Raw genomic sequence first — 72089 nt, forward strand, 5'->3', positions numbered from 1 at the left:
ATAATCATTTTAATTGATAAATAAGTCATTCTAGCTTAAAGAAATTCATAGAAAAATAGATATTGTTTTCTGCCCAAAAAATCACAGTTTTTCCAGCCCCTGGCGAAAACAAACTTCCTAGCTTAAATAACCTCGAGGCTCATAGTTTTTACATAACAATTAAAACTTTTACTTTAACCATAGGCTAAAGAAACTGTTTGCTAAAATAGGAAAAACTAAAATAACAGCCATAGAGAGGCTGACAGCTCATTCCTTAATCAATCATGACTCCACCGTGGCACACCACCCCGAGCTGCTTTGCTGCTAAGATGTGCACACCACACCATTCTAAATGTGCCACCAAGAAGTTCAGGATGACCTAAAAATAAGGGACTCCAATGTGATGGATTCATTGCTTCCACACTTCCTTGTCCATATTTACTTGTGTTTCCCTTGCCTTGTGTGCTTCCAGATGATCGGAACAGACCGCAAGCATTGACTCGATCCTCATTACTTTTAAGAAATCATCCGTAGTCAAGGAATTTGTCTTCTAAATTAATTGTATCCTTTCTTGGAAGATTTTTGTCATATCTGTAGCATCTTATATCATCTTTGCATCGTCTTTCATGAGCTAGATGTCAATGCAGTTGAGATCCTTCTGCATTGTACCAATTAAATCTGTCAATCCCTTGAGTAGTTTAGTGGATTCTTCATGGCCCTGCTTTATAATTGAATTACACCACTCCAGATTTTTCCTTGATACATATAGTACATTATCATCCAAGTTTTCCACTAGTTTTTTGACTAGGAACTTCATCACTCCATATTTTTGTATGTCATTCATCTATACCGGAACTGCCACCCATTTGATTCTTTCCTTCTCCTAGGCAACGATCTCTAACTCCAGCTCCTTGCTCATAGTCTCAACATCCTTATAAACATTTACCAAACTGAAAATATAGTTTGATCCTTGTTGTATTATAAGATCCAACCATTTATTGAACATCTCCATGACTATCCTATTTCTTTGAACCTGGTCCAACATCCTTTGATTGGCCGGAGATTTGGGATCAAAAGACACTGGCACTTGTGATAAAGGTTGGGTATTTGGATGGTGAATGGCATTGATGTACTCAGCCATCTGAGTGACAGTTTGCTTCAAATCCCTTTTATCCTTCTCGTCCTTCCATATTCTAGAAATTATTCTCTTTGTGGAAGACTCTAAATGTTTAACATTGACAACACGCTAAGCAACCCCAAGATCTATTTTTTCAACTGTAAAGTCCTCCTCAGTAGCTTGGTCTGCATCTCTATCTGGAATAGGCTTGGCTATCTCAACTGTCCAATGACCTGTTGTTTCATCCACCTCAAGTATTGTCTGTGTCTTGAGTCTTTTTGGCTTGGAGACCATTCCAAGATATTTTCTAACCATGTCTTCTATAGGGATTGTAATTGGAACTGCACTTCATTTCTTCCCAATGGAAGCTTCCAACCATCATGGTGTGTTTGTAGGTTCCTTGGGTGGATGTGTTGCCTGAGTATCTGGTGCATTGACAATAGCCAGGGTGTTCATGGGATCCAGTTCGCTCTCCGTTTCTTTTCTTATGTCCATTCCTTGCATCACAGGATCACCTAAATCCTGTTGATCCATTACTGCTTTTACCTCTTCAATAGGATCCAGGTCCACTACAATCTGACTCAATATGGGTTATTTACTCTTTTTCTTGCTCCTAGACTGAGTTACTTGGGCGGATGTAGAACCTGATGGTGACCTCTTTGATCTCCTAGGTTGGATTTTTTTAACAATAGGCCTTGAACCACCTACAACATTAACAATTTCATTAGTGGTGGAAATGGGAGATTGAGTCACAATGTGTGAATCAACTCTTAGTTCATGTGAGGATACGAGCGATCCCTTCTTAAACTTTTGAGCCCTCAACCATCTCTCCATTTTTCTTATAACATTAAAAGTTCTGGCTTGAATATTGTCATATTCCTTGTTATTCCAATCAATCTCTAGGATTGGCTTTCCTTGCACCTCTGTGTCAAACTTAGGATCCATAATATCTTCCCCTGTATCCTCCTGCACTCCAGATATATTGATAAAAAGCTTCATGGTGACTATTTGCTGCAAAGTAAACCTTGACCATAGTCTTCTTCTTACTTCATATTCGTCACTGCAATTCTCCCAATAATCCTCCAACTGAGGTTCATGATGTTGGTATTTTGGATATGTTGATATGATTTTATCATTTATGTCAACACTTATCAATTTTGGTCAACCTATCAACACTTGGAGAATTGGTTATGTTCACCGGCAAGCAAGTGACTTATGCACAATCACCGATATTTGGTTCATCGGCTGGATATATTGTTCAACAACACTTGAAATTACTTGGAGATTACTTGGTTATGTCGAAGACATCGTTTGGACGTCTTGGTGATTTGTTCATTGGTTTATTCAAGTTTGCATATTTGCTGTTACCGGTAAATAGGTCCAGGATATACACCGACAAGCTTATCTATTCCAGATCAGCACGACACATCATGGAGATGATTTTGTTGTTATTGTAAATGCATTGAGCCAACATCATGCATCAGATATTGTTTCATTTGTAATTGATTATATTGTAATACCTTTTAGAGCTGACCTACTTAATTGGTCTTAGGTTATGGTATAAATGTAAGATCTCATTTGTGAGATCAATAGGCGATTGAGAAAAGGATTGTAATTCAAAATATGCGAATATCAGCAGAGCCATACATGTAGACATCATTCAAGATTGAAGGAAGGTTTGAAGAAGGCATATTAGAGATAAACCGGTACTGAATCCAGCATATGGAGATGCTATTTTGAGAAGTACATTATCATTGGATTTAATCATCCAATTGTAGTCAGTGTGACTCTCTTTTGTGATTGAGCAGTGAGCTCTAGGCGCTTGGCCTTTCTGCATATGCAGACCCCATATTGTACACACATACTATCTGTAGTAGTATCATTTGATTATGGGGAAGGTTTCCCACCATGGTTTTTCCCCTTATAGGGTTTCCACGTACAAATATTGGTGTTATGTGTTGTGGATGTTATTGTCTTTTTGTTTCATGCATTAATCTTTACCGGTACTACAATTAACTGATAAACTGCCTACCAACATAAAGTTTGGTTAAGTTTATTTTGGTTTGAATTTATTAAACAACTGATTCACCCCCCCCCCCCTCTCAGTTGTCTCTGGGACCTAACAATTGGTATCAGAACCTAGTCCTCTTTTTGCAGAAGTTTAACAACTTGAGGAGATCCAATGTCTTCAAACTATTTCACGAAGGACAGTCCTAAACTTGATGGAACTAACTATGGCATATGGAAGATTAGGATGGAGACTCACTTAAATTGCATTGGAAAAGGAATCTAGGAAGTTACAAAGAATCGTTATACTGCTCCTACTCAAAGTCAGCCTAATCCACCAAATCTGACTAAAGATGAGGAAAATGATTGCAAAGCAAGAGAAGCACTTTTGAGCGCATTCTCATATCAACAAATCATGGGATTATCAGATAGGTCTACTGCTAAATCTATTTGGGACCATTTGGAAACATTGAATGAAGGAGATTCCATAGTCAAAATTGCAAAACTTGAATGCTTCCAAGTCAGGTATGAAAATCTGAAAATGGAAGAGGATGAAAGAATTTCTACTTTTATGGAAAGAGTAAATGAAATTGTTTTGGGAATAAAATGTTGTGGAGGAACCTTAAGTGAAGATGAAATTGTTTCAAAAGTTTTAAGAGGATTTCCACCGGCATACAAAATGAAAGTGATTGCTATAAATGAGTTAAGAACAATGCCTAATACATCAGTAACTAGAGACACTCTGATTGGAAAACTTTGAGCTTTTGAACTTGAGGAATTTGGTCCTGTTACTATTATAAAGAAAAATTTAGCTTTCAAGGCATCAACATCATTTGCATCATCATCATTTGACAAATCTGATTGGAAAGCCTTTTATGCAAGAGAACTTGAAGAAATTAGGAAAGAAAATGAAGAACTTGAAGCACTATTTGCAAGGAAAATGCGTAAAGGTCCTATTGGAAGTAAGTATGAAGGTAAAGCACCATTTAAATATTTTAACTGCAATAAGATTGGTCATATGGTATCTAGGTGTCCTAATAGACATGCAAGATTGAAAGAAGAAGCTAAAAGAACATACAAGCCTAACCCTAAATATCAGAGATACAGATTTAAGAAGAATAGAGACAAATCTTGTTATCTTGCTGATGAAGGAGTCACTCATGATTCTGATGAGGATCCGATAGACAATGGATGGGTTTTTGTTGCTACAATAGAAGATCAACCAATACCTACTGTTCAACCGGTAGAGCAGGCCCTGACAGCTAGAATTGAATATAAGGATGAATGGATTATTGATTCAGGATGTTCACATCACATGACTAGTGACAAAAGCAAATTCTTAACCTTTCAGGAATACAATGGAGGTCTAGTGAGATTTGGAGATGACAAAGCTTGTTTGATCAAAGAAAAAGGGACTATATCCCTTGATGGTAAGCACAATACTGATAATGTTTACTATGTTGAAGGTTTAAAGCATAATATTTTGAGTGTTGGTTAGTTAGTTGAAAAAGGATTTCAGTTACAATTCAAGAATGGTAAATTCAAAATTATGAACATAACTGGTTTAGAAATTGCAACCGGTAATCAGACTAAAGGTAACATCTTTCATTTGAATAATAGTGAAAAGACATGCTTAATTGCACATATTTATGAAAGTTGGTTATGGCATAAAAGACTCTGTCATGTAAATTTTGATTGCATTGTGAAAATCAGTACAACTAAGGCAGTAAGAGATTTACCTAAGATTGTCAAACCTCACAATCTGGTATGTAAGGAATGTCAATTTGGAAAGAAAGTTAGAGTATCATTTAAGAGTATTCCAGAGAAATCCAATAATGCTCTTGACCTAATTCATACTGATTTATGTGGTCCAACAAGAACTAGAAGCTTACAAGGAGATAGATATTTTATGCTAATCATTGATGACTATTCTAGAATGTGTTGGGTTACTTTTCTTAGGGAGAAATCAGAAGCACTTGGGATATTCAAGTTATTCAAGGTGATGGTAGAGAATGAAACCAATAAGAAAATCAAATGTCTGAGATCAGATCAAGGAGGTGAATTCACATCTAAGGAATTTAATACATTTTGTGAAGTGAATGGGATCAGAAGACAGTTGTTAGCACCCCAGACACCCCAACAGAATGGAGTTGTAGAAAGGAAAAACAAAACTATCTTGGATGCTGCTAGAAGAATGTTATCAGAAGCAAATCTACCTCATGTATATTGGAGAAAAGGAGCAAGTACAGCGGTTTATACATTCAAAAAAGTTCACATCAAAGGTGAAACCGGTAAGACCCCTCATGAACTATAGTTTGGTATTACTCCTACTCTTAAATATTTCAGAGTATTTGGAAGTAAATGCTATATTAGAAGAGATGAGTATATTGGTAAATTTGATCCTAGAAGTGATGAAGGAATATTTCTTCGTTATTCATCTAAGAGCAAGGCATATAGATGTTTTAACAAGAGATTGCAGAAAATTGTTGAGAGTACAAATGTGAAGATTGATGAACAATTCAGAGGAACTTCAAGGTACATAGACTCTGAACCGGCAACAAAGATACTGACAAATGAATCTACAATGAATACAACAGTACAAAATGAAGATCCAGTTACACCGACATCATCTGAAAATTCCACAGTAACTGAGGGAGGAACAACAACAAACAAAGACACCTAGATATGTAAGATTGAACTACTCGAAAGATCAGATAATTGGGAACAAGTATCAAGGAGTTATTACAAGAGGAAGACTGGCAAATGAAGAGGTATGTCTTATTTCTCAAATTGAACCAACATCAGTTAACGAGGCATGTGAAGACAAACATTGGATTAAAGTAATGGAAGAAGAACTAGAACAAATTGAAAAGAATAACACATGGACATTAGTTCCCCGACCTAAAGACAAAAATGTAATTGGAACAAAATGGGTATTCAAAAAAAAACTTAATGAAGATGGTAAAGTAATCAGAAATAAAGCAAGACTAGTGTGTAAGGGATATTCATAAAAAGAAGGAATTGATTATAATGAAACCTTTGCACCGATAGCTAGAATTGAGGCAGTCAGATTATTGTTGGCTTTTGCAGCACACAAGAACTATAAAGTATATCAAATGGATATTAAATGTGAATTTCTGAGTGGAGATCTTGAAGAAGAAGTTTATATTGAACAACTTGATGGATTTTATTTGACAAATAATATGGTCTGCAGGTTAAGGAAAGCTTTGTATGGGTTGAAGCAAGCTCCAAGAGCTTGGTATGCGAGATTGGATAAGTATCTTTTGAAGATTATCTTTTCTTAAGGTAATGTTGACAACAACTTATACTACAAAGTGTCTAATGATGACATCTTGGTTATAGAAGTTTTTGTTGATGATATAATCTTTGGAGGAGAAGATAGATTATGTAAAGACTTTTCTAATGAAATGCAACAAGAATTTGAAATGTCGATGATTGGAGAGATAAAATTCTTTTTAGGATTGTAGATTTCATAGACTGATAAAGGTATATTCTTGAGTCAATCTAAGTACTTGAAGGAGTTACTAAATAAATTTGGTATGGAGAACTCTAAACCGGTAAGCACACCTATGACTATAACTAATAAATTATCACTAAGGGATGAATCAAACCCTGTTAATCCGACTAGATACAAGTCTATGATAGGAGGTTTACTGTATTTGACATAAACAAGACCTGATATTATGAATGCAGTATGTATTGTTTCAATTTTTCAGAGTAATCCTAAAGAAAATCATGAATCAATAGTAAAAAGGATTTTCTGGTACTTACAAGGCACTACAAATCTTGGCTTATGGTATCCTAGAGATGAAAACTTTGAATTATGTGCATACACAGATGCAAAATGTGAAGGAGATGTAGATGAAAAAAAAAGTACCACTGGTGGAGCATTTTTTCTTGGTAGCAGATTAATTTCTTGGTTGAGTAAGAAACAAAGTTGCACATCTTTATCAACAGTAGAATCAGAATATGTTGCAGCAGCAACTAATTCACATAGGTATTATGGCTTAAGCAAATGCTGAAATACATAAAGGTAAAATGCAAGGAACCTATAACTATTTATTGTGATAATACAACAACAATTGATATATCCAATAATCCGATATTACACTCTAAAACTAAACATGCTTCTATCAAATTGAACTTTTTGAAAGAGAATGTTGAAGCAAAAGAAGTGAAATTGGTTTATGTGAATACTAAAGAGCAGATTGCTGATATCTTTACTATGCCTTTGCCTAAGGAGACTTTTGAATATCTCAGAGATCAGCTTGGGGTTATACCCCCATCGGTAGAGACTTAGATAGTTGATGTTTGTCATCAACCGGTAGAATTAACAGAGAAATCTTTTAATCCGGTTTTGATGAGGAAAACTACTTCTCAGGGGGAGTAGTTGATATTTTGTAATTAGTTGATATTTTGAGTTGGTATTTTGTATTTGAATCTAGTTTTTGTATTGATTTGGCATTTGATGTCAAAGGGGGAGATATTGATATGGAAAAAGACTTGGAAAACACATATTATTCCTAGGGGGAGGGATTGTTACTTTGGGGAGAGATATTATGATTTCTGGTTACGATCTCTTTGGGAGATTATTGGTTTTTGGTTTTTGGCTTTTCTGTTTTGGCACTTTGATGGTTTTTCCATCTTGTGTTGCCATCAATGCCAAAGGGGGAGATTTTTGGTATTTTGGATATGTTGATATGGTTTTGTCATTGATGTCAACACTTATCAATATTGGTCAACCTATCAGCACTTGGAGAATTGGTTATGTTCACCAGCAAGCAAGTGACTTATGCACACTCACTGGTATTTGGTTCACCGACAGGATATATTGTTCATCGACACTTGAAATTACTTGGTTATGTCGAAGACATCGTTTGGACACTTTGTCTTGGTGATTTGTTCATTGGTTTATTCGAGTTTTCATATTTGTTGTTACCGACAAATAGGTCCAGGATATACACCGATAGGCTTATCTATTCCAGATTAGCATGAAACGTCATGGAGATGATTTTGTTGTTATTGTAAATGCATTGAGTCGACATCATGCATCGGATATTGTTTCATTTGTAATTGATTTTATTGTAATATCTTTTAGAGCCAACCTACTTAATTGGTCTTAGGTTATGGTATAAATGTAAGATCTCATTTGTGAGATCAATAGGCAATTGAGAAAAGGATTGTAATTTGATATATGCAAATATTATCAGAGCCATACAAGCAGACATCATTCAAGATTGAAGGAAGGTTTGAAGAAGGCATATCAGAGCTAAATTGGTACTGAATCCAACTTATGGAGATGCTATTTTGAGCAGTACATTATCATTGGATTTAATCATCCAATTGTAGTCAGTGTGACTCTCTTTTGTGATTGAGCAGTGAGTTCTAGGTGCTTGGCTTTTCTGCATGTGCAGACCCCATATTGTACACACATACTATCTGCAGTAGTATCATCTAATTGTGGGCATGGTTTACCAGCATGGTTTTTCTCCTTACAAGGTTTCCATGTACAAATATTGGTGTTATGTGTTGTGGATGTTATTGTCTTTCTGTTTCATGCATTAATCTTTACCGGTTCTGCAATTAACTGATAAACTGTCTACCAGCATAAAGTTTGGTTAAGTTAATTTTGGTTTGAATTTACTAAACAACTGATTCACCCCTCCCCTCTCAATTGTCTCTAGGACCTAACACATGACAAAAGTGTTTTTTCAAATTTAGATTTTCAATGACATAACCTCTGCTATCAAAACTACGTCTTGAGACATAAGGCTGCAGGCTCATCTTTTTAAATTCCAATTCCAAATTTAGAGCATCAGATACAGATTTGCAGTTGTAGTATCCAAGTTCAACAGGGAAGACAACTCCGGATTCACCTTTTGCTTCCAACCTTTTATCAATGTAAGCTAGTTGCCTGCTCACCTCTATAAGCACATAGTTGTCAAAGGCATACCTAGGTAGCTTAAATGGTTGACCTTTAAAACTGCCTACCCGAAGGTAGGTGAACTTAGGAAATTAATAAAGAGGATGCCATATATACTTATAAATTCCATTGCGTCATCTGACATCCTCTTGTTCACATGACCCTGGAGCTCAAAAGCAAGTTTTCCTGCAAAGGCACCATTCCATCTATCAATTCATTCTACATGTTTTTGTTGTTGTAACAAAGGATAATAATCATATATCTTCATGCCATCCACCTATGATTCATTTAAAAAACTAGGCCAATCTCTTGTACAAGCTAATATGTAGAAAAGGTAAGAGGACATATAAAAACCAGACATTCCCACAAAGTTATGCAAGCCTTCATGAAGTCTCTCGGGAATCACCTGGGCCCAATCAAGGTATCTGTCACCTGATAACAACACCTGAAAGTAAAAATACATTTAATATTCCCAGTAAAAGGAGTGTGAATTACCCTTCAAACTATTTAGAAGTATCACAATGTCTCGCACTTCTATGACAAAGTTCTCTCTAGTTAGGGGCTTTGGCAGCCGTGACCCTCCCTTTTGAACTTTGAGGAGCTAATTCCTAGAAATTACACTCCTGTACATACTCTTTTTCTCTAAGAAGTAAGCGTATGAGGTTCCAATAGTCCACTCCTCATATAATTCCTTGTGTGGGATTCCCATAGCCTCCATTACTATTTCTTTGTTGATACTAACTAGCGGCTCACCATCACTGGTTCTTATACATCTATTCTCTGCATCATACCTATTCATGCAAGCAATCACCAAATCTGGACATGGTACAACAAGCAGAAATTCAACAGCTTCAACAAGACCAATTTTCATTATTTTCTCGATCATCGAACCAGTTTGAGGGTTCTTGGTTCTTTCTAGGAAATCCCTAAATCAGCGTGAGCCAAGGAAGTATCTTCTAGCTTTGGTAACATGCTCACTAGACACGAGTTTCGACCAAGCTTCGACAATACTAGCCTCATACTGCCTATCTATATTTATAACCAAGCAATTTTAAAACAAGGTACAGTTTTATTCCAACAAGCTAAATATTTTCTTCCTACACTAATAAATCTTAAGAACTAAAGAAATACAACACAGAGGAATCATCTGAACTTACCCGTTACCACCATGAAACTGGAAACCTTCACAGGAAATTAGAGCAGAATTTACCTTCGGCGCCTCCAATTTTCTCAATTATAGCAGCTAAAACCCTTACAAATTATGGAGATGAATTCATATATTCCTTTTGAACAGATGAGAAAATATCAAGAAAACCACACACGCTTCATAATGATTCACTTATGCGTGTGAAGTAATAGTGAAATGACTAAAAATCTATCACCTTCTTAATTATCCATCACTTCTGCACAAATGGTTGATGCTCTCATGATTGCTTTGCATGTTTAAAATTTTAAATTGTTAGGTACTGGGAATATTCCTCTGTGCCGCACCACTTTCAGTATTAACAAAAAGCCTTAGAATCAGTTTTCAAGCGAAACTATATGAACCTTGAACCATCTCATGAAGAGTTCAATGGTTCAAGTTCAACTAGAATGTACAACAATGAACTCGAAGCACAAAACAATACCAGGAACAAGCAATAATTATGATTATCAAACAAGAACTTTGAACCTTTGAACCGTTGAACCGAAAAGCCAAATGGTTCATGGGTTCAAAGTTCAAAATTGACTTAATACATATTGACATCCGCTCGTTAAGCAACATCACATAGCCATGACTCACAAAGACATTTTGAACCTTTTTAACCTTTGAACCGAAAAGACAAATGGTTCACAGGTTCAAAGTTTAAAACATACAACAATAACATGCTTGCTTTATTGGAGACAAAGACCGATGAAGACCTTTTTTCTAAAATGCGCCTTGAACCTTGAACCTTTTGAACTTTTTTTAAGAGTTCAACGACTTAAGTTCAATATGAAGGAGTACAAAAATACCCGACAAAAATAAAGACACCATAAGGCAACCCGCAAGCTTGATCATTATAAATGGAAAATTATAGTGGGGCTAACAAGAATATAAGGAGCTGTATAGAGAATCTTGCAAGCCTCACCACTTGACTGAAGATATTGATGAGGAAATAAAGAAGACACAGAAGGAGATAGATGACATTGCGGATAATATGATAGGTTCTTGGGACTTATCTCAGTTTTTGAATAGGAAATGGCAGTTTCTGAGGAGAAGTTAGAAAAACTTGAGAAAGAGAAAGAAAGGATAAGATCAAAGGCCCGAGAACTGAAAATAAAACTTGGTCCAAGATTGGATAGTCTTATTACTAGGTGGGTTGAGCTATCAAAGGCAACAATTCAAGGAGAACGGTCGCTGGAGTAGCAGATGCACTATCTGACTGACATGATCCAGCAAACAAAAACCATTCTTTTTGACAAGAATAAATTCATGTAGAGCCTAAATCTAATTCTGGCGGATATTTTTCAACTTGTAAACAACCGGTTATAGGCTATGAGGTAGCATTTTTGTATTATTTGATTCTTTTTGACATCCTTTGCCATTAATGTCAAAGGGGGAGTAGTATGGAGAAAAATAAATGTAGAGAGGAGATCACTTGCTTAGGGGGAGCACACTTCTTTTGGATAATAGTTTTGGATTTTTCTCATGAGTGTTTCCATCAATGCAAAAGGGGGAGATTGTTGGCATTCTACACTCAATGAGAATATGGTTGATGTTGTCATGATGACAACCAACCGGTAATAGGTTGAACAGGTTCACCAACATCGTAGACATCATACACCAACAGGAACATTCACCGACATCCAGATTACACCGGCAATGAAGTATACCGGCTCTCAGGCCGACATGAGACAAAGTTTTGTTTATATGATTTATATTGTAAATATAATTAATTATTTGTAACTTGACATGATGTATTGTAAAGACTCATATATGTATGAGATCCTATAGATCATTTTGTATTGAGAAGGATAGGTGATTATTATTATAGGTATATGTAAGACAACGAAAGGTTTTGGTTAAGGTATCTGACTGAGCTTAAACCGGTACTCAACCAAGCATTAGAGATGCTATTTTGAGCAATACATTGTATTGGATTTAATTATCCATTTTGTAGTCAGTGAGACTCTTTTATTGAGCAGTGAGCTCTAGGCTATTGGCCTTCCTGCATGTACAGGCCCATGTTGTAAGTAATATTTATTCATATTGGACAGTGAGTAAATATTGTGGGTCACAAATGCCACCGAGGATTTTCCCACACCGGGTTTCCTTGCCAAAATATCTTGTGTTATGGTGTGCATTTATGCTATCTCTATTATTTCTCTTTGCTGCATTATTTCTTGTTTACCGATACATTAATTTAAGTTGCAAAGTTGTAAATAAGTTCAAATATTCCATTAACCGGTTAGACATTGATTCACCCCCCCTCTCAGTGTCTTTGGGACTGCCATTGCATCTAACACCTTTTACTTTAGTGGGGATTCTACATGGTTCCCATACCATCTCTACTCTCCTTACCATTTACTTAGTCCTCTCAAGATTCTTTACCCATAAAGGGACTAGTTAGGACTTTACTTTGTTCGATCTCCAATCATTGGACATAACTACGAAAGGACTTAAGATTCATTTGCAATTACATGATTTAATCCAAAGAGGCTCATGTCTTCTTGCTTCTTAGATCATATTACCTATAAGATCTCTAGGGCTCAATTATCAAGGAGATTGTTATTCATCATTTCATCCATCATCGTCAAGGTCATTCACCACAAGCTCCTTTGCATTGATACGAGAATCCTTGACAAGTGGTCTCAAGAGGTATAACATAATACAATCACATGATTAAGGCATCTATCCACTAAGATAGGGTAATGTTTCTACCCAACATTTATAAGGGTACCTCTTAACTCGCTCTTCAATGGTACCTCACATGGCAATAATGGTTTACAAACCACCACAGCTTCTCATAGTGTTATATGTTAACTAGAACTGGCTTTATAGGTGTGAGCGTGTCTCTTCCCGATGGCAAATATGTGGTTTGGAGATGTCGTTGGTTCCATACCCACACCCTAGGTCTAGGTTGTCATTTAGTACTTGTCGTTAGTCTTGGCAAATTTTGCCATGTCGTGTCGGTCATCATGATTTGTGAGTATGTGCCATGGTGAGTTTGATTATTCAGTTATTTAATTTATATAAAATTACGGTTTATTGACTATAGTGATACATTAATTATTTAATCTATTTAATCGTGGTTTATTAATTAGTGATGGTTTATTTTGATTGAGTAATTATTTGATAATAATTTATGATTTTATTAGTAGCAGTGTTATTTTAATTCATTATGATTTAACGATTTTTGATTATATGATTATTCTTGTGATTGAATTTAAATTAATGTTTAATTGAGATTTTATTTAATAATTAACGTCGTTAGTGATTTGATTTATTGAATTATTTAATTATTTCTCCTTATTGATTTTATTTATTTATTTGTTATTGATTTTATTTATTTATTTGTGATTGATTTTATTTATTTATTTGCGATTTTAACCTTTATTTATTTAATTATTTATTTGTTTATTTTAATTACTTTATTTATTTAATGTTAAAATTTAATCTTTATTTAATTATTATGGGTTGATTATTTAGATGATTTTAATAATAGTGATATTTTGAGAAATTAGACATAATAAGGGTAAGTAATAAATAATTACCCTACTTGTTAGATTATAATGTTTAATAATGTTTTGATTATTTTTATAATGATATATATATATATATATGCCATAGTTGTAGAGGGAAAATATTTCAAAATATTTTCCCTCTACAACTATGACATTAATAAATATTTTCATTGGTGGATTGGAAGGCTAGGGTTTTTCATTTTTCTCTTTGGCTTTTATATGCTTGTCGTGAATTACATTTGGCTTCTTCTGCACTTTATTTCTACTGGCATTTTTGGCAATTTTCGGGGGTTTTTGTTTGCAAGCTCGATTGTGGATTTGGTGGAAGCTATTGCTAGAAGGAGTGATTAGGATTCTTCTACTAGAGGTTCTCTTCCATCACTCAGGGAAGAGGTTGGTTTTATTTTTCCCTTCTTTCCTTTTTGTTTTAGATTTAAAACTTGGGTGCATTCTCCTTGTTTGGCTCTGTTTCGAAGGAAATGTAGAAATTGATTCCTATAATATGATTTGGAATTTAATAAGGGTTTTGGGAAAATTTTGTTTTAGTTGTTTATTTTCAGTTATTTCAGTGTAATTAGAATGAGAAATTTGTTTGTGAAATTGTGAATTGTTCGCTGTCAATATGGTATTTCTCTATGTAACGGGGCATTTTCTATGCAACAATCATATTTGGTTGGGGTTGTTGGCTGGTGTTGTCGCCCCCATAACTTATCTTTTTTCTAGCAGTCATGATTTTTACTGTTGCCCCCTTATTCTTTTGTTTGCTGTTTTTACCCACACTGTGGGTTTGGTGCACAACACCACCTGCGACATGGTGGATGTTGTTGCACCACCCATGTTGTGGTGGGTTCATAGAACTTCCCCATGACATGGAGGGTGCAACAACACCACCCATCTCATGGTGGTGCCTAGCACCACCCACGACATGGTGGGTGTTGCAACACCTCCCATGTCGTGGAGGGTGTAAGCACCACCCATGGCATGGTGAGTGCAGCCGCACCACCATGACGTGGTGGGTGCAACATCACCACCACAACGTGGTGGGTGCTTAGCACCAGGATCTTAATGCCATGACCTATAGCATATAACCTCTTTTCACTGGGTGATATGCTTACCCAATATGTAGTGTACATATTATTTGGTATTCGCCAGTTGATGGGTAACCATGAAAAATGGGTTTGCCCATTCGATGGGTTTGTTATTATACTATTGTTTATCATATCCCAATTTAATAAGGGTATTTCTGAACCAAAATACCCATTTTGATGGGTCTGGAAATAAATTTGTACAATTGGGACTATGATGTTAGTGTAGTGTTTTATCTGGTTTAGTATGTGTTTTAGATTTTCCTTAATGTGAATCCCTATCGCTGGGTGATAGAAAGTTAAGTGTTTAAAGTGTTGTAGCTATTTGGTAATTATATTTTGTTGTGTGAGTCTACGCATTGTGATTTCCATGAGTCTTATATGTCAAATGCAAAGTCTAGTTGTGGTTTCAGATGAAGCCCGCGAGTTATATCACGGGCCAAGCATATTGCAAATGCTGCCCTAACTTAATTTATTGTCTTCTTTTATGGATGTCATATTTTGTAATGTGTTATGTTGCATTTGAGTACCAAAGGCTATTTTGTGTGTGTTGTGTTTCAGGTTGATTTTAATTTTAGTTTTGACATCATTGCTTGGATGCAATATTTGTATTGTTATTTGGATATGTCTCATGATGTTTTGCCATGGGAGTTAGTTTATTTATGCTGCTGATTTTAAGGACAACAAGTGTGAAGACCTTGTTGGGTTTATATTAAATAGGTTGCAGCTGTATTATGATTTGATTTATGCACCTCATTGGTCAAGAGGCTCATTTCTCTTGTTTATTGATGTTAACTTTCATGAGTATGTGTTATGCATGGTTTGGTATTGCATGATGTTTCATTCAGATTTACTTGTTTAACTTAGAGCCTCTTGTAATGCTGATTTTGGGTCCATGTAAGGGATTAGGCTCCTTTGCGACACACGGGGTCACGAGAGATGGACTATCATGAGGTTCGTTGTAAGGATGCATGAAGTATAGACCTCTTGGGCATAAGGGATTTTACCTTGTTTTAATTAAGTGATAACTAATAAATGAATGAGAATGGGTAGTTAGATAATTAAAAAAGATAATAATTGATAGTGCCTCGTGACTTAGTCCTAGGGAGGATGTTTTAGGCTGAGAATGAGAAGACCGTGGAGATGGTAAGACAACCTCCCTTGGTCTCTCATAGGTTGAGATGGCTCCGCATGCCCATAGGCTAGTGCCTTGTTTTTGGTTTGGCATGTGATAAAACTTCCTTGTACATGTGTTCCCTTGTGTTTTGAATTTACATTTATGCCTTGATGTTTTGTCAGGATTTGGGAATTATCTTGGATTTTGATTGCTTTGGTGTTTGGTCCATGTGTATGGAAGTCTTTCTTGGTGTTAGTCCCTTTGGTCTTAAGCATCAACCTAGGTGTAGTGTGTGTGTTGGGAACTAGAAAAATCTCCTAGCTCGGGGGGTGGTTCCTTGTAGGTTGCACATTGGTCGGGTGGTTGGAGATATTTGCCATTGGGGTTTTTCCCTTCTTGTTGCTGTGCTTCTTGTGTGTGGACTTGGATATTTCTACATGATGGCTATGGATTATATAGATCAGATTTATGTACTAAAAGTTCATGTTATTTGAGATGTACTTGTTATGTAATAGTGTAGGAACCATTTGAAAGGATGAGTAAACCTCATGTACATATGATTATGTAATAGTAGCATGTAGTGTATTCATGATTATACATTAGACTTAGGCATTTAATGGAGTTCATCTTTTGGTTTGTTATGTAATGGTTCATATTTATCATTAGTTTGGAAATGGTTATGCCGCCTTTTGGGCATCATTTTAATCATGTGAAAGAGTATAGAATTTTGGATATTTCATCATTAGGATATCATTGTAAAGCATGTGTAAAGACCCAAACACTTGTGTGTAAATTGCCATATATTGTAATGTATTGAACAAGTTGTATCTTATGTGTTTATAATGGAAATAGATTTGGGAAACATGTTAAACATTTATGTGATATTATTATGACATGTAATGGATATTTATCCATATAGATAGATCCATTTTATAATGTATAAAGATGTAATTGTTTACTCTCATCATGTTATATTCAAAACTATGTAAGGAACCTTGTATGGAAATGATGTACTTTCATATATATGTGAATGCAATATAGTTAGATGTTAGATCATGTTTATGAGATGCTAAAACTTATATAGTGACTATTATCAAAGCCCTTCTCATACCATCAATGTTAGAGCAATGAAACATGACATACACAATAGTAGCATTAGCTACCATCAGAGAAATTAAATCAGCCATGACGCTGTAATCTATTATAAAACTTAGAAGTATGAAAATGTATAAAAACACAATTGATTATGAACTCATTAGTAACATGGATGCAAACAAACATTTGATGCATGGATGGTGCAATAATCATTAAAGATCATAACTGGTTATGTATGCATTAGTAAGGTGGCAACATTAAAACAATCATTGTGTAGACAATGTCAATGCTCATAATGAAGTATAAATAAGTTAGTATGCATGTATTTTATGACAACAGTAGCTAGAATGACTTATAGGTAATGCATTATGCGTATGGGCAGCGGTAGCATAGTTGTCATCATAGTAGCACTAGGTTGTATGCCATTTAAGTGTTGCATTTTGCTTGAGGGTAGCGATAAGAACATTATGATAATAGTGATAATAGTGGTAGGTGCAAGTATCTTGTAGCATGTATGTTGTAGATTGAGAGTTGATGGTTATGAATTGCATTGTGTGATAGATCATCTAGTTGAATACATTATAATCATGTAATCATAAGTATGGTGCATATGATAGAAGCTCTCATTTAAAGTCATGCACTTGTAAGAGTATGAAGTGCCAAGGCATCAGATAGGCTAAGGAATGTAGACTTGTAGGATTGATGGTTTGGGCTCTTAGAAGGAGCTAGTGCATAGAGAGGTTGACTTCCACATTTAGCTAGGTAGTTGCTAAGCATTATGGATAGTAAAACACATTAAAGATTATAGGGCAGCCTATATAGTATATCTTTATGCAAAGGCATTATGTTAGCTAGATCTTTAAGTGCATATATGCATTGTCATGTGTTGATTGTGAATCTAATGTATGGATTAAGAATCATAAAGTTAGTATGTAAGTATGTGGTGGCATCAATATACCCTAGGGAGCAATAAGAGACTATGTGTAATCATGTTTCTGCTTATATTAAGAACATAATTAGATAATCAATGTTTAAGATTCAATAATAAAGATAAGATTAAGTGTATTAATTTGTAATCACATTGCCTAGATAATGTTCAATGAAAACTTAATTAGTAAACAATTTTTTTTACTCCATTTCTAGGTTGTTAGTGTGAGTTCCCTAGGGTTTGTTGTCGGGCGCTACATGAGAACTGGTTTGCACCATTACAAAAAATGATTCATTGTGTTGGAAGGTAGTCTTATGATGTTCTTATAAGATTTGCATGATAGTAGATATAAACCTTTAATGGATCATCAAAAATTTAGAGGACAACTTGCTGCTAAAAATGCATATGATGGTTTTGACAAAGATATTACTTATGAGACATGAAGACAACAATGTTGAAGATGAACATGAAAATGTTTTAATATGGAAATCAATAATGGAATAAAAATGAAAAAACACTATCATATGAAGATACCAAAAAGATAAGAAAGCATCATACAAAGAGGAAGGAAGATAATAATAAGATAATGATGAGAATGAAGCATAGTAATGGCTGCAATGAAAGTTTCTACAAATTGATTATGGACAACAAAAGATGAAATAAGATTAAGGAATGGTGATAACTATCAAAGAATGGAATGAAGATTTTGAGACCCTTATAGCAGCAAATACAAAGAGAAGAAAATACAATGACAATCTTAAAAGTAACAAAGGATATGATAGTGATAGAGCTTTCATGTCTAACCAATGTTTATCCCTTGCTTGAGGGCAAACAATATTTTAGTTGGGGGGAGTGATGAGCCTAAGAATTGTCCATATTATTCCATTATTTATTATATTTTATCCCAAGTTTATAATTTTAATATAATACATTTCCAAATATTACTTGGTTTCATGAAGCATTAACTAGGATTAATGGTGTTTGATATGCATTTGTATGTCTAGCTAGTTAATGCTAAATAATACTAAAATATTATAATAAATGGTTATATTCAATGCAAAGTATTTTGGAAGGATTAGCATGTTGTTTGTGAGTGTTTTGAGTCATTCATACAACTAGAAGGAAAGAGGAACAAGTTGGCAATTGACAAATGTAGATATTGACTGGAAGTGTTGAAAAAGTAAAAAAAACTAGTTTCAGTAAAATGAGCATATCTCACTTGTTTCTTAATGAAATTAAGATCTTCAAAATTATTTGGAAAGATTAAAATGAGATCTAAAATCATGTTAAAGAGTCTGAGCTGATTCACAATAGTTAAGGAGTAACATTCACCAGATGTTGACTGAGACAAATTGGCAGATTTTTCAAGTAGCAATTAAGGAATGAGTTATAATTCAACTTGGACTCTTCTACCTCTTGACGAGTTCATGAATTTGGTGTTATTGATGTCATCGGAGAAGCTTGTGGAAATTATTTTTAGTTATTGATAAATAATTATAGCATATTTTTTACACATGTTCAGTCATGATTGTATTTTATAGTTGTAAGAGTTTGAAGAGGATTATAACTCTCTCAACTCATTTTAGTTAGATATTTATTATCAGTAATCAATAGAATAATTCTATTGAACACAAATGGACACTAAGAGGGGGGGTGAATCAGTGTATTTTAAATTTTTTAGTTCGATGTGTAGATTTTAGAAATGTAATACAAACATAGACATACACACACATAAGAGAACATCACATAGCACTAGATATACGAGGAAGACCCAATGTGGGAAATTTTTTGGTGATAATAGCTACTAGAGTCTAATACTCCAATATAGCCTCACAATAAATCACTAATTACAATATTTTTTAGGGAACCAACCCAAGGAGTACCAACCCTTGATATTCTAAGCACCAACCCTTAGTTTTATGAGCTACAACTCAAAGGAACACCTACCCCTGCTCTGAGAACCCACTCAGAGAATACAATGAAGATGGATTCAATTACAAATTAGGTTCCTTGCTACAAATGTATTTTTGTAGCACCTTACTGATTACACTTTTTCTTTCTTCTCTCTGCTCACTGCACCTTGTTTAACTCTGCTCTCCTTCTGTTGCTCTCTCTGTTCCTGCTCAACTTCTCTCTGTCTGTGATTCTGAAACTACACACCTCACCCTCTCTGTTCTCTCACTTTTTTTTCCTCACCAGTTGTAGTGCCCTCTAACAAACCCCAGGGAACTTACACTAACAACCTAGAATTTGAGTAATTTTTTTTTGTTTACTAATTAAGTTTCCATTTAACCTTATCTAGGCAACATGATTAAGAAATTAGTTCACTTATTCTTATCTTAGTGATGAATCTTAAACATTGATTGTCCAACTAGGTACTTGACATAAGTGGAAACATGATTACATAGTCTCATATAGCTCCCTAGGGCATATTGACACCACTACTTAAACTCAATACTAACTTTATGATTCTTAATCCATGCATTAGATTTAAAAACTACATGACAATGCATGTATGCACTTAATGATCAAGCTATAATAATGTCTCCACATGAGGGTTTTCTACATAGGGTGCCTTGTAATCTATCAATGCATTCTACTATCCATAATGCTTAGTAACTACTTAACTACATATGAAGTAAACCCCTCTAACACTAGCTCCTCCTAGGAACGTAAACCATTCAATCCTAAAAGTCTACATGCCTTAGCCTACCTAATGCATTGGCACCTTGCACTCTTTCTAGTGAATGACACTAAATGAGAAGCTTCTATCATATACAACTTACTTAGGTTTACACTAAAGGAGAAGCTACTATCACACAACGGAATGCATAACCATCAACTCTCATCCTACAACATGCATGCTACTAAATGCTTATGCCTTAACATGCTAAGGAAAATCTCCTACTACCATTAGCTTAATGTTCTTATCGCTGCCCACAAATAAAATGCATCACTTAAATGCCATGCAGCCTAATAATACCACAATGTTAATTGAACTATTTCGGCCCACACACATAATGCATTGATTATAACCATTCTATCTAGAGTTGTCATAAAATGCATGCATAGTAACTTATCTATACGACATTATGAACATTGGTATTGTCTACATATTGTTTGTTCTATTCACTGCTACCATACTCATGAGTTATAATAATTTATATCTCCTAATGTAATTAAACTTCTAAGTCTTATTGTAGTTTCCAGCCACTTAGCTAATTTAGTTTCTATAATGCTTAACTAATTTCTTATGGTGTATGCCATGTTCTCTACCTTTATCAATAATAGTTTAACAAGGTCTTGTTTAATAGTCATTACACAAGTTTTAGAGTCTCATTATCATGATCTACATCTAACCATATTGCATCCACATATACATGAACATACATCATTCCATACAAAGGTTCCTTTCATAGTTTTGAGTATAACATGATTAAAGTAAATAAATACATCTTTTCTTCATTACAATATGGATCTAAATACATATATACATCCATTACATGTCATGATAATGTCACATAAATGTTTAACTTGTTTCCCAAGGCTATTTCCATTATAAATACATAAGATATAACTTACTAAGTACATTATAGCACAAGTATAGCAATTACAACACAGGTGTTTGAGTCTTAACATATGTTTAACAATGCTGTTCTAAAAGATGAAACAATAAGAGTCTATACTCTTTTCACATAATTACAATGCTGTCCCAAAAAGATGAAACAACAAGAGTCTATACTCTTTTCAATGCTGCCCAATAAGAGGCATAACCATTCCTAAATCAATAATACATATGAGCCATTACATCGAAAGGTAAACTCTATTGAATACCTAAATCTAGTGTATAATCATGGATACACTACATGCTACTAATACATAATCCAAATGATTCTAAGATTTCTCATCCTTAAAATGATTCCTACACTATTACACAATAAGTACATCTCATATGACGTAAAGTTTTTGTACATAAATCTGCTCCATAGAATCCATAGCCATCACGAAGGAGGATCCAAGTCCATGCAAAATAAGCACAACATCAAGAAGGGAAAAACCCCAATGACAAAAAGTTCCAACCACCTGACCAACGTGGAACCTACAAGGAACCACCCCGTGAGGTAGGAGATGTCACTAGGTCCCAACACACACACTACACCTAGGTTGACACTTAAGACCAAAGGGACTAACACCAAGAAAGACTTCCATACACGTGGTTTGAACACCAATGTAATCAACAACCAAGATAACTCCTAGAGGCCGAATAAACATCAAAACACAAGTGCGAAAGTAAAACACAAGGGAATCACATGTACAAGGGAGTGTCATCACATGCCTTACCAAAAGAAGGCTCTAGCTTAAGGGCATGCAAAGCCATCTCAACCTTTGAGAGATGAAGGTAGATTGACTTACCATCTCCATGGTATTCTCATACTCAGCCTAAAACATACTCCCTAGGACTAAGTAATGAGGCACTATCATTTGTTATCTTTTTAATTAATTATCTACCCATTCCCATTCATTAATTAATTATCACTTGATTAGAACAAGGTAAAATCCCTTATGCCCAAGAGTTATGGACTTCATGCATCCTTACAAGGAACCTCATGATAGTCCATCTCTCATGACCCCAGGTGTCGTAAAGGAGCCCACTCCCTTACATGGACCCAAAATGAACATTACAAGAGGCTCTATGCTAAATAAGTAAATCTGAAATAAAACATTACACAATGCCAAATCATGGATAGACACATATTCATGAAAGTTGAAAATCAATATACAAAATAAATGAGCCTCTTGACCAATGAAATACTTAAATCAAATCATAATGCAGCTGCAACCAAATGAATATAAACCCAACAAGGTCTTCGCACTTGCTGTCCTTAAAATCAACAGGATAAGTAAACTAACTTCCATGGTAAAACATCATGGGACATATCCAAATAAAAATACAAGTCTTGTATCCAAGCAAAGACATCAAAACTAAAATTAAAATCAATCTGAAACACAAAACACGCAAGACAGCCTCTGGTACCAAAACGTAGCATAACATAACACATAAAATGACATCCACAAAAGAAGACAATAAATCAAGTTGGGGCAGCATTTACATTATGCTTGGCCTACACTGTAACTTGCAGGCTTCACCCCAATTCATAGAGAAAAATATAATCCAAACCTTAAATTTGTATACAACCATTACATGGACTCATATGCTTATAAATAAAATGGTCAAATAAACTTCATATTACAATATTCAAAATTACTAAGTACACATATATATACATGTTACCAAAATTTTGTACATGCCAAATTTGGTGCCCTAATGAAGCCTTGCATTCATGCATATTGAAAAGGCCAAATTATGAGAAAAAAATCAGAAATACATATTTTTTTGTCTAACTTGTTTGCTTCATGTGCAGATACAGGAAAAGCAATGTAGCATGTGGGTTAAAATGGGCCCCCAAAGAGGTTGAGCTTAGCATGCTGATTTAAGAATGCCAAATTCACTCTGCCGCCTGATGAAGTAGTGCCAAAGAAAGGCTCAGAGGTTTTCATGACTAACGCTTAGGTGCAGGCCACATACAATAGTAGCGGCCGTGAAAAGCACTTATCCCACATTGGTAGTGGGGAGGAACTCTTCACTATTTAAATGTAAAGCCACACACATATCAAGCGTCAAAATATTTCGCACACATCTAAAGGCATCCTAATTTTGTGACTGACTGGCGGGAAGAGACTAAAGAGTGAGCAAGTTGAAGAAAAATCAATGGTGAACGGGTGATCCAACGACTGTCGCTATATCGCGATGGCTAGATGCTCGCTAGATATCATCGTGCCTTGGCAACTGATGACATGGAGGAACAAAGAGTATAAGACCAAAGACAGGTGGTGGTCCAATGGCTGGTGACATGGCACATATGGGTGACTTATCAAGCAGATCTTGGTCACGATGAGTCCCAAAAAGGTTTCATTGAAATCTCAGTTCCATCGACATCGAGCAGACCTTGGCCATGATTAGGCCCGAAAAAGTTTCACTGAAGGCTCAGTTCCATCAACATAGGCTATATTGAAGAAATCACAAGCAATTTCATCGAAAGAATAATATCAATGAAACTGTAGGTTTGATGAGACTGGTGAACGGCTCACCGAGGGAGTAATTTGGTCGAAAGAAAGATATCAATGAAACCGTAGGTTTGATGAGATAGGTAAACGACTCGTCGAGGGATTAATTTGTCCGAAAGAAAGATATCGATGAAACTGCAGGTTCGATGAGACTGGTAAACGGCTCGCCAAGGGAGTAGTTTGGCTGAAAGAAGGATATCTGACAGAGCAAGATGCGTGGCAGGCCTGATAGATAGGTGGTGCCCAGGCGGATCTCTAGAGCCAATCAGGGGGTGACACATATTGACACGCGACACAAGAGAGAAGATTAGTTGGGGTTAAAGGTGGAGAAAATTAAGAGAAGATCAATGGTAGTCCAAAAGATATAAGGGATATCACTATACCGCTATAGAAAGAAGCTCACCAGTTACCTCCATGACTTGGCAACAAAGCACATGCATAAAAGGTGAGCGGCTAAGGTACTAAAGATTGATTAGTTTGAGGGAAGATCAACGACCGTCGCTATACCACATGATGAAGATGCTCGATGATTATCCCCTGTGACATAGTTATTGATGATGTGGCGGTTAAGGTGGTGCCCAATTGGATCCAAAAGTGGTGACACGTGGTGACACTGTGGCATAAGAGAAAGTGCTTAGAGAGGCTAGAGATCGTGCAAATCTGAAAGATCTGACGACTGTCACTAAGTCACAAGGAAAAGTTTCTCGCCCAGTTATCGATGCGACTTAGCGACAAGGTGGGTCTAGGTCCAGTGGCAGTCAAGATGGCAGGTTTAGATGGTAGACAAAATGGACCCGTGAGCAAATCAAAGGCTGACATGTGGCAAAATTCTACAGACAAGCGGATGTCTATATTTTTTAAGTCAACTTTGAACTTGAACTTTGAACCGGTTCAAAGTGGTTCAACGGTTCAAAGTGGTTCAATGGTTTATAGTTCATTATCGTCGCTCGTGCCCATGGGCCTAGGATGAAGAGAGAAACAAGAGAGATAAAAGCAATCAAGAAGAGGTAAAAAGCAAGTAGATTCCTGACAGATCAGATGGTGGTCGCCATACCGCAGTGAAAAAATGCTCGATGAATAATCATGCAGATTTGGCAACAAACAATGGGGCCCACTAGGAAGTAAAAGAAACAGTTAATGCAAGTGGCCATGGTCAATGTAGACGATCCAGTGGTTGGCAATAATAAAAAATTGCATGGTGGACTCAGAACTAGTTGTTTGAACGATGAAAATACCACCAAGCAAGGAGATGAATTTCTGCATGAAAGACTAATGCAGATGCTTATTGATTGTCTGAATATGCAAGTGTTACATACCGTTGGAAATCTCGCGAAACAGGGAGATAATTTCCACAACCATTTTTAACAGAAGTTTCAACATGAAGAGAAGTTGCTAGGGAATGCATAAGATTTTTTTTCAGTGTGATTTATTTTCCATATAGTTACAGTTCAGTTCATCATGCAACTTTCACATGGGGATAGCTATTTTTTGCATTTAAACATGCAAATTTTTAAACATGAGGTTCATTTTTTTTTTTAATGGAGCTATTCAGGGTGAGACTGACAATTCCATATTCAGTAATGAGGGTTTCTCTTCATGCAAGATCAGTGGCAGTCCTTTTGAGCAGTAAAGATTATTATTTTACAGTATTATGCATGAGTTTTATGCCATTTTTAGGGCAGATTCACCCAAGGCTTTTCTCATGCAGTCATTTTAGGGTTTTGAAGGGGATTCATCATGATTTCTATATAGTCCTCCTCTCCTTCTTTTTTCCCTCTGGTTCTTTCTTTTTTGCATACACATTTTTGCAAAAAAGTATTGTAGCTCAGCAATATTTGAGTTTTGTAACAACAACACTCTATTTTTTTTCAGTAATATAGCAACAAATTTCCTTCTTGGTACTTCTTGTATTATCTAGTGAATGAATGAATTGATCATTTCCTGTGATTTTTTATCCTCTAATTTATCTCATTCAGTCAATTTGTGGTGTAAGGAGATACGTGTTAGTTGTAAGTTCTAGTTTGTGTTAGTTGATTTTAATTGCTTGAAGCTGTGAAAACTTGTCATTTTCCTTCGTGAATGCATTAAATTCATCCCTTTCTAGGAAATGCTTATGCATCTACACGTTTAGTTGAGTTGTGAAGCAATCAAGGTTATTTGTTGAAGGTTTTGTGAGTTAAGCAAGTTGCAAATCTCAGATAAGATATTTGGTGCATCACCTTCATTAGAATAGATTTTCATTACATGCAAGCTTTCTATCCCTTTCTATCCCTTTTCTTATCAAAAGTATTTACAAGAGATTCACCAAACAGGGAGCTGACCTGATCTCTAGAAATTCACCTTCACTTTGAGCATCCCATAGGCTCAAAGGTATTTCCATGTTTCACAGGATTGCTTGTTTTTGAACTTAGCATCACAGGTGCAATCCTCAGTGACAACAATACACAAATCTTCCCAACACACTAATGATGACTGACGAGTATATTGAACCCATTGAAAGAGGTGTTTAACCCCATTAAATATGATAATTACCGAACAACAACAATACTAGATAACTCCCAACACCAAATTGTGGTGCGGCTGCTGTGTTATGCATGTGGCGCGGGTGTTGTGTTATGCACCCACTAGAACATGGGTGGTGCAGTTCACACACGATATTATTGGTGGTGTTGTTGCACCTCCCCCCCACTCTGTGGGTGGTGTTGAGCACTCACCACGACATGGTGGTGCTGCTACAACCCCCATGTCATGGATGGTGCTTGCACCACCACAACATGGGTGGTGCCGCAGGTGCCTTGCACTAAACCCATGACTTGGGTTTTCCCAAGAGCAACAAACAAAAAATAAAAGAATAGTGGTGGGGGCTGACATTAATAAAAGGTAACAACCCATGTAGCAAAATAAACATGGGTGCATAATGATTCAATCCACCCTATCAAATTTTAAAACAACAATGATTTTTCTATGGTAAACAGATAAATTTGAAACTCAAACCCATTAAATATGGGTAAAATAGTATGCAATTGAAACACATTTACCAAGTATTTCTCAATCAACCAATAAAATTTTTACACCTAGTAGGGTAAAAGAAAGCCCTTAATTCCCAATTTCATCAATTCAAAACTTGAATAGAGAAACCATAACCAATTTGTAGATTTCATATACAGTGTACTCACCCAATTACCATTAAAATTACTGGAAACACACACATGACAAAACACCCCCCAATAATTTCAATTCACATTACAAGGCATAAACCCCACAGTCACAGAGCATGTATATCAATTTAAAAAAAATAAATTAAAAAACATAGAGAGAGGAAAAGAAAATAGAGACCAACCTCTTCCCTGTGTGATGGAAGAGAAATCTCTGATGTAGAGCTTTCTCACTACTTCCAGCAACAACAACAATTCAAGATCCAAAATAAAATTCCAAGCCAAAGATCTACAAACCAAAATCCCCAATTGCCCAAATTGCTAGCAGACCGAAAATGAATGCCGAAGAGAAATTTGCAAGAGAAGGAGCTCCAAAAAAATGCTTTTTCACGACAAGCATATAAAAGACAAAGAGAAATAATGAAACCTTAGTCTTCCCATTAACCAATAGGAATATTTCATTTTAAACATATTTACCTCTTCACTAAGCAATATAATAAACTTATATATACATATATATTTTCATTATCAAGATAATCAAAGCATTATTAAAACATTGCGAGATAGTAAGTAGGGTAATTATTTATTATTTACCATTATCATTATTACTATTATTTCTAATTACTCAATATATCGCTAATAATAAAATCATCTAAATAATAAACCTATGATAATTAAATAAAAATTTAGATAAATAAAATTATTAAAATAAACAAATAAATAATTAAATAAAAGTTAAAATCGCCAATAAATAAATAAAATCAATAAAGCTAAATAATTAAATAATTCAATAAATAGAATCATGAAAGGCATTAATTATTAAATAAAATCTTAATTAAATACTAATTTAAATTCAATCGCGAGAATAATTAAAAATCGTTAAATCATAATAATTAAAATAACACTACTACTAATAAAATCATAAATTATTATCAAATAATTACTCAATCAAAATAAACCATCACTAATCAATAAATCATGATTAAATAGATTAATTATTTAATCTATCACTATAGTCAATAAACCACAATTTAAATGAATTAAATAACTAAATAATCAAACTCACCATGGCACATACTCACAAATCATGATGACCGACACGACATGGTGAAATTTGCCAAGAAAAATGATAAGTACTCAACGATAACCTAGACCTAGAGCGTGGGTAGGGAACCAGTGACACCTTAGAACCACATATTGCCATTGGGAAGAGACACGCTCGCACTTGCAAAGCCAAGGGAGCTCACAGCTGGTTTCTTGGGAGGAATGAATGTCCTAGTACCTGCAACCCTCCAACCACAACGAAGATACATGTGCATATATATATATATAAATATATACAAAACAGGCAGGTGGAGGGATATCACAACGATACATCCTACTCACATTGAGTGATGTGACGTTGATCCCCCATGAAGACAATCAAATAGTATCCATACAGTGAACATATAAATCATGAAACATCACATCATAAGTAAATCAAACTAGGGTTAGTATGTCCATTCCAATTGAGGCACGATCCATAAAATCTATCAAAGAACATGATAACTAGAATTCCATTACTAACCATCTAGGAATCATAACTAGTCATGAGTATAGTCAATAACATCAATAGTATCAGGTCATGTAATGTCTATCATCAAAATCATCAACTAAGAACGTAAATAGTCATAATCAATATCCATGCATCATATAAATCAAATCATATCCATCATGCAAAATAAAGGTCCGATGAAGTCAATCCAAAATGAGACAAGAGTCTGCTCAAGAGTGGGAACTACATCCTCCCCCCTTGTCTAAGCTCACTCTTGGAAGCCTGAGAACAAGTAGGGGTACAACTCTCTCATCCGTGCCGCATCCTCTCAGGTAGTTGATGTGTCATCATTGGGGTCCCACTGGACCCTTACCTACTCTATTTCTCGACCTCTAAGGGACATCTCTCTATGCTAAAGAATGCACACGAGCTCCAAAGAAATCTTCTCATCCTCGACCTACAATGCATTCCAATCAAGAACATGCAATATGTCAGGATGGTATAGTCTCAAAACAGATACATGAAATACATCATGGATGCGGGATAAGCTAGGTAACGATGCAAGACGATAAGCTATAGGACCAATCCTCTCCAAGATCTCAGAAGGTCCTACAAACTGAGACACCAACTTAGATCCTTTTCCGTAATAGATCGGACTCTTTTGTGGGTGAACTCGTAAGAATACACTGTCACCAACTTAAAATTGTCTATCTACCTTGTGAGCATCTGCATATTTCTTCTGTCTGTCCTGTGCAACTGTCAAATGCTCTCTAATATTGGTAACTTGCTCCTCCATATCTTGTAGCATCTTTGAACCAATGTATACCCTATCCTCCAACCTGTCTCAACTCAAAGGAGTACTACACGATCTCCCATATAAAGCTTGGTAGGGGGACATACCAATGAAACTATGGTATTCATTATTATAAGAAAACTCCACTAAGTATAGGCAATCCTCCCATCTGGACTATTGATCCATAACATACATCCTCAACATATCCTCCAAAAATTGATTTACTCGCTCTATCTGACCATCTATATCTGGGTGATATGTTGTACTAGAGTTCAGTTGGGTCCCTAAATCATGTTGAAGTGCTGTCCAAAATGTAGAAGTGTGTTAGGGTAATCAGTGGACAACTGAGAGGGGAGGGTGAATTAGTTGTCAATAGATTATGAAAGTTTAAGCACACAAAAACCTTTGCATATGATTATAACCTTATTCACACACAGATAATCCCATAACCTTAATCACATGATCTATAAAGAGATCTTACATCATATTTATACCAACCCATGACCTAAAGAATTAGGTTAGCCACCTAAAAGATAATACAATAAATCAATTATATAATCCTGCAAACCAATGATAAACCAAATCAGCCTAAGACTGAAACAACATAATCCAATCAATAAATCCAATCAGTAATGCATTGGGAGAAAAAACCAACACGTTACATAAACTGATCCATAACCTAACATAATAGAATAGCATTAGGTCTAGTTCTAAATGCAACACCATCGATCAACTGGAACACAAACATGATAACCATTAACATCTTAATAACCTTCTAGAAGCCGCACCAACAACACTTATCGGATTCATCAAAAGATCTTCAACAAAGCTCTGTTTGTAAAACCCTTACAGGTAACCAAAAGGCTTACTAGAACAAATGATAGCTTCCAAATCATCAAATCCTGAACTAACTGAATGTGATACGCACCAGGAACATATGAATAACCAATCCAAACCCATTCCACAAGCCGAAACATACCAGAGAAGATCTCTAGATCAACATCAAAAACCAACCACTCTACTGGAACCCGGTAGACAACAAAAAAACTAGTGTTGACATTGATGACAAACATCAATGCAACACATAATCAATTCCTCCAAATTGCCAACAATCTCCCCCTTTGGAATTGATGACAACACTAAATGTGAAAAATATCCAAGTACCAAGAAATGCCAAATAAGTCTCCCCCAAAGGAAGACAACCAACAATCTCCCCAAAATGATATTGTTGTCATGGAGGATTGCACCCGTGATGCTAAGTGTGAAACAAAGCAATCTTGTGAAACATGGAAACACCTTCGAGCCTATGGGTTGCTCAATTTGAAGGTGAATCTCTAGAGATTAGGTCAGCTTCCTGTTTGATGAATCTCCTACAAATACTTTTCATATGAAAAGGGATAGAAAGCTTGCATGTAACTGAAAATCTATCTTAATGGGGTGATGCACCAAATAATTTCTTATCTGAAATCTGTAAACACGAAACTCACAAAAAAACCTTCCAAAAAATAGCCCTGAATCTCACAACTCAATTGAACATGTAGATGCATAAACATTTCCTAGAAAGGGATGAATTTAATGCATGCATGAAGGAAAACAAGTTTTCACAACTTCAAGCAATTAAAATCAACTAACACAAACTAGAACCTGCAACTAATATGTATCTCCTTGTACCACAAATTGACTGAATGAGATAAATTAGAGGATAAAATCATAAGAAATCATCAAATCATTCATTCGCTAGATAATACAAGAAGTACCAAGAAGGAAATTTGCTGCTATATTACTGAAAAATAAGGAATTTGTTGTTACAAAAAACTCAAATACTCCTGAGCTACAATGCCATCCTTTAGCGTGAAAGGGCCTAAAATTCGTCCACAACCATGCTGAGGAAAGGAAAAGAACTCCTGAAGAAAGTTATACAAAAATCCTCCAAAAAGCAGAGGAAAGATGACTCCAGAATGACTGAAGATGAACTCCCACTGAAAAAATCTTTTCTGAAAAACTGAACGAGTAGAAATAAAAAAGCCACCAAAAAAAAAAGGCTTCAGAATATGCAAAAAGGTGGGTAATTTAGTTAAAACTCTTAATCAACCTAAGGTTGACTCATGCGACACTCAAAATCAAGCCTTATCACCTCAAAATCATGAGAAAAACTCATGCAAACTTGCTCTCAAGCTTAAATTGGACCTTCAAACCACTCGATGACTTCTTTTTATTTCGAATGGATTGCAAAATACCTGATGACTTCTTCTTATTTCACACGGATTGCAAACTACCTGATGAATTCTTCTTATTTTGCATGGATTGCAAACTACCTGGTGACTTCTTCTTATTTCGCATGGACCCCTGGACGCTACCTTGCTAGCCACCACTTTCGGCTTCTGACTGTAACTAGAATTGCTTTCTTCATCGGGTCAGCGGGTTAGCATTGAAACACTTATTCTAATGACCGATGATACGATTGCATTTCACCTACTTTTCTACCTGGTCATCATAGTAGCATCAAAATACTTACTCCGATGTCAGATGACATTTTTCAAACTACGCACTCCCTCAACGGTTTTCATCGGGTTAGCACTGAAAAACTTATTCCGATGATTGATGATGTGTTCCCAACTGAATGCTTCCTTAGCGGGTCCCACTACTTGGTCGCCCAATCACGGTGAATAAACACTGTGCATCTTCCAATCACGGTATAGCGACCACTGCTAGATCTTTAGGAACCTATTCAGTATTTATCTCTTCTGAGTTACTCTCTTTTTTTGTGCCATGTGTCAACCTCTAGTTCTCTCATGGGTCCACCTTATCTTCCATCTAGACTGCCATCTTAACCGCCACTGGTCCTGGACCCACCTTGTTGCTAAGTCACAGTGATAACTGGGCATGCAACTTTTCCTTGCGCCTTAGACAGCTGTTGGATCTTTCGAACTTGCATGATCCTTATCTCACCTAGGTAGTCACCCTATTGGAGGGCCTGCCACATGTCACTTCCTGTTCGACTTTGGATCCAACTGGATGCAACCTTAATCGCCATGTCATCAGTTGCTATGTCACGGTGAGTATTCGATGATCTTTTCATTGTGACATAGCGACAACTGTTGGATCCTTCTTGATCACTGTTGATCTTCCTTGATATGCTCGACCTTTAGCCTCTCTAAGTGGCTTTCTCTTATGCCATGATGTCACCATGTGTCAACCACTAGTTCGCTCATTAGATCTAGATCTCGCCACTAGGACCTGCCATTGGACTTGGTCTGCCTTGGTTCTTCATCTACTCTCTATCCCATGGCACATCCTCATTCGTTCTTAGCCCACATGGATGGCCACCTCAAATGCCATGTCATCAATCGCCATGTCACTTGAGATAACCACCAAGCATCTTCATCATGCAGTATAGTGACAGTCATTGATCTTCCCTCAAACTGCTCGATCTTTAACACCTGAGCCGCTCACCTTTTCCACACATGCTTTGTTGCTAAGTTGCGGAGATAACTGTGTGTGAGAAAAAGTGAAATAACTCTAATAGATGCAAGACACAACACGTCAATTAAGTCATTAAATGTATGGTTAGACAGATATAAGAATGAATAATAAAACCATTACAAATCGACCAATTGCTTTCTAAAAGATGCGAGTATAAGATTGCTCTCATATTTGTATAAGCAATACCAGTGACTAGACTACACCAAGATGAAGGATTTAATCTATATGAGCATGATATTAAGATAAATGGATGCAAGATGGATGAAAGATTCAAGCAATGACAAATTCAAGCAATATGGATTCAATCAATCATGGATAAAACTAAACTAAGATGCAATAATCTCAAAAATAAAGCACAATATATGCATTGACTCCAGAGCAAAAATAATAATCTCCAAGGTGTTTCTCAAAAATCTCTGGGGTGTTTTGAATGAGAGCCGAAGGCTGGAATTATAGAGAATTCACAAGAGAGGTCAAGAAAAAGCTCAATTTTGGATTAATTGAAATAATTGAGAAATCAAATTCAGTTAACCTTGAGATAGATTCCAATTATAGTTTTAATTGAAATGCATTTAAATAAGAAGTTCAAGTTGCATTGGACATAAGATTTAATTAATTCCATGCATTTGTGATAAAAATAGATAATTCTTTGATTTATTCAAGAAAAGAGTCTTTTCAATGCAACTGAACTTCTTTTTCTCAAAAGCTTTGAGTTCCAATTTTAGAGAATGATGGATAATTCAATTAATTGCTTTTCTAATTTCAAATTCTAAATTTAGAAAAAGAAATAATATCTCAAGTTTTATTTCTCTCTCAATTCAATTCTTTTATTTTATTTTCAATTTAACTCTTGCTTTGTAATTAATTCCTCTTTTGTAATAAATTAATTCCTTTTTTGCATGATTAAATGGCAAAATTATTAATTAATTAAATATGCTAGGATATTTAATAAATTAAATAGGATAATTGATCAAAATGATTTTCTTGGAATGATTTAATTAATTAAATAAATATTTAATTAATATAGAATAATTCACTTGCCATGTGACTTTTTTAATGATTAAAGAATTAATTATGTGCTCAAGATTGATTTTATTGCCTTTGGTTAGGACCTTGGTGATGTTGTCGAGATTAGGGGCCCATGGTTTAGATGACCATTTTTAGGGTATTACATTTTCCTCTCTTTGAATTAATGTGCGAGCAGCGCGTTGGTTCAAATACTATGTGATGTCTAGGAGATACTAGTTCTGAACTTGATTGATCATGAACCAGATGAAGAGCGAGGTGTCTAGCTTGATTTGAAGCGATGAAGCTGAACAGAGTTTTATTAAAGCGATACCGATCCCAAACTTTATTGAACTAGGAACGATAGAGAGCAAAGATACCGAACTTGAACTTGATTGATCAAGAAGTGGATCTTACTGATCTAGAACTTAATTGAACTAGACACAGTGAGCGAAGATTAGATCGATCTTGAACTTGATTGATCAAGATACGATGAGTGAAGATAAACTGTCCAACTTGATTTGATGCAATGAAAGTGAACAGCTGCTTAGATTGAGCATGTGATCAAAGATACTCTTTAAAATTTTGATTGAGTTTAAACGAATAATCAGCTTGATATGAAGTGTTGAAACTGATTAACACTAAGAGACTGATTCTGAAGAAGACAAAAATCAGCTTGATATGAAGTTATGAAACTGATATGCCCCTAGCGATTGATTCAATTCAAATGCAACTAGATATGAAGAGATAAAGCTGAGATGCCCCTTAGTGATAAAGTATTGTTTTCTTTTCTTTAGTTGAAAAGATTTTTGCTCGACTTTTGATGAAGATTTGAAAATTTTCTCGACATTGAAGATTTGAGGTCATAAGGTCACGAGTATGCCCCCTCAGGAGCGAAATCAAAAGATAGCAAGGGTACATGATGATTATAGGAAAATTTTAACGATGATAATGATTTAAGCACAAATGATTGAGTCAGAGGAATATTTGAAGATTTGGCGTTGATTGATGAAAAATTGAGAGAAAAATTGTTTTGTAGAATAAATTGAGATTCAGCATTGATTAATGAGAAATTGAGTTTAATTTGAAGAAAGAGTGAGCTTTTGATGAAAAGCACTAAGTGGTCCAAATCGTGTGAAATTGACTAGAAAAATGAACTCAAATTTTGATTTCGATCCCGAAAATGGAATCAAAACAGGCGAATTAGCTAAAGCTACAATTTTCATGTCCATCGGAGCAAGTTGAAAAATTAGGGTTTTGGCTATATAAGGGGTAAAAGTGTCATTTTCAATTCATTTTAACCCTCCAAGTTTGAAAATTCAAAAAGACTTCTACGAAGAAAAATGGTGGTTCCCACTCATGAGCATCGATTCGAGCACCAAAAATAACATAATCAACCTCGGAACTATGAGCCAGCGGTAAGTGATCGATCTTAAGCCTTTTTATGTTCTCAATTTTGAATTTTTTTGTATTTTTCAACTTTTGGCATGTTTAAAGTCAGTCATTTTCATTTTGCCATGTGAGACAGGATCCTGTCTCATACAACAAACTGATTAAGTTTGGTTTGTCATTTAAAGTCATTAGTTTTGTCATACTAGGCCTACCCTTGACTCGTACGAATACCTTCAAAGTAGCCCATTTTGTCATCCAAGATGTATTCTTGTGTCATATGAGAGTTTTTTGTCGTATTAGGTCTATTCCCGACTCATACGAGTTTTTACCCCTATGTGTTTTATCATTTGAAAAACAACGAGCATTTTTAAAGGTGCAAACTTGAAATTTTAATTTTGCAATTGACGTAGTTGAATTTGTGTGATGTTTTACTTCTTTTATAGGCTTATTTGAAATGTTTTCTGATGCTCCGTTGTTTGATTTTTGCAGGTCTGATTGCCTCATGTTTTGTTCAGATGCATCTATCCACCGACGATGACATTAGTTTGTCAGCTATCAGATGTGGACCAGGCACATATTGATTTGTGCGAATTCACCCACCTTCTTGATTTACCTGATATCCGTGTGAATCACAGGATGCTCACTGTGCTTGTAGAGAGATTCCATTCTAAGCATAACACATTTCATTTTCCAGTTAGGGAGATGACCATCACTCAGGAGGATGTTTACAGGATTCTCCATATCCCTTTTGCTGGGGGTAAGGTTGATTATGATGCAGCGTAGCTTCCTAGGTTACTAGCTGTTAGACATGTTTTCAGGGATCCTGATATTCTGACATGTTCTATCAGTTGGGACGTTATGATGAGAAGGTACAGTGAGGACTTTCCACTGGCTTGCATCTTAGCAGGTTTTATCAGCTATTTTCTGATGCCAGATAGGGGACAACAGGGATTTTTGTGTGGATGGGGTAGGATGTTAGAGAGGCTTATTGAGACCCCTCAAAGATTAGGCTAGGGTTCTTGTATATTGGCACACATGTATCTTGAGATGCATGAGATTGTATATAGGAAGGGGAAGAGTATGGCTGCAGGAGTTTAGATTTTACAAGTATGGGCTTGGGAGCACCTCCTAGTTTGCAGGCCAATTGTAAATGACGACAGGGATCCTGGTCAGCCCTTTGTATACAAATATTTAGGATATGTGACTCAGCCGCATCTGAGCAAGACAAATTTTTGGAGATGGTAGCTAGACAACTTGATAGTTGTTATATGGAGACCGTACAGGGGTCTAGAGCCATGGGACAATTGGAGGATTGTTCGCAGGGATTTTTTCATGACTCGACCACTCATCGATAGATCAGACACTATAGTTGAGCGATTCATTATTTCCCGAGTGATGAGGTAGTATGGTGGACCACAGGGGATCTCATAGGAGTTCACTGCATACATGCGTTATGCAGATGAGGAGAGGCGGGAATGGGCATAGATATTATCTTATGCCTTAGGTATGCAAGAGCTGACTGGGTTACAATGATTCGGATGGGACTATATGGATGATGTTGTAGATACGAGGGTATTGCCCTAGTATAGGGATTGGTTTCAACAACATCCATTCCCAAGATTTATAGATCTGGTTGAGCAGGCACCTTGTATAGAGGAGGTAGAGGATGATGCCCCCACATAGGGACAGGGGCATGGATAGAGGTAGGGACAGAGAGATGAGGCTCCTAGGTAGAATAGTGGCGATCTTGGTGCTAGTAGCAATAGGGTTCTAGCCGGAGGTAGGCAACAAAGAGGAGAGGGTGGATCCCTTGGGGCTGTGGGTGTTAGGTTGGGTGGAGCAAGGGTTCCTGAGGGTGGAGGTGAGGAGGAGCGAGTAGCTCTGAGATAGGTCAGGTAGAGACGGGAGGAGCAGGGTGGAGCCAGTGGTGTAGATGGAGGAGGAGATGGGGGTGGAGAGCCTGCGAGAGAGCAGGGGGCGGACGTAGTGCGGTCGATGAGAGAATGTCTAGCGAGTTTGCAGTCACAGCTGACAGTGGCACAAAATCAGCTGGCAGAGCAAGACTGACAACTAGAAAAGATGAGAGCAGATCAAGATTCTTTGCAATAGGAGGTTATCCATTAGATGAGTAGGGTGACCTATTATGTTGCAGCTTATAGCGTATCAGTTCTAGTAGTGCAATAGGTTGTCCCATACTCGCAATACATGGCATGGTCAAAGGGAGCACGGGCACCTCGTCAGGATCTCGGTCAGTAGGATCCACCTCCTCCAGCACCTGGTGATGAGGGAGAGGTAGAGAGCTAGACTTTTCTATGTAGCTCTTAGATTTTTTTGTAGACACACCCATTTTTTGTAGCCCACACTATTCTTGCTCCGATGGGAGTTTGTATATGTCAGTTGACATTGTTTTGTACTCTGAGACTTTATACGATATATATATATATATATATATATATACAAGATCTGATTTGACTTCATTGTACTTGTGTTGATTCAATTATGAGATGCTTTGTATATGCTTTATTCTATATGTATGCATATCTTTTCAGTATGGATGTATGTAATGCAAATTAATATGGATGTATATTTTTGTTTCTTTTTTGATGCAAATAAGTGAATGTAAATGAGTAATGAGTAATGCAAAAATTTATTTTTCTATGCAATAAGGTGAATGCAAATGAGTAATAATGAAATGTATGAATCTATGTAAGATATTTATGTATGCAACTAACATCTCAAAACACAAGTACTCAATCGGAGAAATGATGAAAATTAGACCACTTAGCTAAGAAATGATGATGCTTTCAGCTCTCATAAAATAAAGAGATCATTATTATCATACCGAAATCACTCTAAATTCACAAAATACAGAATGAAATGCAAAATGAGATGCAACCTAAACCTAGTCACTGGATTTGAGATGCTTAAGTTTCATCACTGAGCGTTAACAAACATAGCAGGTAGATTAGAGTTCCTTTCCTTTCATGTGAAATATTAATTATCTTGTCCGCAATGACTCTTTTTTTGTTCATATCCTTGGATAGATTTTGCAAGGATCCGAATTGCATCATAAATAAATTCCCTCAAAATAGACAAAGAAATGACGTGGAACCTCCCTTTAGCATACAAACAAGTGGAGTCAAGGTATGTGTGGCGATTTCACCTTGATGTGAAGGCTCTTATCACAGACACCCAGCTGATTAGATGTTTCTAGATCATTGGGATCATTCCTACAAGAAGAAAACAAAGAAAATATTATGCCCCCAATCCTTGCTCCTCTTAGTCAAGATAGACTTCCTCGAGTTACTCAGAGGGATAATAATCGAAAACCAATATAAAAGACAACACACAAAGAAAATTTTCATGCATAGCTCAAAATTTTTAGGGATTTTTTTTCCATTATGTTGTTTTTCTTGTTTACTCAGTGATAAAACTCTTCAGTAGTCAAGAGACAGGTGACTGAGTCGGAGTGGACGACTAGGTTTCCTTGACGGAAATATGACTTTGTTGATACTTGCTTAGGACATGTAATGTGCTCTGTCGATTATCCTAAGACTAGGAAATTGATCAGTTTCAATCCATGAGAGTTCCAACAAACTAGGATGTCACAAAAGCGACTATAATATATGTACAAGCGAAAGAAAACATGCAGGAAAGCGGGAATGCCAACGCTACGTTGATAGATGGACTGCTTGAGTACAAGAGGCACCTATTTACCAGGTTTTCACCTGCTTGGTAGAGATTCATTTTTTATTTATTTTTACCAAGGTGCCTATTTACTAGGTTTTCACCAGGGCATTTTGTCTCTTTTTCCTTTTTTTTTCTCTTTTTTTTAAGGACTTTTTCTGATTTTTATGTTTTTTTTGGGGACCTTTTCAACTGTACAGGTTGCTGGAGCAGAGAATGCTAAGTGAAGAATTTATTCAAGTGGATGGTGTTAATCAGTTCAGGGAGCTATTCTCCTTTTGATGTTGAGAGTTGATATGCACCAGAGCTGAAGACTGTAGTAACGATGTAGGGACCCAACCAGTTGGGTTCAAACTTCCCTTTGTTATCTCGAAACTGTTAATTTTTATGATTTTATCTCAGAATTAGGTCACCAACCTCAAATTCTCTTTGTCAAACGTTCTTGTTATATCCTCTGGACATTCTCTTTTGATATACTCTAAGATGATCAAATGATACTTGCTGATACTCATCCAACAATTCTAGTTCTTGCAATCTAGATATTCTATAGTCTTCATTAGTAACAAGACCTTGCAAAGAAACTCTTAGAGATGGTATTTCCACTTCAATAGAAAATACTGCTTCGGACCCATACACCAAAGAAAAAGGTGTAGTCCCAGTAGTTGTTTTAATACTTCTTCTATAAGCCCATAATGCAGGATTGAGCTGCAGATGCCAATCTTTCCCAGATTTGTTTATTGTTCTGTGTAAGATAGTCAGTAGGTTTTTGTTAGATTCCTTAGCTTTTCCATTACCTTGAGGGTAATATACTGATGACCACTATTGTTTAATTTTGAATTTCTCACAGAGCTCGTCTAGATCTTTATTCTTGAACTATCCTCCATTATCAGTCATGATGGACGAAGGTATGCCATACCTGTAGATGATATAGTTTAGGATAAATAGAGATACTAGTTTATCGGTTGCTTTGATGAGTGGAACCACTTCTACCCACTTAGTGAAATACTCAGTGGTAGTTATGCTAAATTTGTGTCCATTGGATGATGTAGGATATATCTGACCAATGAGATCAAAGGCCCATTGTTGAAAAGGCTAATGTGTAATGAAGGGTATGAGATCCCTTGCTGGAGCATGTATGAGGTTCCCATGTAATTGACACTTCTCACAAATCTTAACAAATTTAATAGCATCTTTCTCCATGTCTGGCTAGTAGTAGCCAGCCCATAGTAATTTTTCATGGACTTCTGATAATGCACGTTTAGATTCTTCAGTTTCTAGACACCTAAGCAATGTACCATCCAAACGTCATCTAAATAGATTGTTAGCAATGATAACATACTGTGATGCATTTCAGGTTAGGTTCCTTTTCTCATTACGGGTAAGATTTTCAGGGATAATTTGGTCTCGTAGATAAGAGTAAATGTGACTGTATCGGGATGAGTCATGTCCAATAATAGAATAGACTATTTGAGTCTCAAGAGAATCATAGGAAGGGTAATGTAACTCTTCCACCAGGAATTCAAAGAAAAAATTAGATTCTTGTAACTCAGGTATAGATGCCAAGGTGGCCATAACATCTGCTGCTCTATTTGTGGATCTGGGAATATGTTGGAATGATACAAAAGAAAAATATTTCTTAAGATCATCCACCATCCTCTTATAAGGCATTAGTTTCTCATCTCGAGTCTGATATGTATCATTGATTTAATTGATGATCAGCTGAGAATCTCCATAGATGTGTAATTATGCAACCTTCCATTTGATAGCTAGCTTTATCCCATTTACCAAAGTTTCATATTTTGCAATGTTGTTTGTGCAATGGAAAATAATCTTATAAGCCTTTGGGATTGAATACTTTTGAGGAGTAATAAATAGTATCCCAGCACCAGATCCATGTTGAGTGAAAGACCCATCAAAGAACATCTTCCAGGATTGTTGAGTTAGGTGCATTATTGATTCATCTGGGAACTCTATATGTAGCGGTGGAGTGTCTTCAAGTGGAACTTCAACAAGTTGATCTACAATTACCTGTCCTTTTATAGCTTTGTGTTCCACATATTCAATATCAAACTTTTTAAGGACCATGACCCATTTTGCCAATCTTCCTATAAGTGTTGCTTTGCTGAGAAGATATTTGAGCGGATCAATTTTAGCCAGTAGCTTGACTGAATGTTCTAGCATGTAGTGTCTCAATTTTTATGATGCAAAGACTAATGCCAAGCATTATTTTTCTATTATTGTGTAGTTCATTTCATAAGACACCAATGTTCTATTGATGTAATATATAGCTCGTTCCTTTTTATTGTCATCCCATTGTGCCAGAAGTGCCCCCAGTGATGAATCAATTACTGATATGTATAAGATCAATGGTTTACCCTAAATTGGTGGCATCAGTATTGGTGGATTGGACAGGTACTCTTTGATTTGCTGAAGGTGTGGTTCACATTCCTGATCCCAGTTGTATATTACTCCTTTCCTTAATACTTTTGTGAAGGGTTGAGCTTTGTCTGCTAGCTGAGAAATGAAGCGTCTGATTGATTGGAGACGTCCCTGTAAACTTCTCATTTGATTGATGTTCTTTGGAGGTGGCATTTCTATTATAGCTTGGACCTTCTCAGGATCAACCTCAATCCCTTCTTTGAAATGACGTAGCCAAGTAATTTCCCAGATGTCATTCTGAATGCACACTTTTTTTGGATTTAACCGGAGTTTGAATTTTTCCATTCTATCTAGTATAGGGCCTAGCTCTTGAAAATGTGTGGATCTCTTCATAGTATTCACTAAAGTGTCATCAACATAATCTTCCATATTCTTATGCATCATATCATGAAAGATAGTAGTTACTACTCTTTGGTATGTTGCTCTTGCGTTCTTTAGCCCAAATGGCATGACATTCCAGCAAAAGGTTCCCCATGCACAAGTGAAATGTGTCTTTTCTTGATCTCCAAGGGCTATTTTGATCTGATTATAGCTGGAGAATCCATCCATTAGTGAGTACATCTGATACCCAACAGTCATGTCGACTATCATATCAATGTTTGGTAATAGAAAGTCATCCTTCAGACAAGATTTGTTGAGATATCTGAAGTCTGTACAAAACCTAATAGATTTGTCTGCCTTTGACACATGTACTATGTTTGAAATCCATTCGACATAGTCTATAGCTCTGATAAACCCAACTTTTAGCAAAATATCTAGGTCAGCCTTGACTAGCAGTGCCACACGAGGGTGCATCTTACATAGTTTTTTCTTGACTAGTTTAACTCCTGGTGTGATAGAAAGATGTGCATGATAAGATCAGGATCCAGGCCTGACATATCAGAGTACGTCCATGCAAAATTGATTTTTTTTCTAAAAAGAGATGAGTGAAATCTTTCAATTCTTCTGCTGATAATGATTGAGCTACATGAATGGTGTGTGGTGTCTCTTGACTCCCAATGTTCACTGGCTGAGTTGGCTCGATCAATATAGAAGACCTTTCCTAAAAATGACTTGGCAATATATCACCTTCAGGCACCTCAGAGAGGTTTTCACCCTTAGGTACATCCTTTATTTTCTCTTTTTTAGATTCTGACACCACCACAATGTAGTTTTCACCATCAGATCTTTTATTTTTATTTTTCTTATTTTTTTGACTAAGATACATGATATCCGTTTCAGTCATGTTTTCACTCTGTTCACTAGTGGAAGAGTCCATAGGTTCAACTACATTGAGGTAATAGGCTAATGTATAGTCATTGGCAAAAGTAGGTATATTCATGGGCTCATCTTGTAAAGTACAGTCAATTAGTTCTGGATGTACTAAGGATAAATGTTGGACAAGTTCAAGGGAGTTCACGATATTGTCATCACAACTGCGGATCAAAAAGTCGAGTTCTAGAAGGATACCTTGGGTAAATATCTCGAGACTAGAAAGAGTTAGAACATGATTATTAAAGTGCACGTTAATATTTAGTTGACCTAATCCAATAGACCTACTTGTAGTGTCGTTCTCTATGGCAGAGGACTTCATATTATGGTTCGATAGAAATAAGATTAGTAGACAGATTTTCATCATTTACATCAGATGATTCAAAGTTTGATGCTGAGTAGATATTGTCATAAATAGGATTGTTACTAGAGTCATCAGAGTCATTAGATGAATTTTTTGAGTCTTCTTCAAGTGATTTAGTGAATATATGTATGGTATCAACACCAACATCTTTAATGCTGCAAGTTCCTTCAAGATCTGGCTCATTTATCATTTGTATCTGACACACTTGTTGACATGATCTTGATGTTTCTGTGACTCCCTGTCATCTACTCCATTCAGCTTCCCCTGGACTGATGACTGGTTATGCTTCTGTAGCTTCCAATTCTTCTTGTGTAGTGCTATACTTGATTTGTTCTATCTTAGTAGAGGGGTACATAATAGATGAAAAACTTTCTGGTATTCTTCCTTCCTTCAGCCCCTGTTCATAGTTTGCTTGTCTTTTTAGTCTGATTTCCTATATCTCCTTTTCTAGTTTTATGCACATCAACTCTTGAGTATCATCTGTGATACTAGTAGACTCTTCTAGAGTTTCTATAATGGATGTATCTAAGAGGTGATTTGAACCCCATTCATACTCATTTGAGTCAGTCTCTGAATCTTCTACTTGGTGTAAACAATTCCCCGATTCTTTCTACTTCCTCTTTCATATCTTCTAGGACCTCTACTTCTTGTAGTATTGTAGCTAATACCATCAGAACTTGAGTATTGGTTGTTTCTTCTCTCTTGATTGCTAGTTCCTCTTGTTCTATTTCAGAGCTGTCTCAAACTCGTTGAGAGTTTACTTCCTGTAATGATGTAGGGAGTGTCTTTTTCTTCCACTTAGTCTTAGAAGCATGTTTTTGGTCTGATGTTTTTCATGGATTGTATCCCAGTCCAGCTTTATCATTTGTGGACTTTGTTTGCAGCTAAATCAGTTCAATAATACCCTCTTGATTTTTACATAGAGGACCAGTACCTGAATATCCCATGCATTGAATCATTTTGTAGCCAGGACCATATTGGGTTGGGGAAATCTCACAATGTCGTACTTCCTTGTTTTGACTATCTTCCTTGAAAAGCCATTTAAGAACAACATCCTCTTCTATTTCATCTGCCAGGGAAGTAGAAGACTGTACAAAGACCATCATATATGATATTTGGAGTTGAAGTATGTGTTCTCATAGCCTCTGATGGTTTGCCCAATTGTTTTGGTGATGGAGGGAGGGAGATGAATGAAAGTACCGGTTCTATCTTGTAGCCATCCATGCCGGTATTTGTAATCTTCAATTTCTTTTCTAAGTCTTTCATCAGTGCTTTTGGATTTTAATTTGTAGAGGCTGCCCTATTATGAGGCACAAAAGTATCAGCACCTTTTGTTAATACATTACAGTGGAGATTTGTATCAGCAGGAATACTGACTTCAACTCCGTTATAAGGAAATTTTAAGCAATGATGGTATGTTGATGGAACTACCTTCATTTCATGAATCCACGACCTATCTAGTAAGATATTGTATGATAGAGGAAGATCAAGTACTTGAAAAATGACATCTCTTTCTATAGGTCCCACCCTGATTGGTAATGATACAAGACCTTTAGAGGTCCTTTCTTTTTCATCATAGGCTTTAATTTTATTTTCTTGGCAGGATCAATGACATTTTCATAAAATCCTAGTTGTGTAAGAAGACTATAAGTACAGCTATTCAACCTCGTGCCTCCATTTATCAAAACACATTTAACTCTATGTTTATGGATTGTGGCTTCAATATGCAATGGCTGGTTATGTGGATGATTTAGTGAGTTGTCATCTTCTTCAGAGAAGGTTAGATAGTGAAGTGAAGTTAGATGACCCACCATAGACTGAAACTGATCAATATCTAAATCTTTTAGAACATTAGTGGTGAGTAACGCTTTGTCCAGGATCTCTTTGTGAGCAGAAGAGATTCTTAGCAATTCAAAGATTGAGATTTGAGCATTTTTCCTTTTTAACTGTTCAACAACACTATATCTAGAGGATGATGTTGAAGTTAGCCTTTTAAATTTATCAAATGTTGATTCTTTTTGTTTGTTTGACGAGGTTGGTAGGTTTGATGTTGCTTGAGCCAGAGTTGAAGAGATAGCTCCTTGGAGAGTGTCTTTCTTTTGAGATCAGGTGATAGCCTTTGCATATCGTGATTTTGTTTAGCTTGGATTATAATCACATTGCAATATTCAGATTGGGAAGGCTCAATCTTGTTGATGATGTTGTCATTGCTGGTATAAGTATAATTTACTTTGGCACCTCCTTTGGTCTTTGAGGAATCACCTTGTTCGTAAATAGGTAAAGGGTCCTTAAATGGTTTATGTCTATGAGATCTTGAATCTCATGTTTGAGCTTCATGCAGTTGTTTGTGTTATGACCTTTATTCTGATGGTAGTCACAATATTTATTTTCTCTCCACCATTTTGGTTTGACTTCCAGATCAGATGGCCTAAAATTATCTGGTAGCATTATTAGGTTGTTTGCCAATAGAGTTTTGTAAGCGGATTAGTATGATTCTTCAAGAGGAGTAAATTCACGTTTAGGTTTGGAAAGCCCAGGTTTCTCTTTGAAACACTCTTTTGTTTTCTTCAGAGGATTTTCTGCTACAGCTTCAGTTGCTTTGAGTGCTTGTGTGACTAGCCAAGTTGAATATCCTGCGCTTTGAGTTGGTTTTAACAGTGTCTACTACTCCATCGTTAACAATGTTCTTGTTGTTGTCTTTGCCATATTTCCAATACTTGTTCTTTTCTTTAGAGGTAGATCCTGGTTGTGTTTCTTTCCAAGGTAAGATATCTCCCTTCTTTATGAGCACATCTTCCATTCGAATAGAATTATCTACCATTTTTTTAAATGATGGGTGTACTTGCATTTGTATATTATATTTCAATTCCAGGATCAAGTTGTTGACAAAAATATCCGTTTTCTCAGAATCTTGGATAGGTCGTGAATACCTAGAGAACATCTTTCTCCAATGTTGGAGGAAAGTAAGAAAAGGCTCCCCTGTTTTCTGTTTAGTGTTGCAAAGCTCAATCAGAGTCACGGGATGTCTAATGTTATAGGAGTATTGTTGTAAAAATAGTTGGATTAGTTCTTCAAACGTTTTTATTCCTTTAGGTAGACTTGAGAACCATTCCATAGCTTGTCCTCCCAAAATTCTCAGAAAAAAGTGCATGAGATACGTTTGATCATGCATGAACTCCATATAGGAAGCACAAAATTCTCTGACATGATCTTGAGGATCTGAGGTACCATCATATTTGTCAAATTATGGAATCTGAACTCATGAAGGAAATGGAGGCATGTATAAATTTTTATCAAATGGAAATGGGTATATTGTCTCCAAATAATATTGTTCCTGGGGACTTATCCATATTTTCAGTTCTGTGATCTCAGTTTGTAAGTCTAGTAATTGTCTGTGTACCATTATTATAGGTGATTCTTTCTTTTTAGTAACAAGAATCTGAATGTCATATCCAGTAGGAAGTTTGGCACCTTGTTTTGCTAGTTCTAAGAAATAGTCTTCTTTTTCTCTAGCCATGATAGCTTTCATGATTTTTTAGAAATCTCTATCCTTTTGATATTTAATAATATCTTTTTCTAGAGGTTCAGAGTCTTCAGCTTCACTTGATGAGGAATTTTTATCAGTTTCATGAATACTAAAGTTGTCTTTGTCATTTTGTTTAGTCTCATGTATAGTGGGAGATTCAGGTTCATCAAAAACTGGTATCTCTGATGATGAAGGTTTATCAGTGAGTGGGTCCTTCATGTAATATGGGTTATCTTGATATATGAAGGGTTGCCCTTTGCCTTTGGCCTCTTTCTTATGAGAACTCCTAGTTTGAATAGGCATTTTTATGGATTGGTTTGACCTAAAGTTGTTTGTGATGCAGAGGTCAAGATCAAATTCGGAGCTAGTTGTTCGGTTAACGTATTGTTTGAGAGAAGCAACTAAGATTTAGTCTGATTTCAGGAAAGATCTATCCTATATAAGATGTTTATCTAATTTGATTCGAGAGAAGTGACTAAGATTAAGTCTGGTTTCAGGAATGATCTATCCTGTATAAGACATTATCTTAGTGACTTAAGTTTGATAAGTAGTTGATTGAACTAGCTGAAAGATGATCGACCAAATCGTGCAACACAAATGGCAGAGGTACACTGTCTTGATCTGTTTATGCTCAGGATGATGATAACCAGTATTATGCTCACTGTAGACTATTTTAGGAAAGTTTGATTACTCTGTATTGACAAAATCAGAGATTCGTACGATAGGTTTTAATGAGCTGGACGATAATTTAATAGCTTCAGGACGACAACAATAGTGTTTCGTATGAGTTGCTGCCTAGTACCGTTCAATAGGTGGGTATGCCTAGAATGACAAACTGATCAGTGTAATGTTTTATCAGATGATATAGGATTTAGCTTTAAACGACAATTCTTAGATTCAGATGATAGACAATCAGGATTGGTACAACATAGGATTGAAGTAGGATGATAAATAATCAGAGTCGTACAACTATTCACTGGACAAAGACTAAATTCTGAGTTTTTCTATGGCTAAGTATGACAACTGAGTATGACCAATTTTGAGATGGACTGAGTTTTGACATGGACAGATTAGTTTTGACAGAGTTTCAACTTAGGATAGACTAGTTCTGACATAGACAAAGTTTTTGATCAGTGAGTTGTTTCTTGTTTTCTCCAGTTTTGGTATTCCAGTTTTAGTTTGAGGGATGAAAACACAGAAAACACGTAATATGAATAATAACTCCAATCACAACATGAAAACCCTACATAATTTGGTGAGAGAAGAAAACCTTTGCGTGTAGACTTAGGTACACACCCAATAGCTAATCAAAATATGACTGTTGAGTCTCACGCAATGGATTCTCAACGCCATATTATCCAACTCCAAACACTAATGGGGGCATGAAATGACAAGTATCTTGGGAGAGTTACTATCTCTCTTGCACAAAGATTATCCCCCTTTCGGAGGTGAACTGGGTAGCTTCTAATTTTAATTGGATCTAGTAAGGGGTCTATTAGGCGCGTCGAGGTATAAACTCAATTAAGAGGTCTCCCAGCCTTGAAAACCAAGGTTTAATATACTCGAAGGTACCAAGGAGAGCTATTCCCGAGCACTGCCGTTGACTTGATTTTCATCAAATCACATTTATTTTATAGTGGGTTGGAGTACTTATCATTTAGCCATTCCCACTTGGGTCATTCCCCTCACACCGACCATAATAGCTTTAAGAGTTTTTAGCTCCTCGGGAGGGTAGGCCTACTAAAGATGTACAAATCTCAAAACTTAAAGAAAATGCCTCAAGGGTCTGGATTTATAATTGTCTGAAAAGACAAGAGCATACTCTCCTACCTCTTAGAATTTACTTAAAACAAAGAATACAGATTTTTTCTTTAACCAGATAGCAATTTAGGTGCCTAAAAATGAATTTAAAGAATACATGATGTTTGGTCGATTCTTCTCAGGCAATCTGCAAAGACAAAGAATCAGTAGTCATATTGTCTTTGTACAATAAGCATATTCTTCGACAAGCATTCAGAAAAAAATGATTAGGCTGTGAAAAAAAAAACCTCAGATAGACAGATAAACAACCAGGGTCAGTCGTCAGTATAATCAATTTGGACAAAAAAATAGAATAATGAAATTTGCTTTTTTTCTCTTTTAACCAAGAAAATATAGAATCATACGACAATATTTACCAGATCGTACGACACCTATAGTTTGTTGTTTTGGCATGTGAGAAATGTCGTATGATATTATGCAGAAACTGTAGAGACAAAAATCCAAAAAGTCAAAAATTTGAAAAAAAATAAAATAAAAAGTTAGTCTTGGAGGCCAAAAAATGTAGTCTTCTGCCCCATTATGGGTGCCATAAATGTGTGTGTGAAAAAGTGAAATAAGTCTAATAGATGCAAGACACAACACTTCAATTAAGTCATTACATGTATGGTTAGACAGATATAAGAAAGAATAATAAAACCATTACAAATCGACCAATTGCCTTCTAAAAGATGCAAGTATAAGATTGCTCTCAGATTGTATAAGCAATACCAATGACTAGAATACACCAAGATGAAGGATTTAATCTATATGAGCATGATATTAAGCTAAATGGATGCACGATGGATGAAAAATTCAAGCAATAATGAATTCAAGCAATATGGATTCAAGCAATCATGGATAAAACTAAACTAAGATACAATAATATCAAAAAGAAAGCACAATATATTCAATGACTCTAGAGCAAAAATAATAATAATATCAAGGTGTTTCTCAAAAATCTCTGGGGTGTTTTGAATGAGAGCCAAAGGCTGAATTTATAGAGAATTCACAAGAGAGGTCAAGAAAAAGCTCAATTTTGGATTAATTGAAATAATTGAGAAATCAAATTCAGTTAACCTTGAGATAGATTCCAATTATAGTTTTAATTGAAATGCATTTAAATAAGAAGTTCAAGTTGCATTGGAAATAAGATTTAATTAATTCCATGTATTTGTGATAAAAATAGATAATACTTTGATTTATTCAAGAAAAGAGTCTTTTCAATGCAACTGAACTTCTTTTTTCTGAAAATCTTTGAGTTCCAATTTTAGAGAATGATGAATAATTCAATTAATTTCTTTTCTAATTTAAAATTCTAAATTTAGAAAAAGAAATAATATCTCAAGTTTGATTTCTCTCTCAATTCAATTCTTTTATTTTATTTTCAATTTAACTCTTGCTTTGTAATTAATTCCTTTTTTGTAATAAATTAATTCCTTTTTTGCATGATTAAATTGCAAATTTATTAATTAATTAAACATGCAAGGATATTTAATAAATTAAATAGGATAATTAATCAAAATTATTTTCTTGGAATGATTTAATTAATTAAATAAATATTTAATTAATATAAAATAATTCACTTGCCATGTGACTTTTTAATGATTAAAGAATTAATTATGTGCTCAAGATTGATTCAATTGCCTTTGGTTAGGACCTTGGTGATGTTGTCGAGATAAGGGGCCCATGGTTTAGATGACCATTTTTAGGGTATTACAATAACTGGCAAGCTTCTTTCTATAGCAGTATAGTGATCGCGATTAGATATTTCGCATCACTGTTGATCTTTCTTGATCTGCATGCCCGTTAACACCGACTGATCTGCTCTCCTCTATTGCATGTCACCATGTGGCACCTTCTGGTTTTCTCATGAGATCCTCCTAGGTACCACCTGTCTGCCAGACCTACCATGCCTCAGCCTACGACCCACTCGTGGATCCACCTGGACTTCCACGTCGCCTTTGGTTTTTTTGGATATCATACTTTTGGCCAAACTACTCCCTCGGTGAGCCATTTACAAGTCTCATCTAACCTGCAATTTCATCAATACCTTTATCTTATCGGTGGGACCACTTCTGATTTCTTCAATATACCCTATGTCGATGGAACTGAGCTTGCAGTGAAACATTTTTGAGACTCATCACGGCCAAGATTTGCTCGATGTCGTGGAACTGAGCTTTCGGTGAAACCTTTTTGGGACTCATCACAGCTAAGATCTACTCGATAAGTCAACCATCTGTGCTATGTCACCAACCACTGGACCTCCACCTATCTGCGATGTCATCAATCACCAAGTCGCGATGATATCTGGCGAGAATCTAACCATTGAGACATAGCGACAGTCATTGGATCACCGTGATCTGCATCTAATCTTCCTTACTTGCTCTCTCTTTAGTCTCTTCCCATTAGTCGGTTGCAAAATTAGTATTCCTTGAGATGCGCATGCATGCGGGATCCACTGGGAAACGAGCGTCTTCTTGCCAAAATCCCGTAAGCTTTGATAGTATAGTTATATGTGACTTTAGTTTTAAATACAAAAATGTTCATCCCCACGACCAATGTGGGATAAATGTTCTTCATGCCTGGCGACTGAAAATGCTTGGAAGTTCTCTGGCCTTTTAAAACCCTCTTTGGAAACTAAGTAAAAACTTTACACGGGTTGATTGCATTTTCTCTGAGTTTCTTTTGGCCTTACATCAGCCACATAGGGGATTTAGCGATACACTTGCCGCATGAATTTGTCTGAAGGTTTTAATAACCACACCATTTCATCTGCAATAGAGCATAAATATCTCTGTGATCTACAACATGCTGAGCTCAACCCTCATGGGAGCCACATTTTAACCCACATGTTGTCTTACTTTTCCTGTATCTGCACATGAAGCAAACAAGTTAGACAAAAACAATGCATTTCTTCGTGGTTCATGATTTGATCTTTTCAAAATGAATGAATGCAAGGCTTCATTAGGGCACTAAATTTGGCATGTGCAAAATTTGGTAACATTTTTGGCGACCTCTCCGGGGTGTTTTCCTGCTAAATAGTAGAATCCAGTAGCCTAGCATATCCATTGGGCATTGATTCAATTATGTCTTCCTCAAAATCTGGAACTGCATCTTAGTTCTCTAAACAAAACTTAAAAATGAAACTACAAAGGTTTTGCATACAGCTGAGCCTGCACACTATGCAATCTACACTTATGGAAACCATAAATAAAACTAAATTGAACTGAAAACAACAATGTGTTGGAAGCACTTATTAAGCTAAAAATTACTAAAAACCAAACTGCAACTATCCTACTATGTACATATGCAAAATGTTAGTACTCAATAGCATAGTTTGAGGTGAATCTCATTGACAGGGATTGGGAACATTTCTCCATTCAATTTAGCAAGCTAGAATGCATTATTTTGTTTGCATTCTGTGATAACATGCAGGCCATCCCACATGGAATCAAACTTGGTATGTCTACCAAGTCTGTTTTTTAACTCATCCCACTTGAAAATAGGATCACCTTGATTGAATATGCATGGTACAAATTTTCTATCAAAGGTTCTCTTCATTTGAGCATGGTGAATTTCTAATTTTTCTGTATGTTTCCTTGCAAGTTTCTTCTAACTCCATAAGCTGAGAAAGCCTAATCTCTGCATTGGCTTCTGTTCAAGTAATTCATGCTCTTTTACATAATTTAAAATTGGCAATTCAATTGAAATAGGGAACTTGGCTTCTTTGTCATAAGTTAAAACATAAGGAGAGTTACATGTTGATCTCTTTGGTGTAATTTTGTCAGCCCAAAGGGCTAACTTGAGCTTTTCATGTCAAGTTCTCTGATTCTCAATAATGGGCTTCTTAATGATATTGATCAAGTTCTTATTAGTTGATTCGGCTTATCCATTACCCTGAGTATAATAATTGGACTAAGTATTCAAATATACATTATGTTTAACTGACCAATCTAAAACTCTAAGACCAATAAAAGCTAAAACATTATCCGAAATGATTGATTCTGGGGTACCAAACCTGGACACTAAGTCTTGATAGAAATTCAGGACAAAAATTTCATTAGCTTCTTTCAATGGAACTGCTTATGTCCACTTTGTGAAATAATTAGTTGTTGTAAGAATCCACTTATGACCTGCACTAGAAGGTGGATTAATAGGTCATATAAAATCAAGCCCCCACTTTGCAAAGCATTGTTCAACTTCAATTGGTTGCAAAGGCAAGGCTGCCAGCCTCTGTTTGCCTGCAAACAATGAACATTTTTCACATTTCCTTACCCATGAGTGAGAATCTTTAAACAATTCAGGCCAATAATAACCAACTCTCATAATTTTCAGAGCTGTTGTTCTTGCCGCAAAGTGACCTCCTGCAGGTCCTTCATGAAATTCTTTTAGAACTATTTCAATCTGATCTGGCTCAATGCATCTTAATAGAACATTGTTATAGTCTTTTTTGAACAAAATACCATCCATTAAAGCATAAGGAATGGATTGTATCCTAAAATATCTTCATTTTGACCTGTCTAAGCCTTCTGGACAGTCACTAGTTTGTAAATAATGGACAATTTATTGAGTCCAAGTGACTGGTAACGTTGTGACAGCAGGTCATTCTTCATTATTAAGCACTGCTTCAACTTGTTGCTCCTCTTCTTTACTATCTTCTGTACTTCTAGCAAGCTATTCGCATAAACCCTTGCCTCTAACTAGCTTGGTTACCTTGATAGAGATGTCATATTCCATTTCCTTAGTAATCCAACTTGCCCTTTTATCATTTATGTCTTTGCTGAGCAAAAACTCTTTCACTGTAGGATGAGTAACCATAAGTTGAATCTTATTGTTAGAGAGCACGTGCCTAAATTTCTTAAGGCTTCTTATTACTACTAATACATGCTTTTCTATAAATGAGTACCTAGTCTCATAATCATGTAAATCCAACTAAAGAAAGCAATTGGCTATTCTAAGCCTTCATCATTTTGCTAACACAACATTGCAGAAATAGTATCCTCACTCCCAAAAGTATATAGAATAAATTTTTTCTTAATTAGGATTAATGAGGGTAGGAACTGCTGCAATTGCCTCTTTAATTTCTTCAAAACTGTTCTTACATTCCTTAGTCCACTGAAAAGGCATATTTTTCTTAAGCATAACTGTAAGTGGCTGCATCAATGCTGTAATAGTAGGAATAAACCTTTTGATAAGTTTAATCCTACCTATGAAACTCTGGAGTCCCTTTTTATGTGCTGGTAATGGCAATGCAAGTATGGCTGTGATCCTCTCATGATCTATTGAAATCCCATGCTTTGAAACAATATATCCCAACAACTTGCTTTCATGAACAACAAATATGCTCTTCTTGGGATTTAATGAAACTCCATATTCCCTGCATCTCTCAAATACCTGTCTGAGATGGTCAAGATGTTAATTAGCCTTTTTAGAAAAAATTGTTACATCATATAGGTGAACCAAAATGAACTTGTTAGTCAGGCCTTGAAATGCCATATCCATTAGATGCTGAAATGTTGCCCCTGCATTGGTCAGTCCAAACAACATTTTATTATAAGCCATTGTACCCCACTTGGTGGTAAATGTTGTTTTGTACTGATCTTCTTCTTTGACTAGAATTTGGTTATATCCTGAATAACCATCAAGTAATGAGAATCTCTCTAGACCTAATACAAACTACAAAATTTGCTCCATTGAGGGCAGCGGGTAATGGTCTTTCAGGGATGCTCTATTTAGGTCTCTAAAATCAACACACAGTCTGAGTTCACCATTCTTCTTCCTAACAGGAACTAGATTGGACACCTAGGATGTATGTTTGATTGGAAATATAATATTTCCTTCAATCAACTTATTTAACTTAGTCTTCATAAGATGTTCTAATTTTGGATTAAGAGGCCTTTGTTTCTACCTTACTAGTTTTGCATTATCTACTAGCTCTATAGTATGTTGAGCTAAATGAGGATTCAAATATTCATACCTCCAAGCAAATATATCATTGAATTCTTGACAAAGTTTTATAAAAGCATGTTTTTCTTCAGGGGTACATACCTTGCCAACTTTCAGTAGTTTATCTTTGAATATTTCAATAGGTTCATAATATTCTTTCTTCAAAAACATGTTGCCTTTATCTTTCCTAACCTGATCATCTGTATTCAAAATGGATTCAAAAGTTACCAAACCCTTGGGCAGCTTGTTGGTTTTCAATTGGAGAAACTGATTTTCATATTGTTCATTGAACTTACGCTGATTTTTGGTAGAAAACTCAGCTTCTTCAATTAGGAAATTAGTAATCTGCTCATCTGAGTCAAAAAATTGCCAATTAATAGTGTTATCTGGAACTGAGGGTCTTATGGAAACTTTAACATACCGTTGTCTATCAATATTTTCTAGTTCTTTTAGAGTATTGAACTGAGCTCCTAAGGCAACAAGCCTATATGCTTCTTTATTTTAACTTCTAGGTATGGACAACAGATTAAATGCATCAAAATCTTCAATTAAATCCCAAATTCTATGCTTGTACATCTTCAAAACATCAATTTTGGTGACATGGATATTTCTTACTTGGTTCACAACTAGTTCACTATCACCAAAAATTTGTAAACATTTAACTTTTTTCTACCTAGCCCATTCTAAGCCATGTGCTAATGATTCATACTCTGCTGTATTGTTTGTACAGCTAAAAGAAAATCTGAAAGTAGTGTAGTATTTCATACCTTTAGGTGAAACCAACATAGCACCACCTCCAGAACCATTTTTACCTCTTGAACCATCAAAATAGAGCTGCCAAACTTGATTTTTCTATTGTTCTAACTGGTGGTTGAGCGGAATATCCTCTTTTTCAAGCTTAGGAATAACAACATCCTCCTCATGAATCATATAAATAATAAGACCTATTTCATCCATGCTGATGAAAGGATCTTCTACACTATTATGGGCTGCCCACTCATCCAAATTCACATCAGGTATGCATTGAATAGGTGTATCTGGATCCTAGATAGGTGGTAACTCCTCATGGTCTCTGATGGCAAGATCTGCATTTATAGGACTTGGGGTATATGGTTCTAATTGACAAGTGGCTTGGGGTTTTAACTTAATGGTAACCTTATTACCATATTGGGTTCTAAAAAACAAGTGTGACCATAAGTAGAAAGGTATCCTCCTAATTTTGTTGTGAAATCTCTAGATAGGAACATAGAAAAGTGTGGAGGTAAGTCAGCTATGTACATGTCCTTAGGTATTACAAAATTAGGACAAGCATGCAAGGTCAAACCAAGATCTTTGACCAATCCAGCTGACTTAACTGTTATTCCATCTAATTGTACAACTCCTCTAGAAACAGGCTCATAAATTAGACCAAGTTTATTTGCAAGGTCTTTGGGCATAATTGACCTACTGGCTCTTGAGTCTATCAAGCAATTGTGGACTAGATAGTTGTCAGTTATCAATGTTACAAAAAACGGAGGAGGCTTTGGTGTTTGGATTGGCTAATTATTCTTAATTGGGATATCATTAGCTAATGCAACTCTGGGTTGATCTTTCTGAGGCTCATTAGTCAAGGAAAGATTATCTAATTTGTCTCTCAGCAATTCCTTTTGTCCAGGAATTTGCAATGCATCTATCATTGTCATGGAAATAGTGATTTTTGCCATAGATTCAACAATATTAAATGGAACACCACTAACCTTCTGTTGTACTTTTGGAACAACGGGCTCTGGTTGAGTTGGTTTTGACTGAGATTGAACTTTTTGCTGTTATTTAGGTGTTGCAGGCTATCCTCTTGGTAATATTTGCACATCCTAGACCGGTGGAGGTGTACTAACAACTTGCTGAGTTGTAGAAGCTTGTTGTTTTTCTTTATCTGGCTATTGTCCAAACTTATTTTGTTGTTGTCCATTACTTACAGCTTGTTGTTGATGATTTTCAGCTTGTTGTCCAATGTCAATAGCATGTTTCTTTGACCTTGTATTAGTTGCAACAGGTGAAAAGGGTCTATTTTGTGCTTGTGGATGATTAACCCCACAAAATTCTTCACCTTACCAATTCATCATAGCCACCTCAGGACCTTCTGGTTCTTCATTTGTACCTACATCCTGATAAGACATGTTATTCTGAACCATCAAAGCTTGTGATTGAGCATTCATTGCATTTTGGCATGATGCTTGATTATGAGGTTGTTGGCATGGAAAACACCACTCTTGTTCCATATTATTCTGAGTAGGAACAATTTATTTAGAATTGTTAGTAGTATTCTGATTATACTGCTGGTTTTGCCTATTATTGTAGTTCCTCCTTTGATTATGAGGATCAACCTGGTAGTTAGGCCTATTGGGTTGATAAGGAGCTTGATATGGGGCTTGATACCTTTAATTTTGGTTTTGATTTTTCTTTAGGTTCACCAATTTATTGCCAAAATCTTGCATAGTATGCTGGATTTGGTGAGTTTCTTCAACATTCTTTATAAACATCTCCTTTAACTCCTATAATTGCTTTGACAGGTCTGCTACAACACTATTTTGAGTATAATTTTGAAAACCTAGTGCTAGAACAACAGGTATTGTAGCTAAAGGGGGTACTTGTAAAGACATTAATGGTTGTATATCAGGAAAAATAGGCATAGAAGGCCTAGGGGCAATTTTACCAGCTTGTATAAGGCTATCTTCTACTCTAATAGATATATTATAAGCTACGGGTAATGTAACACCACCCATAGAATGAATCATAACAATAATATCGCTATTTAAAACTCTCAAATAATGCAATAATGCATGGTCAGGAGAGGGTTTTACCGTTGTTGGAATTCTATTCCAGGTTCGCTCAAAATGGTAGTTAAAATCAGTCATCTATTCTTGTGGTGCCCTTTTGATAGTGGTCATCTGCTCAACCAATGATAGGTGATCTGATTTATCTACAAACTACTTTGTTAGCTTATCACCCAAATCATCCCAATCAGTAACCGAATTAATTTGCAAGCCCCTAAACCATTGTAGTTCTTTTCCTTTGAATGATGCTGCCAGTAGCCTGAGCGCCACGTTCTCTTGGGTTATATGGTGAACTACACATAGAGATGCTACATCTCTTATGTGCTCAATGGGTGTGACGTGGTCTTCACTACTGAAACTAGGAAGAATTTTCAGAGCTGCTCCTGGTATAGGATCATGCTGGGTAAAATTCAAAGGTTTGCCTCCATTGAAGGGTACAAAAATATGTGCTCTTGGTATGGCCATTGGAAATACTGGAGGATTTACTGTTGGATTTTGGGTAATAGATGGATGAATTAGAGTAGTTGCAAAAAGAGGATTTATGTAGGTGGAAAAATTAGGCTGAGAATTAGGTAGAGGAGAAAAATTAGATAGGATATTAGAATCTCAAGTTTTTTGAAAAACTTCAATTGATGAACTTTCTAGAAACTCAACTGCTGAATTTGTTGCTTTCTCTATCTTTTTCGTTGTCCTTGACCTTGTTTGTGATGATGGTAGCTCAATATGCTCAACAAGATCCTCGCTCTGTCTGGTTTGATACTTTTTCATATGTTGTTAAGACGTGTTCTGCACATAGAACCAGAAAAATATAGTCGCCAAGTACTTAGAAAAATAACCTCAATAGGGTGAAATACTACCATCAATACCAAAACAACAACAAAAATGGAGCTTCTTTGAGTTGTAACAACTCAAACGCGTCCCACCGGGCATGCCAAAAACTGTTGTCATAGAGGATTGCACCCGTGATGCTAAGTGTGAAACCAAGCAATCCTGTGAAACATGGAAATACCATCGAGCCTTTGGGTTGCTCAATTTGAAGGTGAATCTCTGGAGATCAGGCTGACTTTCTGTTTGATGAATCTCCTATAAATACTTTTCATATGAAAAGGGATAGAAAGCTTGCATGTAACTGAAAAATCTATCTTAATGGGGTGATGCACCAAATAATTTCTTATCTGAAATCTGTAAACATAGAACTCACAAAAAAACTTCCAACAAATAGCCCTGAATCTCAACTCAATTGAACATGTAGATGCATAAACATTTCCTAGAAAGGGATGAATTTAATACATGCATGAAGGAAAACAACAAGTTTTCACAACTTCAAGCAATTAAAATCAACTAACACAAACTATAACCCGCAACTAATATGTATCTCCTTGTACCACAAATTGATTGAATGAGATAAATTAGAGGATAAAATCACAGGAAATCATCAAATCATTCATTCGCTAGATAATACAAGAAGTACCAAGAAGGAAATCTGCTACTATATTATTGAAAAATAAGGAATTTGCTGTTACAAAAAACTCAAATACTGTTGAGCTACAATGCCACCCTTTAGCGTGAAAGGGCCTAAAATCAGTCCACAACCATGCTGAGGAAAGGAAAAGAACTCCTGAAGAAAGATAAAACTTTTCACTTTATAAAAAAAATCCTCCAAAAAGTAGAGGAAAGATGACTCCAGAATGACTGAAGATGAACTCCCACTGAAAAAATCTTTTCTGAAAAACTAAACGACTAGAAATAAAAAAGTGACCAAAAAAAAAGGCTTCAGAATATGCAAAAAGGTAGGTAATTTAGTTCAAACTCTTAATTCAACCTAAGGTTGACTCATGCGACACTCAAAATCAAGCCTTATCACCTCAAAATCATGAGAAAAACTCATGCAAACTTGCTCTCAAGCTTAAATCGGACCTTCAAACCACCTGATGACTTCTTTTTATTTCACAAGGATTGGAAAATACTTGATGACTTCTTCTTATTTCACATGGATTGCAAACTACTTGATGACTTCTTCTTATTTCGTAGGGATTGCAAAATACATGATGACTTCTTCTTATTTCACATGGATTGCAAACTACCTGATGACTTCTTATTTTGCAGGGATTACAAACTACCTGATGACTTCTTCTTATTTTGCATGGACCTCTGGACGCTACCTTGCCAACCACCACTTTTGGCTTTTGACTGTAACTAGCATTTCTTTCTTTATCGGGTCATTGGGTTAGCACTAAAACACGTATTCCGATGGTCGATGATACGATTGCATTTCACCTACTTTTCTATCGCGTCATCAGAGTAGCATTGAAATACTTACTCCGATGTCCCATGACATTTTCCAAACTACGCACTCCCTCAATGGTTTCCATCAGGTCATCGGGTTAGCATTGAAAAACTTATTCCTATGGTCGATGATGCACTCACAACTAAATGCTTCCTCAGTGGGTCCCACTACTTGGTCACCAAGTCATGACAAATAAACACCGTGCATCTTACGATCGCGGTATAGCGACCATCGCTAGATTCTCAGGAACTTGTTTGGTATTTATCTCTTTTGAGTTTCTCTCTTCGTCTGTGCCATGTGTCAACCTCTATTTCACTCACGGGTCTACCTTGTCTGCCATCTGGACTGCCATCTTAACCACCACTAGACTTGAAGCCACCTTGTCGCTAAGTTGTACCGATAACTGGGCATGTAACTTTTCCATGCACCTTAGCAACAACCATCGTATCTTTCAGACTTGCACGATCCTTATCTCACCTGGAAACTCACCCTACTGGCGAGCCTGCCATGTGTCACTTCCTATTCGCCTTTGGATCCAACCGGGCTCCACCTTAACCACCGCGCTATCAGTCGCTATGTCACGATGAGTATTCGGCGATCATCTTTTCATTATGACATAGCGACGATCATCGAATCCTTCTTGATCACCATTGTCCTCCTTGATATGCTCGACCTTTAGTCTCTCTAAACGGCTTTCTCTTATGCCAAAGTGTCACCACATGTTAGTTACTGGTTCGCTCATGAGATCTGCATCTCGCCACTTGGACCTACCATTGGACTTGGTCTGCCTTGGTTCTTCATCTACTCTCTATCTCGTGGCGCATCCTCATTCATTCTTAGCCCACTTGGACAACCACCTCAACTGCCATGTCATCAGTCACCATGTTGCATGAGATAACCAATGAGCATCTTCTTCATGCGGTATAGCGATAGCCGTTGATCTACCCTCAAATTGCTTGATCTTTAACACCTGAGCCGCTCACCTTTTTCCGCATGTTTTTTGTCACCAAATTGTGGAGATAACTGGTGAGCTTCTTTCTATAGCAGTATAGTGACCGTCGTTAGATCTTTCGCATCACCATTGGTCTTTCTTGATCTGCATGCTCGTTAACCCCAGCTGATTTGCTCTCCTCTGCCGTGTGTCACCATGTGGCACCTTTTGGTTTTCTCATGAGATCCGCCTGGCTACCACCTGTCTGGTGGGCCTGCCACGCATCAGCCTACGACCCACTCGCAGATCCACCTGGACTTCCACGTCTCCTTTGGTTCTGTTGGATATCATACTTTTGGCCAAACTACTCCCTTGGTGAGCCATTTACAAGTCTCATCAAACTTGCAGTTTCATCGATGCCTTTATCTTATTGGCAGGACTAGTTCTGATTTCTTCGATATACCCTATGTCGATGGAATTGATCTTTTAGTGAAACCTTTTTGAGACTCATTGCGGCCAAGGTCTACTCGATGTCGATGGAACTAAGCTTTTGGTGAAACCTTTTCAGGACTTATCGCAGCCATGATCTTCTCGATAAGTCACCCATCCGTGCTATGTCGCCAGCCATTGGACCGCCACCTGTTTGCCATGTCATCAGTCACCAAGTCGTGATGATATCTAGCGAGCATCTAACCATTGTGATATAGCGACAACTGTTGGATCACCGCGATCTGTGTCTGATCTTCCTTACTCACTCGCTCTTTAGTCTCTTCTCGTTAGCTGGTCACAAAATTAGGATGCCTTGAGATGCGCGTGCATGCGGGGTCCACTGGGCGACGAGGCTCTTCTTGCCAAAAGCCCGTAAGCTTTGACACTATAGTTATATGTGACTTTAGTTTTAAATACAAAAATGTTCTTCCCCACGACCAATGTGGGATAAATGTTCTTCATGCCTGGCGACTAAAAAGTCTTGGAAGTTCTCTGGCCTTTTAAAACCTTCTTTGGCCACCAAGTAAAAACTTTACACAGGCCGATTGCATTTTCTCTGAGTTTCTTTTGGCCTTACATCAGCCACATAGGGGATTTAGCGATACACTTGCAACATGAATTTGTCTGAAGGTTTTAATAGCCACACCATTTCATCTGCAATGGAGCATAAATATCTTTGTGATCTATAGCATGCTCAGCTCAACCCTTGTGGTAGCCACATTTTAACCCACATGTTTTCTTACTTTTCCTGTATCTGCACATGAAGAAAATAAGTTAGACAAAAATAGTGCATTTCTTCCTGGTTCATGATTTGATCTTTTGAAAATGAATGAATGCAAGGCTTCATTAGGGCACTAAATTTGGCATGTGCAAAATTTGGTAATAGATATAACAATGAAGTTCTGAACCAACAGACCAAACTCCCCATGTGAAAGATATCACTGTTAAGCTTTGTTTTTCACATAAATATCTCTCCCCCTTTGACATAAATGCCAAAAATCTGACAAAATCATCAAAGAAAAATCATAAAAACCTTTTAACCACACAATTGACTACTCCCCTGAGTAGTAGCATCTGTAATACCCTAAAACTGGTCATCTAAACCATGGACCCCTAATCTCGACAACATCACCAAGGTCCTAACCAAAGGCAATTAAATTAACCTTGAGCACATTATTAATTCTCAAAATCATCAAATATCACATGGAAAATCAATTATTCGATATTAATTAAATATTCATTTAATTAATTGAATCATTTTCAAAAATATCATTTTGATCAATTATCCTATTTTAATTTATTAAATATCCTTGCATATTTAATTAATTAATAAATTTTCCATTTAATCATGCAAAAGGAATTAATTTATTACAAAACATGAATTAATTACACAACAAAGAGTTGAATTGAAAATTAAGAAAAAAGAATTGAATTGAGAGAGAAATCAAACTTGAGATATTATTTCTTTTTCTAAATTTAGAACTTGAAATCAGAAAAGCAATTAATTGAATTATTGAATTATTCTCTAAAATTGGAACTCAAAGCTTTTCAAAAAAAGAAGTTCAGTTGCATTGAAAAGACCTTTTTCTTGAATAAATCAAATATGTGCATGGAATTATCTATTTTTATCATATATGCATGAAATTAATTTATTATTATTTTCCAATGCAACTTGAACTTCCTATCTAAATGCATTTCAATTAAGCTATAATTGGAATCTATCTCAAGGTTAACTCAACCTAATTTCTCAATTATTTTCAATTAATCCTAAATTAAGCTTTTTCATCATCTCTCTTGTAATTCTCTATAAATTCAGTCTTTAGCTCTCATTCCAATTTACCCCAGAGATTTTTGAGAACACGCTTGGAGATTATTATCAAGCTAATTTCGCTCTAGAGTCATTGAAGATCATTGTGCTTTTTAGATTACTTTCACTCATTATTATTTGAATCCATATTGCTTGAATTGATTATTGCTTGAATTATTCATCCATACTACATCCATATACTGTAGAATGCTTTGTTATGGTTTTTTACTTATTGATTATTAACCATGCATATAATGACTTAATTGAAGTGTTGTGCTTACAACTACAGGTTCACTTTTTCACACACACATCTCTTGCACCCACCGTGGGGCCCAAGACTACATTTTTCGGCCTCCAAGACTGACTGCTTTGTTTTTTGTTAGATTTCAGATTTTTTGATTTTTCGTCCATACATCTCGTACGACATTTCCCACAGGATCAAATGACAAATTGCAGGTGTCGTACAAACTAGAATCCTGTCTCGTACGAGCTAGGATTCTCTATCGTACGACTCTGTGTTTTCTGGTTAAAAAGGCAAAATTCATGATTTTGGTTTTCTGATTCAAATTGATTAATCTAACGACTGACCCTGACTGTTTATCTCATAATTTCTCATAGCGTAATCAATTTTTGTAGAACGCTTGTCAAAGGATATGCTTGTCGCACAAAGACAATATGATTACTAATTCGTTGTCTTTACAGGTTGCTTGAGGAGAATTGACTAAACATTATGTATTATTTCAATTCATTTTTAGGCACCTAAATTGCTATCTGGTTAGTAAACAAATCTGTGTTTCATGTTTTAAGTAAATTCTGAGAGGTAGGAGAGTATGCTCTTGTCTGTATAGACAATCAGAAATCCAGACCCTTGAGGCATTTTTTTTAAGTTTGAGATTTGTACATCTTTAGCTGCCCTGCCCTCCTGAGGAGCTATTAACTCTTTAGCCATTACAGTCAGTGAGAGGGGAATGACCCAAGTGGGAATGGCTAAATGCCAAGTACTCCAGCCCACTATAAAATAAACATGATTTGATGAAATTCAAGTCAATGATAGTGCTCAGGAATAGCTTTCCTCCATACCTTCGGGTATATTAAACCTTAGTTTTCAAGGCTGGGAGACCTCTTAATTGAGTTTATACCTCGACGTGCTGAACAGATCCCTGACTTGTTCCAATTAAAATTAGAAGCTACCTAGTTCACCTCTGAAAGGGGGATAATCTTTGTGCAAGAGAGATAGTAACTCACCCAAGATACTTGTCATTTTGTGCCCCCATTAGCATTTGGAGTCGAATAATACGACATTGAGAATCCATTGCGTGAGACTTAGCAGTGTTATTTTGATTAGCTATTGGGTGTGTACCTGAGTCTACAAGCAAAGGTTTTCTTTCCTCACCAAATTTCTTAGGGTTTGCATGTTGTGATTGGAGTCACTATTACATACTACTTGATTTCTGTGTTTTCATCCCTGAAACAAAAACTGAAATACCAAAAATTGGAGAAGACAAGAAACAACTCAGTGAGTTGAAACTCTGTCCATGTCAGAAACTAGTCCATCGTAAGTCAAAACTCTGTCCGTGTCAAAAACTAGTCTATACTAAGTCAAAACTCTGTTCGTGTCAGAAACTAGTCTATACTAGGTCGAAACTCTCTCCGTGTTAGAAACTAGTCAATCCTAAGTCGAAACTCTGTCCGTGTCAGAAACTAGTCTATCCTTAGTCGAAACTTTTTCCGTGTCAAGATTAGTCCATCCTAAGTCAAAATTCTATCCAAAACTAGTCTATCTTGGTAAAAAATCAGTCCATCTCAGAATTGGTCATACTCAATTATCATACTCAGCAATCGAAAAAACTCAAAATTTCTAGGCTCTGTCCTGAGAACAGTCATATGAGTCTGATAATTTATCGTACTGCATCTGATTCTGTGTCGTACGAGTCTTCTGGTTTGTCATCCTAGACCTGATCCTGTGTCGTATGAGTTATTTTTATCTGTCATCTAGCTTTGTATTCTGTTTTGTATGAAACATAACTGCTCTGAGTATATTGTCGTTCTGCACATACCCATCTGTCGTATGGTATGAGGCAACAACTCATACGAAATAGAACTATTGTCATCCTATAGCTGCTAAATTGTCATCCAGTTCAAAGAAATTTATCGTACGAGTCCTTGGTTTTGTCAGAATAGAACAGTCGAACTTGCCTAAAAATAGCTTACAGCGAACATCATACTGGTTATCAATTTTCCTGAGCATAAACAGATCAAGATAGTGTACCTTTGCCATTTGTGTTGCACGATTTGGTCGATCATCTTTCAGCTAGTTCAATCAACTACCTATCAAATTTTAGTCACTTAGATAACGTCTTATACAGGATAGATCATTCCTGAAATCAGACTGAATCTTACACTACTCTTGAAATCAACTTAGATAAATGTCTTATACAGGATAGATCGTTCCTGAAACCAGACTGAATCTCAGTTGTTTCTCCCAAACAATACTCTAAATAGAACAACTAGCTCTGAAATTGATCTTGACCTCTGCATCATGAACAACTTTAGGTCACACTAATCCATAATGCCTACACAAACTAGGATTTCTTGTAAGAAAGAAGCCAAAGGCAAAGAACAACCCCTCAAATATCAAGATAATCCATTCTATGTGAAGGATCCACTCATTGACATGCCGTAGTCATCAGGCAGACCAATTTTTGATGAGCTTGAATCTCCTACTATACATGAGACAGAATACAATGACGAAAATGACCGTAATGTTCCTGAAAATGATAATGATTCCTCATCATCAAGTGAGATCGACGAAGACACTGAACCTCCAGAAAAAGAAATCCTTGACTGTCAAAAGGACAAAGACTTTAGAAAAAAGATGAAAGCTATCATGACCCGAGAGAAGGAAGACTATTTCTTAGAACTAGCAAAACAAGTTGCCAAACTTCCTACTGGATATGATGTTCAGACGCTTGTTACTCAAAAGAAGGAATCACCTATACTCATGGTACACAAACAATTACAAGCATTATGAATGGAGGTCACATAATTGAAAAATAAGGACAAGTCCCCAAAACAATATTCTCTGAAAACAATATGTCCCTTTCCATTTGACAAGAATCTATACATGCCTCCATTTCCTTCACGAGTGGAGATCCCAAAATTTGACAAATATGATGGTACCTCAGATCCTCAAGATCATATCAGAGAGTTTTGTGCTGCATGTATGGAGTTCAGGCATGATCAAACGTACCTCATGCACCTTTCCCGAGGAGTTTAGGGGGTCAAGCAATGGAATGGTTCTCAAGTCTACCCAAAGGAATAAAAACGTTTGAAGAGCTAATCCAACTATTTTTACAAGAATAATCATACAACATTGGACATCCTGTGGCTATGATCAATCTTTAAAATACTAAACAGAAAACAGGGGAATGTCTTCTTACTTTCCTCCAATGCTGGAGGAAGATGTTCTCTAGGTATCCACAACCTATCCCAGACTCTGAGAAAATGGATATATTTGTCAATAACTTGGTCCCCAAACTGAAATATAGTATACAAATGCAAGTACACCCATCATTTAACAAAATGGTAGATAATGCCATTCAAATGGAAGATGTGCTCATAAAGAAGGGGGATATCACACCTTGGAAAGAAACACAAACAAGATCTAGCTCTAAAGAGAAGAACAAGTATTGGAAATTTGGCAAAGACAACAACAAGAATGTTGTTAATGATGGAGTAGTAGACACTATTAAAGCTAACTCAAAGCCCACAATATTCAACTTGGATAGTGGTACACAAGCACTTAAAGCTGCTGAGGCTGCAACAAAAAATCCGCCAGAGAAAACAAAAGAATGGTTCAAAGAAAAGCCTTGGCTTTCTAAATCTAAGCGTGATTTTACGCCCCTTGAAGAATCATATGAATCTTCTTTCAAAACTCTATTGGAAAACAAATTGATAACACTACCAGATAACTCTAGACCATATGATCTAGATGTCAAACCAAGATGGTGGAGAGAAAATGAATACTGCAACTTCCATCGGAATAAAGGTCATAACATAAACAATTGCATAAAGCTGAAACATGAGATTCAAGATCTCATAGATGCTGGTAAAGTTGTTTTTGGAAATCATCCGACCAATGTAGATCATAAAGCATTTAAGGACCCTTTGCCTATTTACGAATAAGGTGATTCTTCAAAGACCAAAGGAGGTGCCAAGGTAAATTATACTTATGCCAGTTAGGACAACGTTATCAACATGATTGAGCCTTTCCACTCAGAATATTGCAATGTGATCATAGTTCAAGATAAACCAAATGAATCATGATATGCAAGAGCTCTCACCCATTCTCAAAAGAAAGTCACCCTCCAAGGAGCTAGCTCTTCCAACCTAGCTCAAGCACCATCAAACCCACCAGCCCAATAAAACAAAACAAAAAGAATCAACCTTGGACAAATTTAAAAGGTTAACTTCATCATCATCTTCTGGATATAGTGTTGTTGAACAGTTGAAAAGGACAAATGCTCAAATCTCAATTTTTGAATTGCTAAAAGTCTCATCTACTCACAAAGAGATCCTAGACAAAGCATTGCCCACCACCTGTTAGGATTCCCATAGATAATGAGAGGGGGGGGTGAATCAGTATCTAACCAATGATAAGAATTTCTTGAGTTAAAACATGCAGAACATAAAATAGCAGTATACCGGTATGCAAGAATTAATGCAATAAACAGAATCAGAAACATCCACATGAAAAGAACACCATAACACAAGATGTTTAATGAGGAAAGCCAGTGTGGGAAAAACCTCGGTGGGATTTGTGACCCACAATATTCACTCACTGGCCAATAAGAGAATATTACTTACAATAGGGGCCTGCACATGCAGGAAGGCCAACTGCCTAGAGCTCACTACTCAATGAGAAGTCACACTGACTTACAGTGAGGATTATACTAATCCAATGATTTGTACTGCTTTACAATAGCATCTCCAATGCTAGATTCAGTACCGGTTCTAACTCTGTTCTTTACATATACCCTGGACCTATAATTCGCACATTAGGTCTACCTAATAATTTTCTTTATGCTCGCTACATTACCTCTCTAAATGTCTACAATGATCTCCTTTATATACAAGAGTCATTTTGCAATTTGCCAAGTCAAATTACAATAATAAACAAAATATTACATATCAAAAGTCCTATCGGCCTCTATGCTGGTATACATCTTTTCTTCTGTGCTGATGCCGGTGTAGAGTGATCTTGTTGATGTCGGTGCACTGTCTTGCCTGTGTAATGCTTTGCTAGTATGATGTCTTGCCAGTGCCATAGGATTGCAAGGTTGCCATCAATGACAAAACCTTCAATCACATACAATGTCTCATTGGAGTGTTCATATGCCAACAATCTCCCCCTTTGGCATTGATGGCAACACTCATGAGAAATTTCAAAAAGTGTCCAAAATGTGTAGTCCAAAAATTTTTTACCAAAAATCTGAAGGGCTCCCCCTGAGCATATGATTCATGTCTTTGAAATTTCTCATCCTACTACTCCCCCTTTGGCATCAATGACAAAGGTTGTCAAGATGTTAGTAGAGTTTGTAGTTACATCTGTCCATATCCTCAACCCTGTAGTTGGGTAGTTATTATCTGAAAAAGATCGCCCAAAATTAAGTTTATACTATCCATAAACTTTTTGCTATCTTTTATTGTTGTTTTAGTCCTCTTCACAGTATCGGTGAGATGCTGCAATTGCTCTGCCAGTGTTTTACTTCCCTGTGCTAATGCCTCTGAGATTTCCTTCCGTAGAGATGCTAGATAGTCCAATCTTGGACTTAGTTTAGATCTCAAGTGTTTTGCCTTTTTTTATTATTCTCTCTTTCTCTCTTTCCTGTTTAAGCAATTCTTCCTCAAAATTTGCTAACTTATTTTCAAAAACAGATAGTGAATCCGGTGAGTTGACAAAATTGTCTGCAAGCTTATTTATCTCATCCCGTGTCTTGCTTATTTTCTTGTCAATATCTACAGTCAAGAAGTTTGTTTTGCATGTGTCTTTATACAGATTTTTATACTCTTTCAACAAACTACATAGTTCTGGTAGAAGTGTGTCAAAGTCTCTGTTACACTTCTTTATTTCTTCATCAAAGAATTTCTGTTTCTCCTTTTCTACCATGCCCTTTACTGATTCTTCCATTATTTTATCAATATTTCCAGAAATGTATTTACATAATGTATCCAATTGTCCTAAGGAATCTTTATTATCTATATTACAATCAGGAGCAATTATCTTCAAAATTGGTATTGAATCATCTATTGCTTTATAAGTCTGTGAACTGCAGTTAGTTAGTTTCTTAATGGATTCAAGTAATACCTCAGTCACATTTGTTGACTTGAATGTTGATGATGATCCAAGAGTCTAAGTGCTGGTGGAAATAACCATGCTTGTATTGACCTCTGGTAGGTCAGTTTGTGTTTGCATTTCTTTTAGCACTGGTTTTCCTACTTCATTGCTTACCAGTGGCATTGTTTCCTTGTGAGCCTCTTCCGGAGCTTTTAGCTCTATTGGTTTCTCTGTTTGTGCCTCAGATTCCATATTTTTCCCTGTGTGCTCTGCCGGTTGCTCTATATCTCCTGTTACCAAAGTTTCTTTAGCCATATCTAACTTTTCAGTTGTATCTTTATCAACTATTATGTTGATCTTTTGGGTATCAACATTTACAGTGTATAGGACTTTAGGATTTGGATTACTATCCTCTACATCCATGCTTTCTGCTGCCGGTTGGTTTTCAGGGGTTGTAATTTTTACAGGTGGAGGTAGGTTGTCTTTAACCTTTATGCTTGGAGGTCCACCAACTTTGTCTTTCCCTTTGTCCTTATCCTTTTGATATACCTTAATAGGCTTGGGATTCCTGTATTCTTCTTGTTTTTCCCTTTCAACAAGGAATATGTCCCATCCATCTTCTATTTGCTCTGTAACTTTTGTAACTCTTCCTGCCATCAGTGAAATATGTCGGTGTGTAGTGGAGAAAACTGTCCAGTTTGCCTGAGCAATCAGATCATCAATTTCCTTTGGAGAGTTTACCGGATATATAGCAAGTAGTTTTTCTATTTTTATTTTCTTGTCTAATTCAATTACTCCTTGCCTTCTGGCCTCAAGTCTTTTGTATAAATCATCAGGAATTTCATTTATAACTTCCATCAAAAACTTTTTGAACATGTCCATATGCAGTATTACACTCTCCTCAACTTGCCCTTTCTCATCAGCAGATAGAGTGTCATAAATTTTCCCTATGTTTTTCAGTTTTCCTTCCTCTGTGATCTCATTTAGCAAAATGTCTAGAGGTGCCAAGTCAGTTTTTGTCTTTTTCTTTTTCTTAGGAGTTAGCTTCTTTTTAGGTGTGACCTTTCTGACTGAAGATCTCATAGCTTGTTGCTTCTGCCTTGTCCTTCTAGGTGAAGGAGTGGTTGCCGGTGAGGGATCTCTTTTCCTAACAACTCTTTTAAAGGTTGCTGGCATGTCACCTTCCAAAGAAGTACCTACTGGTGATAGATGAGCTTCAGGTTGTGGGGCTGCCAACTCATCTTCTGTTATGCCGGTTTTCTTTAATACATCTTCCTTAATGGCCTTTGCTTGTCTGGATCCTTTCCTCACAAATGCCTCTACCTTCTTCACTCTTTTCTTGGATTGTATTTGGCTTTCTATGGTTTCAGCACTACTAAATACTTCTTCCTTAGGTTCATTGGGGGCTTCCAGAAGTGCTTCGGCATAAGTTTCAACTATGTGGTCATCTGTCTCATAGCCCATTTCGGTTACCCAGATTGTCCTTGGGATGACTGGTTCCATCCATATTTCATCCTTTTTAATAACAAAGCATATATCATCTTTGTATTTATCTACAATTTTCTGAGATAACCTTATCCTTTTCTTCATTTTTGTCTTCAATGCTTGGAAAAAGTCATGAATGTTGTTTTCCTTGTTCTCACCCATGGTATTGAATAGTTTTGTCAATTGCTTTCCTACCGGTATGTCATATCCTAGTTCTTTATATCCTATACCAGGAACCTATTTTGTTATATGAAGCATTAGGCATGCTAATAGATTTCCAAATTTGAAAGTTCCTTTTTTATCCTTCTTTATCTTTCCAAGGTTGTCTATCAGTTCATCCTTTAACCATTCACAGATGTTGATTTTTGCATTATCTGTCACCATATCATAAGCACTCTTAATGCATAAACTTGAAACTGAGTTAAGTCTATTGGCATGAGTGGCTTTGTAACCTAATATCATACTTATGAATCTCACATTTGTATCCTTTACATCGTTAACCCTTAGAGATCTCTTATCAAATGTTGCACCTATTAGGTCTATGACTAAATCATTTGAAACCTTCTTGTTTTTGTCTGGTCTTTTACCGGTGGCCGGTAACCTTGTGACAACCTTTACCACTTCCTTGGTGATCTTATGAGTTGCATCTAGCCAGAAAAATTCTCCATGAACTTTGCTAAACACTATCCTAATCACATCCTTAGGAAATTCAGGAATGCTAAGGATTTCTATGAATCCTAGGGTTTCAATAACCTTGTGTTCAGTTTTAACATTGTTGGTATCATCACATATCTCTAACCGAGGGAATAATAGCACATGTGTTATTAGATTGCCAAACCCTCAAGGAAATTTTCTTCAATTAGATGAAGAACTTCCTGCCGGTGGAGCACTGCTCTGTCCTGCCGGTGAAGCATCACTCTGTCCTACCGATGAAGCATTTGTTGGTTCTACCGATGGAGGAGTATTCCCAATGTTTAGATTAGCTTTTCTAATCCATTTCTTTGAGAATTCTTGCTTAACCTCTTCAACCTTTTCTTTTCCTTTCAAGCTAGCACCTTTGTTGTCTACCGGTGTACCTTTACTTCTACAAAATTTAGCAATATGCCCAATCTTGTTACATGCATAACAAGAATTTAGCAATAGCTTTCCCATAACCTATGCCGGATCGTGTTCTGCATTGATTAGATAAATGTCCAAATCTTCCACAAACATAACATCTCACATTCATTCTGTAGTTTTCAGAGTTATGACCAACTTTGTTGCATTTGGAACATTGACCGGTGGGTGTATTGATGTTTTGATAAATCCTAGATCTACATTCATTTGCCCTATGACCATACTTATTATAGTTAAAGCATTTTCCATTGAATTTATAAGCATTAGGTGGTCTTACCGGTTTGCTGTGATCCTGAGTATTTTTAGTACCGAAGCTTTCACCAACTTCAAAGCCAATTCCAGAA

The sequence above is a fragment of the Cryptomeria japonica genome, chromosome 3, assembly GCF_030272615.1.
Source record: "Cryptomeria japonica chromosome 3, Sugi_1.0, whole genome shotgun sequence".
Lineage (NCBI taxonomy): Eukaryota > Viridiplantae > Streptophyta > Pinopsida > Cupressales > Cupressaceae > Cryptomeria > Cryptomeria japonica.